This window comes from Pseudonaja textilis, chromosome Z, assembly GCF_049901715.1.
Source record: "Pseudonaja textilis isolate UNSWEBS1 chromosome Z, rPseTex1.2, whole genome shotgun sequence".
In the NCBI taxonomy this organism is placed as follows: domain Eukaryota; kingdom Metazoa; phylum Chordata; class Lepidosauria; order Squamata; family Elapidae; genus Pseudonaja; species Pseudonaja textilis.
In genome coordinates this window covers 29,503,391-29,575,479 of record NC_142008.1, presented here as the reverse complement: position 1 = coordinate 29,575,479, position 72,089 = coordinate 29,503,391, and positions in this window count along the sequence as shown.

Here is a 72,089-nt window from a genome sequence, read left to right as displayed (position 1 = left end):
GTGACCTTCTTTCAGCTGGCTGTCATTCTATTTGGGGATGAGCTTCTACTACTGCTGGTTGTGCAAAAAGCAAACGAGCTTCACAGATAATAGAAATAACTTTTGTATCATTGTAAAACAGGATGGGGAGCCTCTGGTTCTGCAAAGGTGCTCCACTTAAAACTATGTAATGAAACAGTAGTAGTGCTTTCAAGTTAAAAGAAGCCAGGAATAATTTTTCTCATATACACATTCCTGGATGTTTCTGCTTTCTTCAACATCTCCAATTTTATCTTTATCTCTCCATCATTTATACTTTATTTAATAAGTGTTTCTTTTGTTTTTGATTTATTTCTTCTTTTAACTGAAGTCTAGGTATGCTGTAAAGAAAGAAATTTACTAGGGAAGGGAAAAATGAGAAGGGAATGGGTACAAAGACTTAGGACAAGACTATGTTATGGTAAACCTGGAGGACATTAGGTTGTAGTTGGTTCAGTCCTTCTGGCATTAACATGGAAAAGACCTCGGCCCCAGCAGCTGTTAATCAGAGATATATAGCCTAAAGTAAGACCATATATTGGTAGATAAAATTGCAAACATATGAAACACATAGGTGGAGTGCCCTCTGTAGGTAAATAATATTGGATGTAAGAAATTTATCAATAAAAATTATGGGTCTCCTTTATCATTAAGGGAAGAAGTAATTAAACATCTTTTTGTAACTGTGTCAGATCTTAGCCACAAAAATATGGGAAAAGATATGGAAAGAGGAGGGGAAGCAGGAGGAGGGGGGAAGAAGAAGAAATCTAACAAATGTTTCAGTTTTGCCTTCTGCCAAGGTTTTCAGAGTCATCTTTTTTTTTCGCTCAAATCTTCCGAAGTAGACATTTGCTAAAAGGAGACTGAAAGTGGATTCCGTCACCCTTTCTTATATTCTCTTTATGTCCTTAGGAAGATTGCTTTTTAAAATGACAAAACTCTTTTTTATGGTTATTATTAATATTGCTCATTTTCCTGATCCATTTGAAGAAGGATGCCCAGTAGCCTCCAAATCCAAATTCTGTTTGACTATGCCAAATTGTGGGCTGTCAGTTGGGGTGCTGAGGTATCAAAGAGAATAAGAGAGATTATTTTGTCCCAATAGTTGATGGCATTGGCTACATTCTTCTCTCTCTCTCAATATCTCTCCTTGCTGCCCATTTCCTGCATTTCCTGGGTGGCAGGCAATTGAAGTCTATTTATTTTTCTTAAAATGCACACACATGTGCACACACACACATACACTTAATCTCTGCATAACCATCAATACCGCCATCTCCTTTCTTATTTTTTAGAGATGTAACAGAAGTTACAAGTAAGAGGTAGCACAATTTCCTTTTTTCCCCTGTCTGTTCTGATATATGAAGGAATAGGAGGGGATCTGGACACTGTCAGGGTGTTGTACTGCATATCTCAAAGTGACTTTGTTATAGAAAAGGAGTTTAATCTCACTTCCTCCTCCTCCCCCTCCTAGTGTAACCTTGTTTTCCACATTAAATTTCCACATTAAAAGGCAATCATGTCTTTCAAACCAGAATGATTGTATCTGGCAAGGGGCTGGGGTAGGGGGGAATCAGAACTCCCAAGTGTGCTGACTGATGCTTGTTTTTCACTAAAACAAAATCAACTTTCCAAATAAATCATCTCCAGCAACATTATATGCCCCAAATCTTATAATCCTATTATATATGTTTTTATACCCGGGGGGTCGGGGGGGGGGACTTTTTTCATTGCCACTGGGTTGACACAGTTGGCCGCTTTTCAATGGCAAAGAAAGAGGAAGTCAATTGACAGAGTAGCCAAAACAGGCAGTCAGAGGCCCACCTTTTGCCTTGCCAGGACCTGTGGTTAAAGAGCTCCTAATGACTATTGTAAGCCCTTAAATATAATCATCTGTGCTTCACCTTCATCTAGCATGCTGTCTGTGTAACATGTTTATATGTTCAGACAGCAACTTGAGAGACTCAACAAATAAGACTGTGAGAAGAACTGGAAGGCCGCTAGGCTGCCATGTCTCTTTCCGTGAATGAGGCCTCTATCAAAATTAGAGGAAGATGCCAATGTGCTCAGGGAAAGAGTGCCCAGAATTAACCTCAGCAACATTTCCTTGCCAGAAGTGGAAATGATGTGGTAATATCAAAAAGCAAATTGACTTACATATAATTCTATATTTCTCTTCATGTATTTTTTATTGGAAAAAGGACAGGAAGGCTAAATCTTGCAAGTCTTTTTTCTGGCATGGTCTTGCAAACCCTTAGACATCTGAGTACTCTCGGTAAGAATCTGCACACAAATAAGAACTACTAAGGGTTTGCAGAGGAATTGTATTTTGTCCTTTATAGAAACAAAATACTCCCTGAACTCACTAAGTAAGGTACAGACATAGATTGTATATCAAATTAAGCCATTGGGGCAAATTTCCAGTGCTTTATATGAAAAATCAGAGAAGGTCTGAATGCAGCAGAACAATAGTTATACAATCGGTGAACTAATTCCAAAAGGGATTTCTTATATACCATAGGAAAATATTTGGTAAATTGAATCAGAAGTCAAAATCTGAACCCTTGTGTACTAAACAAGATTCCAAAGACAAGACTATAAACAAGGTAACAGTAAACAACAAAGGATCAGTGTATCTGTGAAGTCTATCAGACTGTGAGCAAAAAGTAATCAATTCCATAAGCTTATATTTGAAAGGCTTTGCTTCCAACAAAGATTAATAAATAATAAATGTTAATAAATAATAAAAGCTATAAGTATCTATTACTGGCCACTGATAGTTATGTTCAGTCTCTGCTTTCTGATATTTAAACAGAAAGCAATACTGCTCATGTGAGTATATTCTAGTGAGGCTAGATCCAAGAATTGTTGGCAAATGGGATTAATTCTAGCCCAGTACCTAAATTTATTCCTGGGTCATCCAGTGCATAGGGTCACCTGATCCATTTTCTTCTTCTGAAGATGGAAGCAGAATGCTAAGAAAAAGCCCTTGTAAGACCCAACCCATCTAAAGAAGAGGGGTCCTCAAAGACCTTTGCGTCTAGAATCCAAAAATAAAGAAATTATTACTTTACTGCTTCTGAGTGACTCATTGACATTTAGAAAGGTTATAATGCTCACTAACTTTCCATTCTCTTCTTTTGTCTTTTTCAGAATAAATTTCTAATTCAGGGAAAAATAAACCTTAGGAATTTTCATCTTAGGAATTTCACTTCCAGGAGCCACAGTGGACATACTCCAACAATCTCTTTGAAAAACTTCCTATTAGGAGATTTCAGACCATTTTAAATATGAAAATAGATGTGTAAAAACATTTTGATCCTCAATTTGTGTGTAGTGGAACCCTAAAAAATTGTGCAGATCAAATTTGGCTATTTTATTTCTGAATTACAGTGGTATGATCTCAGAATACTTGGTAAGTTCCTACAATTGGTTGCTGGGAGCCACAGACATCCTCATTACCACATGTTTTCCATCTCTGTTCTAGACCTTCAGGTTCTAAAGAATAAAACTTCATTGAGAAACATAACTTCCAATAATGCTCAATTATTTGAGGAAAATTACCATATCCTATAACATATTTTTCCATCCAGAGAAACAGTATAACGCCTCTTGATTTTAAAACAACAGTAATACACGATTTCACAATTGGAAAGAGCAAACATGAATTCGTTTTATAATTAGAAGTAGTATAAGAATTATGGAAGACAATTCAAGCATAGGATGCATTTTCCAGAGATGGGATATAGGAGAGAGATAATAGCCCCAATTCCAAGGCAAAGCAAACTTTCTTGTGGTTACGGAATTTTATGATCTTGGACCTGGATTTTAAAGTAAGATTAAAATTCTTATACCTTTTCTTCTTTATGATTAATTATCGAAAGGCACTATTACAGTCTCATCAGTTGAGATCAATGCAGAAGTGTGATAAGAGGAAGTGCTTTCTGTACCTGTTCCAAGAACACATAGGACAGAGGAAAGGCAGGAGCAGCAAAGAAGGTCAGCCAGATTATTCATAAGCAAGCCTCATCCCTCTTGATGGGCTGCACCAGAAGCTGGCTATTTAGCACAGCAACAGATGAAGATGTTGCTGGGATCAATGTGTTCGTTTCCTTGCTGTGTGTTCTTGCCTTGAACTTCAGACCATATCTCTTCAGCTGTTTCCTTTGCCTTGCCTTGCCTTGAGAACTTGCTTTTGCCCAGTGGACTGGACTTGCCTTTGCCTAATATTGGCTTCACTTGAGTAGCCTATGGAATTCATTGCAGTTGAGTTGGTGCTAGTACGTAGAATTGCTGGGAATATCAATTCAGGCTTGGAAGCCTTAACAAAAACGCCTTACACCTGTAATGTGTGTGTGCGTGTGTGTGTGTGAATGTGACAGCACAAGAATGACAGATCGCACTTATTTTTGCCATGGGTATGGATGGATATGACTACATATATTACTATATGTATTATCACATTGTAAAAACTAGCTAGCTTGTCATAGGAAAACCCTAAAAAGTCATTCTAGTAGCTCACCTCATGTCTCACTAACCACAGCACAGCATTAAAACATCCTATCAACCAATCTTAAAATCCATACCTGTGTAACATACCAATAGTCCTTGATTTATGCCCAAAATTGAGAACAGAATTTGTATTGCTAAGCAAGATGGCTGTTAAGATAAGTTGTGCCCAACCATCTTTTCGCCACAGTGGTTAAGTCATTCCAGTTGGTCCATCATTCACTGCTTGTTAGAAGCCATCTGGTAAAATTGCAAAAGGTGATCACATGACGTAAAGATGCTGTAACCGTCATAAATACAAGCTGATTGCTACATGTCCATGTGACAAAGGGGGTGCTGTGATTGTCATAAGTGTGAAGATTGGTGTCATAAGTCCCCCCTTTTAGTGCTCTGTAATTTTGAATGGTTGCTAAATGAATTGTTGTAAGTCAAAGACTATATGTTTTCATTGCATGATGGAAAACAAACAAGAGGAGTAGTCCTTAAAGCTACTAAGCAGGGCAAGCTTAGGAGACTGTGGAGAAATTCTGAGGTGAGGAGCCTTTCAGATGGCCTTACATACCTTGCAACTTCCTCCTCTGCTTCCTTGACCTGTCAGCAGAGTATTTTGGGATATGGGTTTAGTGCTCTTTCAGAAGAACAGTGGGTGTATATTCAGCAATAGTCTGAGTGACAGGTGACCATGGGAGGGTTGTGAGAAGCACTGGACTATCTTCCTCCCACTTTATTCCACTTATGTCTTCTATATTTGTAATGGATAATTTAGACTGTAAGGGGATAGATCGAACTTTTTGTCAATTTTATTTTAGAGCCAGACGCCTCAAATCTGTCAAAGAAGCAAATGGCTGTGATCAGCAGCACCTGGAAATAACCCATGGAGTGCACATAAAACGTTGCAGTAGACAAAGTGTACCTCACCCCCAAGTAATAAAAAGGAGCAAACATAACATAAATGCCTTTGTTGCAAAAGCAGCAGAGAGTCACAAATGGCACTTACTGGGCACAAAAATAACAACTCATAGCTGGCAGAACCTCATTCACAACTAAATCAACCTCCTGTGCCCTACACAGAAGCATTTAAAACACATGTACGCAAGGATATGGCTGTTGGCCAAAAAAAATCTATTTGTTTTTTAAAACAAGTGGAGATATAGCTTAAGGCAGAAGTATTTATTGAAATACATTTTCCGCTATCTTTTGAAAACTTTGAACTGGTCCTACTTAAAACATCACCAATGGGAAGGTTATGTGATAACTGTCTTTTTATTTACATCATCATTATCATCAACTTTATCATGATCATTGATTAATTGTAAATAATTGTTCTTCATTTAATCACACTCATCTTGCTATACAAATGTATCACTGAATCACAACAATCATATGTCACTGTTAACAGTTCTAGTGTTGGTTCATAATAATTTCTATATTTTTGTACTTAGTTGTATCAATTATATAAACAAATGAACAAGTAATATGTCAGCAAATTAGGGACTGACCACAGTTTTTAATAAGCTTTATTTGCAGATATTATGTCCAGAAAAAGGATGGTAGTTCCAAACCCTTTATGGTTATTTCCATCTCTTTTCTTTCAGGTTTAAGTGTCATAGTGGCATAAACTATATTGAATGATGGTTAAACAATCAATCAGAATAGAGCTAGGCTTGGAGGTCTTCTAATCCAACCCCCTCTCAAGCAAGAGAACCTACATCATTTCAGATAGGTGGATGTCCAATCTTTTCTTTAAAAATATCCAGGGATGAAGCACTGCAACTCCTGAAAGCAAGCTGTTCTTCAGCCTTATTTCAGCTTAAATTTAATTTGTGTTCATCAGCTTTGATTTTAGTTGTTATTAACTAAAAAGTTTTGAACAAGTCAAAAGGATTATGTCATAATTTCAGTCATTTACTGTAATATTGATTATGAAAAGCAAAATTGTTTGGAAATGGATCATCCCATTAAAGAATCTGAGTTTCTTCACTCAATTTGTAGTATATGATCAGTACAACAGAGACCAAAAGATAAAATTTGTATGTTCTTTACAAATCGGAATTATATGTTTTTTACAAATCAGAATCAGAGGCAACAGTTTTGAAAAAGCCACACAATTTCTTAATGAGTAAAAAATTGCTACAATCTTTTTAATTGTGTTGGAGAGAAGGAGTTAAAGCCGCAAAGAATAATGAAACTGGAATGGACTTCCAGACTTATCATTTTATCAGCATAAGTCTTTTAGCTGGGAATTATGAGCGTTCAAGTCCAGTACAAGTGAAAAGCAGATGAACGTTGACCTAGATTTTGTGAAGACAGAGGTTTTAGAGGAGAAGGAAACACCCTGAAAGATAAACAAATTTGAAAATGTTCTTTTCCTCAGGTATTATAGTTACATAGCTGTATTATAATTATATAGCAGTAACTGTGAGAGGGATTTTGGAGTCTTAGTGGACAGTCAGCTAATTATGAGCCAGCAGTGTGCAGCAGTAGCCCAAAAAGCTAATGCAATCCTAAATTGAATTAACAGAGTGATATAATCAAGATCAAGTGAGGTACTAATACCACTCTATAAAGCCTTTGTAAGACCACACCTAGAATACTGCATCCAGTTTTCCTCACCACATTATAAAAAAGATCTTGAGACTCTAGAAAAAAATACAGAGAAGAGCAACCAGGATGATTAGGGGACTGGAGGCTAAAACATACAATGAATGGTTGCAGGAACTGGGCTTGGCTAGTCTAGTAAAGAGAAGAACCAGGGGAGACAGGATAGCAGCCTTCCAATATTTGAGGGGCTGCCACAGAAAGGAAGGGGTCAAACTATTTTCTAAAGCACCTGTAGGCCAGACAAGGAATAATGGATGGAAACTGAACAAGGAGAGATTTAACCTGGAAATAAGAAGAAACTTTCTGACAGGGAGAACAATCAAACAATGGAACAGCTTGCCCTCGGAAGTTGTGGGAGCACCATCACTTGGCACTTTCAAGAAAAGATTGGATTGCCATTTGTCAGAAATGGTGTAGGGTCTCCTGCTTGGGGGGGGTTGGACTAGATGACCTACAAGGTCCCTTCCAATTCTGATTATCTGTTATAATTGCCTATAAATCCTCCATGAGAATGTAGCCTATATGCATCTAACAAAAAGCATACAAAACACACAATTATATTGAAAAAAAGAACTATATCACAGCATGTGATTAAACATATATAATACCATTGCATCTACAACTACAACTATGCTTACAGTAGTGTTGTGTTTCAGAGTACAGTGCAATATTTTATTTATGATTTAAGATGTATCTTTTACCTTTCAAATAGAAGTTCAAAGTAATATAAAGAGCATTCCCTTTTCTTGCTTTTCTCTATGTTAAACTTGCGGTCCATAGGCTGGATGCATCACAAAGTGGCCACGTCCAACGCCCAGCTTAGCGAAGGGAAAAAAAGTCTTGATACAACATGTGACGCCAACATGATAACACAAGTTTGACACTCCTGTTCTATAAAAACCTTCTGAGGTTAAGAAAGCGATTGTCAGGCACATGCAATTGTATCCATACCCCTTAATAATGTGTTCTACCTTAATATAAGAATCTCCTCAGACTCCTCATTCTCTCTTGGGAGGGAAGAGTCAGTTCTAAGATTCTTGCAGCTGTGGCAATGATTCAAGGTTAACTCCCTACTGGATCCCTCTTTCTAGCATAGTAAGCAGTTTCCCAACAGTGATAGGTCCAAAGTTATTTTGGGCTTCAACTGGAACCTGGATCTCTTCAGGGTGCATCTAAGTTTTTATCAATAGCAGGCAGGCAGGCAGGCAAGAATAGTTGAAGAGAGGAAGAGAAGAAGGGAGGATTGGAGGAAGGAAGGAAGGAAATTGAGTCAGAAGGAAGTTGAGACCTTTGCTGCAACAATTTGCACTATATTTTAAACATGAAGAGTGCACTTATGTTTACATATACATATATAAGAAATTAGCAGACATATCTGAATTTTTTTAAAATAATATATTGAATTATCTTACAAAATGGCTCATGGGGGGGAATGTATTTACAAAGGGGCTTTCATAGAGAGTGCATTTACACCACAGTGGGGGCGGAAACGTGTGCCCCATTTCTGTTCTCAGCAGCCCAAGAATATGCTCCCATTTAAGCTCACAGCCTCTATCAGATCATGATTGTGCCACCAAAATTTAGAAGAAACGTTGTTAAAACTGCAGTTTTGTTTTCTCCCTGAAAAATCAGAAAAATGGAGAAGAAAGCCTCTGAAAGTCAAGCTGCTCCAATTTTCCTATTAACTCCCTTTCAATCTCCTCAAATCTGAACAAATTGCATGTTCATTGCACTGGGTCACTTTGTCACAGAATCTTATTAGTGCAATTTGGGGGCATTATGATAGGTTTGGGGACTTATTACTAGTGGAAATGAGAATAATTTGCCTGCCAAAGATATTCTGCCTCCACTTCCAGTATAACTCTTGCCCACCCCTGAAAAAAATAGTTACCTAAATGTATCATAAAAAAGTGTTCCTGCTTATTCCAGTGGCCTCAATCCAGGCCCTGCAGCTGGTATGGGAAAACGATATTGATTTCCATTCTTCAGAGAGGTCCTCAGCCAAGTTGTAGAAAGCAAATTGCTTAAACTGTTTTCCACCTCCATATCTAATCTTTACTTGTCCACCCATCCTTTCATAATTGCCACATGTTTTATGTGGGGGAGAAGGATCAGTTCCATCTAAAAATGTATGGATATGTTAAGCATGCTGTCATCTTGTCACCTACTTTACTGTTTAAGAAATAATGGAATACATCAGAAAACCTGCACAGTAATAAAAATGCATTCTGCTAATAAGACAGGCGTGCTCGGATCAGCAAAACTTGTTAATAGGTAACCATAGAGTTTAATTTAAATAAAAGCCATTTTATTTTTCTTTGCCTTGTCAACTACTAAATATATTTTAAGGCAGATGACAAACATCATTAACACAAATAATGATTTTTCATTTTTCCCCAAACACAACAAATGGCTTTTATTTATGAGTATTCCTTACTGCAATTTGTTTAGCAACCATACGAAGTTATAATGGCATTGAAAAAAAACAGTTCTTGCACTTACAATCATTGCAGTATCTCAATGGCCATGTGATCAAAATGACAACAGGCATCTATTTACAACAGCATCTTAGAGTCATGTATTTATCTGACAAACAAGGTTGTAGAATTTCTTAACACTGTGTGATTCATTTAACAACTGTCAAAACTCACTTAACAACAGTGGCAAAAGGATAATAAAATGAGCATGACTATCTTAACAACTATCTTGGTTAGCAATGGAAATTCTGTCCCAGTTGTGATTGTAGGTTGAAGACAATCTGTAGTTTAGTATGATTTTGCAAAAAATGCTTATTTCTCGCCAACATTAGCGAGTGATGATGGTGGTGTCAGAATTTATTTTCCAGTAAATGTGTGTCCCCATGACTACCAATTCAATTTAGAAAAAATATATAGTCAAAACTTAACTAATTACATTATTTAAATAGGAAAACTTATAGTCAGAATGCGAATTTAACTGAGAAGAGGGGGAGATATCAAGCTTTCTGTTCCTCTTAATTACATGTTCCCCTAGAAGCTTACTACTTTTTTTTAAACACTTCCTAGAGATATTATTTTCCAATTTTATTATTATTGCCAATTTTAGCAGGAATGACCACAAGGTTCTAATACCCTGGGAGAGACTAGATTACAGGTCAAAGTTCATTTAAGTTCACCAAGAAAATAAAAGCTGTAGGATTTTATTTTTTATAGAAAGTAACCTACCAAGTCAATCTTATTTTGGTCTCTTGGCCTTGTTCATATATTAGTTGAACACTAGATGTCTAGAGCACTCTTATGGCTAATTCCTTCATGGATCGTAGCTAGGTTTTTTGTCTGCTGAAAATAATTTATGCACAAATACAGGAGGTGGGTGGGGTGATTCCAAATCTACAGTACAATATCTGCCAATATCCCACTGCAAAAGTGATCTTCTACATGAATGAGTATTCTTTAAAAGATTTGAAATTTTATTCTTATTAGTATTGCTACTATTATAAATACTTATTTAATGAATATAGCATTTTTAATCCTAAGAAGGCCCAGGATGATTATGTTAAGCACAATATTCAGGCAAAGCATCTTCAAATATTTAAATGGCCATATAAATGTGCAAGCCACACATCCATCTTTGTATATCAGAAATATGTCAATACCTTCTATGGAAATATTCCTGATATTCCTGATATACAAAGATGGATGTAGGGCTTTATATGGCCATTTAAACATTTGAAGAGGCCTTGCCTGAATATTGTGCTTAAATTAATCATCCTTAGGATGAAAAATGATATATTAATTAAATAAGTATTTATTTAAGTGATAAAAGTCTATCCATGTTCAGAGCTTTTTATTAATAGTTAATTCTTTTAATTCCCATTTCCACTTCTAACATTTCATTCCTTCATTGAGATGAGAGCTACTTAAATATATGATTTCTTCTTCTTCTAGGTTTATGTTAATAGAAATTTGGTGTCATGAATTCAAGCAGGAAGGAAAGAAAATATCTCTAGCAATGATACCAAGAAGGACTGTTCTGTCAACCAATGCTTCATTTTAATCAATAGCCAATATGTGCACACTCAAATATGCTGTCAAATGAGTACTTTAATGACCATTTTAAATTAGTTGAAAGTTTTTAGGGATGATTAATTGTAATTATACAGCAGCCATCTTTATGAATAACATTCTAAAGAGCAGAAAACATTGCCACTGGAATCCTGACTCAAAGGCCATATCTAGAAGTGGTATTCAGCAGGTTCTGACCAGTTCTGGAGAACCAGTAGTAGAAATTTTGAGTAGTTCAGAGAACCAGTAGTGAAAATTTTATGTAGTTCAGAATACCACCTCTGACTGGCCTCACCCCCATCTATTCGCTGCCTCCCGAGTCCCAGCTGATTGGCTTGGTCTTCTTTTGTTACCCTGCATAGGAGAACGGATCTGGAAAGCAGGTTAGTGGGGTGTGGAGGGAACAGAGATCCTTCGCCTGGAGTGGAATGGAAATGGAGATTTTACAGTATCCTTTCCCTGCCACGTCCACCAAGCCACATCCACAGAACTGGTAGTAAAAAAAATTGAATCTCACCACTGGCCATATCCAATTCAAGTTGCTCTTTGGCAAAAAGGAAACTAAGGGGGCTGAGTTTCAAATATGTTGTCTGTACACATTCCATTATTTCTTTTTTAAATATTTTTTTTATTTGTTTCAAAGATAAATCCATTATTTCCTGGCTTGCTTTTCATTGTGGCTTATTCCTTGAGTACTTATGTTGCCCTCTTGGATGTACTTTAATTCTAGTTGATAGGATTACCCAGTGGAGTAATTGGGTTGTCTCTTTATCCTCACAAAATTCCATTCTGCACAAATCTTTGTTCACCCCACAGATTGCTACTGCCTATGGGCCAGCCCTGACCTAGAGAAAAAAAAACAGAAGGACAAGAGGGCAATTAGTAGAACAAGGGTTCACTTCATAGACAGGTTCTGAATGGTATCCTGATGTCATTGTTCATCCCAAATAGCTGCCAGCAGCAGTTTCCCACTAGTGTCTAAGGAGAAGGATGCTTGGTGCTCCCTAAGTTTGGTTGTTTTCTTGCAGTCATTTCATTACCCATATCTAGGGAACATCATCAGTGCTAAAGGTGGATGCTATATATGGTGGCCATATAAATATTCCAATAAATGAATATGAAACACTCATTTTCAAATTTTTAATTTTGAGAGGTTGGAATACAAATAAAGGCAAAAATAGAATCTCAGTAGAAAATAAAGAGTACATCATTGCTCACTCTGAACTCTAAAAGCTAGCCTGTTGCTGGCTTATGTAATTTAATAGTTGAGTCCAGGCATCAGAAACTACATTCACCCATTCATTAACATAGTAAATCCAAGGTTTAATGAACATTGGTTTAGCAGACTTTAGATTTCAAGCAATAATTGATTTCATCCCAAAGAAGGGACAAAATCTCTTTTTTGACAAATCAATTTTGACAATCAATGTTTACTCCTTCCCTTTAAACCGGCATTTCCTTTTACCAATAGAACATATTTTCTCATGTATGAGAATTTGGGAGCTTGAAATATTATTTTTAATATATAGCAGATGTTATGTTTAATAGAATCCTATTACGCAATTGATTCATTAAAACAAGGGTTGATTATATCTACTGAATAAAAGTTGAGTTTTTTTGCTTCAGAGGGTAGGAATTAATCCCAAAAATACTGTCTTATCCTTTTCTATTCTTCCTAACAAGACTTTTGTATAAAGACTATCTTCACATTTAATTCCAAATGGGACAAATTAATTGACTTGCTTCGATTAAGGTGGGGGGGAGATAAGATGCCTAATAAACAGAAAACTTAAAATTGAATTTATTTTCTCCCATTTGCAAACTTATTAGAATTAGATAATGTGTTCTGCTCTGCTTGGATTTTGCTGTTCTGCCAATCTTTATGTTGTGGGCAATGGAAACTCCATGTGTCTGTATTAGGTTAACCACATTTATGTCTAGTGGTGCTTATAGAATTTTACATCTACACTATATTTTGGCTGCTAGAAAGACTTTTTTTTAAAAAAAATGAAGTATTTTGTGGGATACTTCTATTGGGCTGTAACACTATGATTTCACTCACAGCTCTGAAGTTTCCTGTCAGACCACACAGGTAGACATAACTGTGTGCAGGGAGGGGGGAATCCCCTCTGTGAACAGGCAAGGAAGTGGCAAAACCTGCTCTCTGCTCCTTCCCTGCGCTTATTGCCAGCCCTTCCAGGTAAACCAGATAAGAAACAGGACTAGATGAATTAATTCTATTCATCCTAATTTTGTTGTAAAGTAGTATGAATAGAACCTTTCAAATCTGAAGACACATCACTTGCAATTACCTGATCCATTAGGATAGATCCTTCCTAAGTTTCTTTCTTTGACCATTAAATCTCTGCCACTTCTTCCTCTCTTGCCTGTTTCATAGGCAGCATCTCTTCCCCTTGTTCCTCAAGATGATTCACACATTCCATTACATCTATTTCCCATACTAATTCTTTAATAATAGGAAAGCCATGAGAATAACCATCTCTCAGCACAAGCATCTGCTATGGGTAGGGAAGTCATTGTATAAAAGCATCATTAATGTCATTTGTGTGATACCACTACTATGTTATGTATGAAATCATAGTGGCTTCCCCTGTACACCTCTATTGTCAGTCAGGATAAATTACTCCCCTTAACAAAAATAAAAGATTAAGGACAACAGCAGCCTTCCTCAATATCTCTAACAAGTCCTGGCATTTTAGTTCCTACAATTCTCAGCAAACATATCCTTCTTCTCTCCTGTCAACTTTGCACATACTGAAAAGCATTCCTTCCTTCATTTTTCCAGTGCATCATACACTGGTATACAATTACTCCAACTTATTTGAAGAAGCCAACATGCAGATGTTAATTTTTTAAATTTTCAAGGTGAAAACAGGAGCATATATTTTTTAAAATAAGACAGGAACACAACAGGGCTGATTATCACTCACACAATTCAGAATTGTAAGATGTCCATCCATTTTCCTTCAATATGGACCAGAAGGCTTTCATCAAAGCAATAGAACCAATGCCGTGTCACTGAAACACAAGCACCACTGCTTTCAAATGTGTATGCAACATCACAACACATACAAAAGAGAAGAAGCTCATTCTCTTTTTCTCCAGACATCCCTGCTATAGATTTATTGTATAGCCCCTGCAAAATAATGACCAGATGGTTGACTGGTGCAACTAAAGTAACTTGCTAAAAGGTCAAATATGTTAATATTAGATATTTATCCTATTTTCCTTCTTAACAATTCCTCTATGGCAGAGGTTCATACCTTGAGACTCCTTGACTATACATGTCAACCAAAACTAGATACAACTCTGAGGCATCTTCAATTAATTTTATGAGCCATGATGGCACAGTGGTTAGAGTGCTGACTGCCGGCTGACTGCAATTGGCAGTTTGAATCTCACTAGGCTCAAGGTTAACTCGGCCTTCCATCCTTCTGAAGTGGGTAAAATGAGGATCCAAATTGTTGGGGGCAATATGCTGACTCTGTAAACCACCGCTGTAAAAGTACTATGAAGCAGTATATAAGTCTAAGGCAGGAGTGGGATTCAATTTTTTTAACAACCAGTTCTGTGGGCATGGCTTAGGTGGTGGGCATGGCTTGGTGGTAATGTGACTGGCTAGGCGTGGCCAACTCAACATCACCCATATCGAGGCATGCATCTCCTCGCCTGGCCTCTCGTGACTGTGGGGATGCTGCAATAGTCGTAAGTGTAAAAAATGGTTATGTCACTTTTTTCAGTGCCATTGTAACTTTGAATGGTCACTCCACACAAGCAAAGAACCAGAAAAGGAAGGAAAAAAAAACTCCAGAGAAGTTCCTGAGACAGGAAGTCTAGTCTTTCCAAGAATGTAATAAGGGTTAATGGAGAGGCAGTTTCTGTAAGCAACACCAGAATGTTTCCTTCCTGCCTTCCTTACAGGATTAGGCCAATAATTTCTTCTAACAATTGGTTCTCTGAACTGCTTAGAACCGGTTCTCTGGTTCTAGCGAATAGGTGTGAACCTGTAGAATTCCACCCATGGTCTAAGGGCTATTGCTATTAAAAAGTTGACATCAAATTTAATTAACATGACAGCTCCCCAAAAGTCCTTATTTCTAGAAGAGATAAGGTGAAAAGAAAAAATAGTTTGAGATGGATAAAAAGAAAGAAAAGAGCATGTAAGTCAGAACTGAAAATTAATTAGATTATCAGGGTGTCAACTAATTTTTGTTGTAATAGTGAATTAATGAAATATTTTAAAGAAATTATTGCAGCAATTGCAACAGGTGGAGATTACTATGCACAAGAGCCAAATAGGTCCTGTAGAGGCAGCTAGTGAGTTGACAAGATGATCAATTAGCATTAATTGAAGATTTTTTTCAATACAATATAAAATTTGAGGAACCTTGAGAACTTAAACAATCCGTTATCCTTCTCCTTACTTTCCTTCCTATTGGCACTGGGATACAGTCTGTACCTTAAATAATAATAAGGGTAGGTCATTTATTTCTCCAAATTATTTACTCTTAATACTAATTCTACTCTATTTTTCAGTCATGGTGTCTTATTTATTGGTTTATTAAATTTATATGCGGTATACCTTACCAATAAGGTGACAGTTTACAAAGAGTAAAAGCATAACTATAAAAATAATTAAAATTATGAGGAATTATATTAAAAAAACAAACCACAAGGACAGAAAGCATGTGTATGAAATCTTGTTTTTATCCCATCAACCATCTCCAGCAGAGTGTGCCTTACTGGTGGCAGAATGTTTGCAGGCCTTTATATTTTGTGATTTTCTCCATTTCTCTCTCTTTTATTCTACTGTCTCCGGGTATCACAATGTCCACTGTCTAGGGCAGAGACCAACAATGAAAAAGATCCTTCTCTTTGATCCCATTAGACAGAATTTTCGGTCATGGTATATTAATATTTAACATTCATAGTGGGAATTTTGATCCTATAAACATATCATCTGACACTTTATTTTTCTAAGGTGTTTAAATTCCTGTTCTTGTAACTCCGAACATTCTAAACCAGAATCTCCATGCGCAGTCCACTATGAATCAAGGGAGACTATCTTGTCTTGAATCATCTTCCCAGTTTGATTTATTTCAAGTGCACTGTAAGAAGCTTACCCCATCTCAGCAAACACAGCCATTCCCCATACTGGAGAATAATTAGAATTACAGTTCAGTACGTCTGGAACTGTATTAGTCTTCTGCAGTGTTATTTAGAATCCAGAAAAGATAATTTGGACTTGATATTCATCTTTTTTGAAAAAGTTTTTTTATTTTTATAACAAAAACAACAAATAAAACCTTTCAATTATATAGTGTGTCGGCTGGGTACATATATCTTGTGCAAATAATAATATTTGTATACATTTCTTATTGAGTTTACATTCATATTATATTCAAATCAACATTATATATCATATGATATCATTATTACAATGTCATTAAGTTTTTTATTTCAGTTTCCAGCTATCTTTGAAAGCAAATCCCAACTCTTACTAGATTATATTCAAGTTATAATTTATTCGGAATGATCTATTATTGTATATCATTATTACAATATCCTTTAATTTCTTACTCTACTTTCTAACCATCCATAGAATAAATCCCAAATCTTATAGTACTCCCTTTCTTCTCGCTTTCTAATTGCTAACATTAACCTATTCATTTCTGCACATTCCATTATTTTCTCCTCCGTCGGAATTTTCTCATCTTTCCAATTTTGAGCAAATACAATTCTAGCTGATGTTAATACATGAATAATCAAATATGTTATTTCTTTATTATAGTTTTCTTTTCCAACCATGGGTGTATTTTAGTCCAATGTCTTTTAGCTTCTGCACATGTCCACCACAAACAGTAGTATGATCCTGGTAAATGATAACTTCCAACATTTTGCTGATTTGTCTTTAAACATCTTTGCCAATCTTGCCGGGGGAAGATGTCACCTGTAAAACATCTTATACAGATTCTCTTTATAGGTTGTTGACATTGTTAATTTATAATTTCTATTCCATAATTTCTGCCATTTATCCAAGTCCATCCCATATCCCAAAAACTTTCCCCAAGCAGATATTCATCTATTTTTAAGGGCACTGTAATGCATTTAATTCTTCTGAAAGTTCAGCTTTGTACGTTATAGTACATTTTGCATGAAAAGTGTCTGGGAGATGCAGTTGTGACCTGTGATGATTAAGTTTCTATCTGGTACAACCTGCACAGGATCATATGATGAATTTACTGAAATATCTGCACTTCTTTCCAGGTGCTTTATAAAGAAAAAAACAGTTTAAGATGTTAGCATTGACTTTTGAAGTCTAAACATTTGAGGCTGATTGTCTAAAGACTGCTTCTCCCATGAGCTACCAGACATGGCCTTCTCTTATGTTACATCCTGGCAGCAGAGTGCCTTTTTGTGGGTGTCTGGAAAAATCATTATTATTGTTGGTTGCACAATTGTTTGTTGGTTGACAAGCCAGATGCTTAGATATTTGTCTCCATCTATCAAATACTTCCCAAGAGCATGGGATAGGCAGATATTGATGTTTGATGGTGTTAAAGGTTTTGTCAAGTGTACACTGGTCCAAGTAAAACTATCTTTTGAAATGGACTGATCGTGACTTTGTCAATGCTGATAGTGTTCAAGTGGTGCTTCAGATGTTTTGATATTATACCTAAGGCACCTAATAATGTTAGTAGTATGTTTGTGTTCTTTTGATACAATTATTCTATCCCTGTTTGCAGGTCTTTATAGTTTGTGATTTTATGCAGTTTTTCTCTCTTTTATTCTGCTGTCTCCAGGTATCACAATGACCACTATACAGACCTTTTTTGTCTTTCTTGTAAACAATTAAGTCTCAATATTGTATGGCAGATCCTTATCTATTTGAATTGTAAAGTCCAAGATGACTTTAGCTTTCTTTTTCCTACTGCTTTATTTATATTATGGCCCCACCAGTTCTCACTTGGAGGCAAGTGGTATTTCTTAAAGATATTCTAATGCACCATTGTTGTTAGTTTACCATGCTGTTGTTTATAATCAATTTGTGCAATTGTTACCCATCATCAACAATTGTGATAGTGGTTAAGGTATTGGTCTTCTACTGGAGAGATCCAGGTTCAGTGACCTTCTTCAGGTTTAGAAAGTCACTGAGTAACTTTGGGCCAGTCATTCTACCTCAGCTCAGTTTGGCTCACAGATTGTTATTGTCAATAAATATCAGAAGGGAAAGTGTTATGTATGCTATCTTGAGCACATTGACAAATTTGGGATATAACACACATTGGATGCATTAACAATATTTATGTGCTAATGTACAATTATTAACCTTTTCACTTCATGATGAAGGAAATTCCACAGGCTGCAAAATAAAAAATGATGATTATTTAATCTAGTCATAAAGTGACCTATTAGCAACCACACCCTAGATATGAAATAGTTGCATATAAAAAGTCAGCAAATAGTGTTTTGGTCATTTTTCAATAATATGACATTTATAAAAACTAACAATCAATCCAGACAATAATTAATAACAATAAAGCAGATTATGTAGTGGTTCCTTTGTAGAGTTCAATAATATTAAATCTCTTAACCTCTGAGTTGCCTACTTGATTATTGGTGTATTGATTGGATCTCATACTAATATGGAATATATTCAAAGAAAATTGATGAATCTTTTTTGTGTTGGATGATAATATGGTAATATCATCAAAACCTATTTGGGTCACTACATTCAAAGCTTCTGAGGGTTGGAAAGGGAACAAATGAGAAACATGAAAATATCACAATATATTTATTTGTGTCATATATCAGAATGCAAATATGTAATTGTGAAAGTTATATGATGATGTTACAACCTGCATTGTTATTTTGCTGTTGTTTGCTCTGTATACCTTTACACATCAACTGGATAATTGAAATAAAAGAAACATAGCAAAAAGTTCAGCTTACTGTTCTTTCTTTCCCACTTCTCTTACAATATTTACAGCCAGACATTTGGATTTAACATTTACACCATGTTTCCATTATTAGTACTGTCCATAAAACTATACCTACAAGATACTATAGGATTATAAAATTTTCTCTGAGAATTTATATTAGAGTGGATGAATTAACTTTAATCTCCAAACAGTAATTTCTTGCCAATACTGTATTGTCCCATCCTGAAGAAGCTTCTTTGATGAGAAGTGAAATCTCTTCAAGGAAAAACAAAAAAAGTCCCATTGCTTCTCAAAAAGGCACATTTAGGATGGCCCTATGGGAGAGCAGTTGAGCAATGGCTCCAAATGTTGTTCACTCCTCTATTCAGTTCCCCTTTCCTCTTTTTCCAGTTATGTCATCCAAAATAAAACTAAAGTATTAGAATGGATCCCCAAAACCAGGTTTGACATGTCTATAGAAGTTCTCTTTCAGTCCAGTTTTCTTTAATATTTATTTATTTATTTAATTTATATTGCCGCCTCTTTGCCCATGGCAACTCGAGGCAGCTTACACAATGTAAAACCATATTTAAAACAAAAAATAAAAACAAAAAACTAACAAAAAGAATCAAATAAATTAGTAAAGTACAATAAAACAAAATTTGGAATTTTTTTTTAAAAAAACCCAACTCCCATTCCCCGCTCCGATGACAGCAGATTACACGAGCCATCTGATGGGCTCCATCCCTCGCTGTGTTCCCCAGGCCCGCTGGCAAATGCAGGTCTTCAGTGCCTTCTGAAAGACTGCTAGAGTGGGGGCCATTCTGATCTCTGGGGAAATGATATTCCAGAGAGAGAGCCACCATGGAGAAGGCCCTTCTTCTGGGTCCCACCAGGTGTATCTCCCTCAGGGGTGGGACCCACAACATTCCCTGCCTCTTCGCTCTAATGGGTCGGGTAGATGTGACAGACAAAAGACGTTCCCTCAGATAATCTGGACCCAAGCCATGAAGGGCTTTAATGGTGACAACCAGCACCTTGAATTGCACCCGGAAGCAAATCAGCAACCAATGCAGCTCCTGCAGGAGAGGTGACACATGTACACACTGGGGTCTGCACAAAACCATGCGGGATAAAATAAAAGCATCTTTAGGAGAGGTTTTACATGCTTCTTTTACCTTGCTATTTTTTCCAAACTAAGCCTACTTTTCTGCTCATGTGATAAGAGTGTAGCATATTGATGCCATTCTGGGCTTTCCAGTGCATCTGTCCTATACATACAACCCAAGCAGACATACTATCAGAGTACAGAGGAATGAAACACATAGAGACACAATATATAATGTTTATTACAAACAAAATATATGTGTGCAAATTAGATGGTGCTTTCACTGATCAGTGTGAAAAAAAAGAAAAGGAAGAAAAGGAATCTAGATGTGAGCTCACTTTAATTTATACTCAGTTAAAAGTTCTAAGATCAACAGATCAAACCTTATATTAGCCCTATTCATCAGGCTGAGAATATTATATTATGCTAACAATGCACGAAAACATTGGTTGGTCAGGGTACCTTGATGACAGAGACATACTACTGTCTTTGCATTTGGACAATTATAGATAGGCTGCAAAACAATGGAAAACCCCGAAAGCTCTCAGCTGCCCCAGTTGTGGATCTGGTGTACTAAATCTCAGTTCCCTGACAATGTTTGGTGTGCAATCGACGATATTTCCTGCATTATAATTTTAATATGACAAAAGGAATGTTTTTCTAATCAAGCTTTTAAAATGATTACTTTCCTTTTAATTTAAATTTAATCACTGAATGATTGCCTTATAAAAGTTATAAAGTTATTCATTAAATATTAAAGTATGTAGGAATTATGACATGTCAGCATATTTGTCTTTCCTTATTAATTTTCCTATTTTGTAAGTTACTTCAGTTCATTTGCTATTATATGGCAGAGCATGTGTCAAGAAAGGAAAGAACAGTCACAAGAAACTTTTCCTTTCGTGCTTTCATGCTCCAAGCTAATTTATTGAATTTTACTTATATGTTAGATTTATATATAATGTTTCTTCCCATAGGCATTTAAGTCTCTAGCAACAATTAAATAATTAAACATTTTAAAATCTTATAAGTTACAATCACTGTTAAAGCTAAATCAAATGGAAAGGGCTTATCTGAAGAGGAAAGTCTTGATGTTGTTCCTAAAAATGGGAAGAACTCAGGAAACTGCAGTTCATAATTAGGATCTGGCACAGAAGTCTCTGTCCTCCTACATGTCCAACCACAGCATTTCAGAAAGGAGGCCTTTTCCTTTGCTGTGTACTAAAAATTTATTGGGATATCTTTGGATTTATAGATTGAATGCTTACAAAGTAGAGAATCAATACAAGAGTACAATAATGACCAAAGTTGTCAAAAAAGAATGAAAGAAGACACATAAGATACAAGATCAAGAATAATCCATGTATTATTCTTCCAATCATACAAATGAACCAGCTGATGTTGCCTTCTCTATGAAAATCCGTTTTCAGTTCTGCTCAAGGAGTGGTTACTTATCTGGCTAAAAAGGTAATAAGAATTTTTGTGGGTTCGCTAACAATGATTATATCAACTTATTTATTTCCAAGTGCTTCACTGTAAGTAGAAACAGCATGATGCTTTCGTGCAATCCCATAACACTCTTCTTAAAGTAGATGCATTTAAAGTAATCATCCATTTATAGCATTTATGCCTGGCAGATAAGTGTGAACAGCCTCATTCTTTGCTATGCTTGCCTGACAGAATTTGATAAGAAGTAGAAAAATTCTAGAGAAATAAGATATGTATGGTGTTTATGGGAAAACAATGTGGGCATATACTTCCTTCCATCTTAATTTGGTATTGACTTGCTATTAATGCATGCTAAAACAAAGGTTGATGCTGGGCTGCTAAGTTATATAATATTTCTCTCCATATATTCACAATGCCTGATATAATCTTTTAATTATAAAAAGGCATATTTAGGAGATGTTTCTGAGTTTCTTACTGAGTTTATCAACAAAGATGGTTTAAACAAAAATCTGGAAATAACATTTATGAAAAATTGTTTATGTAGTAGCATGGTTCGCACTCATTTCTATTTCAGACAAGTTTTATCAGAAAAGAAGCAAAGGTACCAAATGGATTTGTTGCTTGTTACTTTCAATTTGTAGAACTTTTCAGCTAGCAGGAATGTAGGATGAACAAACATATTCAGCTCTGGCTTTCTTCATTGCTTTAGTTGGTAGAGCTAGTAAAGCAGTAATGCAACAAGGGAACCTAACTAGTTTCGGAGTAACTTTTTATCCTGTATACCAGTGGTGGGATTCAATTTGTTTACCATGGGCATGTTCTATGGGCATGGCTTGGTGGGCATGGCATGGGAAGAATCTTATAAAATATCCAGGTGGTATTTGCTGGTTTACCCAACTACTCAAAATTTCCGCTCCCAGTTCTCCAGAACTGGTCACAACCTGCTGAATACCGCCTCTGCTGTATACTCTAAATTTTTGTTACAGTATGATTAAAACTTCTCTTCTCTTCTCTTCTCTTCTCTTCTCTTCTCTTCTCTTCTCTTCTCTTCTCTTCTCTTCTCTTCTCTTCTCTTCTCTTCTCTTCTCTTCTCGTTTAGTCTAGTCTAGTCTAGTCTAGTCTAGTCTAGTCTAGTCTATCAAATTCTATTCACTGGATGCAACTGTTGAAGACCATTACAACATATTTTTACTTGAAGTCAAAAGAGTCATCAAACTATATGTACCAATAACAACTCCCCAACCAGAAAAAACGAATTACCCATAAAAATAAGAAAGCTCCAATCCAAAAAGAAATCCCTTTGGCAGAAAAACAAATCTGGTCACGTTGCCAACTTTAAAAGCCGATACAAAAATTTATGCCACCAGATAAAGACTGAATGTCCCAATTATCACACTAAACAAGAGGAAAACCTTCTGTGCACCAATTCCATCTGTGCTTTCTACAATTTTATAAACAACAAACTAAAAGACTCAAGGACCACCCCACCCCTAAAAGAACCAAATGGTAAAGAGTGCAACAATGACACCATTAAAGCCAAACTCTTTAACACATTCTTTGGCTCAGTATTTGTAAACAGCAATGGATCATGCGCAATATTTCCTAGTTGAACCACAGACAACTACAATGATCTAATACATATCAATTTTACAGAAAACAATGTTGAAAAAGCACTATGCAATCTAAATCCATCCATCTTTATCTACTGGACCGGACGGAGTTTGTGCCTACTTCTTAAAAAAAAGCTATCCACTGCCATAGCTGAACCTCTAAGCATAATCTTTGAAAAATCTTTCAGGACCAGCTCCTTGCCAAATCTATGGTCACTAGCCACAATCATTCCCATCTTCAAAAAGGGAGACCCCAGCCTTGAAAATTACAGACCAATCTCTTTATGCTGCGGCACCTGTAAAGTCATGGACTCAATTATTAACCAATCCATTATCGTCCGCTTAGAGACAAACAACCTACTCTCTAACAAACAGTTTGGTTTCAGAAGGAAACTGTCCTGTAACCTGCAACTCTTGCACTGTAAAAACGTATGGACTACGCAACTTGATCAGGGCAAAGCAATTGATGCAATTTACATAGACTTCTGTAAAGGCTTTGATTCAGTGGTACATGACAAACTACTAAAACTAAAGTCTTATGGTATCTCTGGATACCTGCATAACTGGATAGAAGCATTCCTGTCAAACAGGCAACAAATGGTCAAAATTGGGAGCATCCTATCAAATCCTGTACCTGTCAACAGTGGTGTCCCCCAAGGCAGTGTTCTAGGACCAAGTCTCTTCATACTCTACATAAATGACCTCTTTGATTTTATTAAGAGCAACTGCATTCTCTTCACTGATGATGTAAAGCTATTCAACACCACTGACAATGCTGCTACCCTTCAAAAAGACCTCGATTATGTGTCAGAATGGTCAAACAAATAATAACTTCAAATCTCAACAAATAAATGTTCTATCTTACATATTGGCAAAAAAAATAAAAAAATAAAATACAAGCTGAATAGTCAAGACATTGTTGATGACAAAAACTTTGTCATGGATCTTGGAGTACTCATCACAAATGATCTAAGTGCTAGAGCCCACTGTAACTACATAGCCAAAAAGTCATTAAGAGTTATTAACCTAATCCTGCGTAGCTTTTTCTCCGGTAATATCACTCTACTAACTAGCGTATATAAAACATTTGCTAGACCAATACTTGAATACAGCTCATTAACCTGGAACCCACATTACATATCTGATATTAATACAATTGAGAAAGTCCAGAAATATTTTATGAGAAGAATCCTTCATTTCTCTACTCGTAGCAGAATACCTTATGCTACCAGACTTGAAATTTTAGACCTAGACAACCCAGAACTATGCCGCCTTCGATTCGATCTAAGTATAGTATATAAAATTATATATTGCAATGTCCTACCTATCAATGAATACTTCAGCTTCAACCAAAACAAGAGCACACAATAGATACAAACTCGATCTTCTGGTTTGCAAGGCTTCGACAGTGGCAGGAATCCGCGATCATGCATGGTTCCTGCTGCACTTGCTGCCGAAGTGCCTCTGATCCAGCTGGATCTGGAGGATATGGTTGCCCCGTAGAGGCAACCGAAGAGAGAGGAGATCTGGGTAGGGGTTTGCGAGTATCACAAACCCCCTCCTCGTCCGGCTAAACTCCTTTTTCCCAAGGCGGTGGAGCAGCGGTCAGCAATGGCCACCACAAAGAAGCCTGCAGTCGGGTAAGATTGTGCAGGAGGAAGTTGGAGAAAGTGAACGTTTTTTGGCTGAACCGGGACAACAAGGACCTTTTAAATACCCTGGAATTTTAATTGCTTGAATGATACATTGTTTCCTAAGAAGATTGGGAAGCGGTGGAAGAAAATTGAAAGGGAAAGTTATTTTTTCTCACTCTCCCTCCCCATGGAAATAGCTGATGGAAATTGGAAAAACCTGCTTGGGTATAGAAGGTAATTAAATTTGAAACTTAAAGCCAAGGGGATAAAAGATTTCTGAACATTGGAATCAAAAACTAAAACCTTTTTTGCTATAAGTGGGAGGGAAGAGGTAAAGAACTTATTATAAGATTGTACTCAAGGAGACTGCTTGCAGTTTATAAGATTAGAAATAAATGGCAATAAGACTTCTAAAAAATTATTTTGGGACTGTGTAATGGAACTCTACCTCAGGAAGAGAAAATATAAAAAGAAGAAAGTGCTAAATGAAAAAATTTGTTCTGATTTGGATTGCTTTATGACTTTTGGATTTTTGGGAACTATTTCCTGACAGATTAAAAACATTTGGGTTGTGCTTAAGGAAAAAAAAATGGCACTATCGGTTGAAGAATTGCAAATGGAATTTCAAAAGTTAAAAGAAGAGGAACAAGAAGGCAAGGGCTCTTCTGGATCTATTTTTCACTTTTTAGAAATGGCGATTACTACCTATCAAGAAATACAACAAGAAGGCTGGGATGAAGGAGAAGAAGCCATCTTTAATGGACAGACAATCTCAATTGAAGAAGAAAAGAGAAAGGGGGGAAAGAAAACGGAGAATTCAGAACTTAAAAAAGCAACCAAGAAAGGGAAAAATAAGATGAAAAATTGATACAATGTCAGAAAGCAACAGAAAAGAGAAATACAACAGAGAGGGAAGATTAAGAGAGTGGAGTTTGAGAGATAGGGGATAAAAAGGCTAGAATCGATAAGAAAGGAAGGGAAAAAGGAAAGAGAAGTCATAAAGGTTTAAAACAAGATGTTAAAAAACAGGTTTTTTTCAGAGACAAAGGGTAAACTATAATCTAAAAAATGATTCTGCAAAAGTACATAAGATTGCATCATAGATATTAGTATTTGAAATTAAGTTAGAAAACTGAAATATTATATGAGTTAATGCATTAAAGGGAACGTATAAAAATGTTTAAGATTTAACAATAGAGTTTAACTTTCTATGGAATATTGTTTTTACTATCTTATAAACTTAATTCTCTTTTTTTCTTTGTTTTATTATTCTAAAATGTGATACTTAGAATGTACTAAGCAGAATCAGTATGGAAAGTATGTATTATTTTAAGTGTTAAACTTAGGGGAAAGATAAAAAGTTGTCATACTTCAACCAGTGATTACAGGAGAAATATTGTACTAGAAAGAAAAGAAAAATAGATAATTGAAAGAGAACATACAAAAGATGCAAGTATAATTATTTAAACTGAGATGAAATAAATAAAATAGAATTAAGAGAGTGAATGAAGAGAGAAAATATATAGAAAATATAGAATGTTAAATAAGATATGAAATAGTATATTAAGTGAGCATGAATTTGATTTATGTCTGTACAAAAAGATGTTACCCAGGGTAAGCCACTATCCAAAAAGAAGTTTTATGTATTTATGTTTTGTGTTTTGTTTGTTTATCAAAACATTAGAAGAATGTTGGAAGAGAATAACGAAATTTTAAATAAGACAGATGGATACAATGAATATATACAATTTAAGGCAAAAGAAATATAATTGAATAGAAGGAAAGGGAGAAATAAAGAGAAGTTGGGAAAAGATATGAAGTTGAACAGATAAGATAAATATACATATTAAACTGTGCTGGTATGGAAATGTGATAACTTGGAATTATCTTCTCTTTAAATAAGATGTTTTATTTGTTTTTTTTTTTAGAAAAGATGTCCTATGTTATTATATTCTACATTTTGTTTGTTTGTATATTGTTTTTTAAAATTAATAAAATTTGTTTAAAAAAAATAGATACAAACTCAAGGTTAACCACACCAAACTTGATTGCAGGAAATATGACTTCAGCAACAGAGTAGTCAATGTCTGGAATATTCTACCTGACTCTCTGGCTTCTTCTCCAAACCCCAAAATCTTCAACATTAGGCTGTCTACTGTTGACCTCACCCCTTTCCTGAGAAGTCTGTAGGGGGCGTGCATAAGCGCACCAAAACATGCCTACTGTCCCTGTCCTATTGTTTCTTTTTTTTCTTATTCATATCCATTTCCTGTATTTATAACCATGTTTATACTTATACCTTTTATCTAATAATCGTTTGACTAAATAAATAAATTAAATAAATAAAACAAAAAACAAAAGCTGCCTTGTTTACATTACTCAAAGCAGATCTTTATTTCTTTGGTTGTGTCATGTGACAACCTCTTCGCCCTATTTATATCATTTCTCTTTTCTGTTCCATACCCAACCCAGAGAGGACAAGTCCCCTTCCCTGAGATGAAGTGATTGCCTTTATCATAATGGATTTATTTGTCTAATTTATTCATTTGTAATAAGGTGTTCTTGAGGGCTGAGGCAATTTCAGAAAAGGATCCTTTCCTGGATTTCTTAGGTTGAAATTCTTTAAAATAGGATCCACAACATATTCTCTTTGACTGAATGGACAGGATGGGACAAAACGGTTGGGATGAAACTAATCCTCAGGTAAACTGCTCCCATGCCATGAGTGGCTTTAAAGAAGATAACCAGCATCTTGCTTTGGATCTGGAAGCAAACTGGCAGCCAATGAAGCTCTTGTAGCATATATGTTAGATGCACATCTAGGAATGACCAGCAATGTTTGCACTGCCACATTTTGCACTAGTTGCAGCTTCTGGAAACTCTTCAAGGATAGCTTGTGTACAGCACATTGCAGTAACCAGGATTTGGGTGACTGAGAGAACGGTTTCTCTATTCATGAACAGAGAATTCTGCAGATGCAATAAGAGTGGAGGAATACTGGCACTTTCTCACCCTTACTGTCAAAAAGTAGGCCTTAATAGGAGCTCTAACTTATAACCAATTGGATTCATGTCTTGTCTTCCACTAGTAGTGCTCCTCCACATCTTTTTACCCTCTTCAACCCCCTCAACTCCTCTATAAACCACAAATGACATGATGCAGCAAGTTATAATGTACAGGTACAATCCTACCTAAGACCTCGGTCATCCTTTTCCAGTTTCTTATTCCAGTGTTGCCTCGGTCATCCTTTTTCAGTTTCTTATTCCAGGAGTTGCAGTTTTCACCAAATGACTATCAGGATGTGACTCCAAATCTATTTATTTGAAATTAATGCCATTGAATAAATCTTTGTCACAATCACATCCACATTGATGATTTTAAGCAAATGGCAAAACATTTTTATTGCCTTCTACTTAAAAGCAAAACAAAACAAAAACAAGAATAAGTAAGAATGGAATTCCTAAGAATAAAATTTATGGATTCTCTGTCCCTGCCCCCTACCCCAAACAATTTAAAACTGACCATCTTGGAAAAAAAGGAGAAGAAGGAGCATCTGATTAGCAATTCTTCATTGTAGGTTTTACTATGTTAAATTTGTAGAAGCAGATTAGGCTTGTTTTAAGCTGTTCCCTAAATAGCCTGGGAACTAAGAATTAAGCACAGATCCAGCCCATCCCCTCTAAACCAACCCACTCTTTTCCGACTCCAACACCTGCTGTTCAAAACACATCACACAATGGCCTTCATCATATCCCCCAGCAGATGTGAAAGATGCCCAGAGGTCTCTCAGATGTTTGTTTTCCTGGGTCACACAAGGGCACCAGGAAGGGGAGGAGAAATTATTCTGGAATTCCAAAGGTCACTGCTGGACAAAAATAGTGAAAATTGCACACATGTTGAGAAAAACAAAGACTTTGAGTGATCTGGCAATCAGACAGCAAAGAATTATCTATTCTGAAATAAAAATGGCAAATATGTAGGGACAGTACACACACATACACATTGTCTCTACATCTTTCCCATTTTTATTTTGTGTGTTTGTGTGTGTGTGTGTGTGTGAGAGAGAGAGAGAGAGAGAGAATTGGCATGACTTAATTCATTTATCTTCTAATATTAGTACATTTATGTAGCTATTGTTGAGATTTGTAGTGTCTTGTATAGTAGTAATTTGTAGTAATGTGTACATGAATATGTGTAATAATAGTATAAAGGAAGAGGATGATTGATTTTCAGTACTAAGATATTCTACAAATAAAAGCATTTTGCTATAATTTTCTTATTTTACTTCCCTGATATTTTAGAACATGATTTGCTGAACCCAACTAAATTCGTTTGCGCAGGAAAAAAATTAAGTTTAGTTAGAAAAGCTCTTTTTTATATCATATGAACAGGCTTGGGAAACTGTGCTAAGGAGGAGGTAGATTGATTAAGGACTGAGTTTTACATTTCTACTTAGTTTTTTCAGGCCATCTAAAGCAGAGTTTAGCATTGTTCAGTAAGGCTAAATTCAAAACTGCAATTTTCTTTCAGCAAAATATATTCCATAATAACTGTACTTTAAGTTCCACAACAGAAACCACTTGGATGTCCACTACTTAATGCTCTTGACTGGTTTATGGAACCTTTAAACAGGACTGTCTGTGCTTGATAGCTGGGCCCATATATTTCTGATTTAGCTGCAATATAGTTGAAATGCCAATCAAAATATCACATTCATCACAACTCTCTGATTCTTTAGAACTATTGGATGGACAATGTCCTCATTTTCAGGATCTCTTTCTGGGCATGCCTCTCTAGTTCAGCTACCATAGTGTTCTTTCAAGGAGAAAGGTAGCTTGAGAATACATTGTCCCCTTCTGATAGGAATCCTCGATCAGACAAAAATACAGTAAATATTTTTAATATCAGGTAATACACAATCTTGAGTACCTGCATTTGGATACAATGGGGAAAGGAGAAGTCGGTCTACCTGTAAAAAGGCATGATAGGTGAACTGTTATTATAACAAAATAATTATAGTAAGATAAAAAATGATACTTTGTGGAAATGCAAGAGTGGTCATTTTGAAAAACAAGACTCTGTCAAAGGCACCCCTGCCATCTATAGTTCCCTTCCTGCTGTGCAATATTTTCAATGGGAAAACCAAGAAGGAGAAATGCTCAGGGCACAGTGGGTGTCTCGCATCAAAGCTTTAGCAAGGTGTGGCATAAGCCCTGCAGCAGCTGACCAAGGCTGATAACAATCTGGGAGTATTTGAATGCAGAACAATTCTCTTTCTTTCTTTTTCTTTTTCCCGTTCCACTTCATTTTCATTTCACACCTGATTCTCCTGAATCAGATAAATTCGCACTCTCCTTCCTCCTTGATATTTTCCCATCTTCCTTCTTCAAATTATTTCTACCTGAGCCACTGACACTTCTGAGTGACAACAGACTTTCTTCCTGAAGAAAAGGAAATCCTCCCCCACATTCTCTCTCTCTCTCTTTCTCACTCACTCTCTCTCTCTCACACACACATACACACAGAGAGAGGTGTGCACCCATGTATGTTTCTTTTCGCTAATCTTATTGTCATTTTTAATTTGATGTTTGTAACTTAAAAAAAAAACATCTGATTTTTTGCAATTTTCTTATGCCAGTTGAAGAGGAAATCTGGTAAAGGTAAGGCTGACCTAGAATAAATGATGAACCTTTTACATCAGACATCTTTTGTGCTCCATGCACAAAAGCTCTGGATGTGGCCATTAAAGTGGAACCAACCCTTATTATGCCAATGTTTTGTAAAGGAGAATTCCGAACTGCCTTCTCCTCCTGATACTTGGGGCTTTTGTTTGTAGTAGGTGAATGGTGGAGAGTGAAAAGGTGGATTCCTCCATGTCTGAGGTCACAGCTATGTATTTTCCATTCTTCTAGCTACCTTGCCTGCAGCAAGGACTGCAAACTATTGGAAGGCATCACATTTAGCTGAGCTAAAGGGTTTGGCACAATAAACCAAACATTCCTTCTCCTCCTCTTCTTCAGCAAAATACTGGTGGATCAACATACAGGGAGGAGAGCCTCACCTATTGTAATATCCTGGCCCACCCTGTGCAATATGTATCTTCTCCAAACTGGTGCCTGCCAATGTAGATCGTCATAGTTATGCTAATTGGGACATGAGGAGAAATATGTATTTTGTACCTATTAAGTAGAGGACATCACACAGTGCATTTGGGTTTCATATAGCATATCTTTTGAACTAACTCTTGTGGCTTGTAAAATACGCTTTATGTTTTAATAAGGTGCATGACATTCAATAAAAGTGTTTCACTTAACATGCCAGCAAATTTAGAAACAGTGGCCACAGGATTGGAACAGATCAGTTTTCATTCCAATTCCAAAGAAGAGCAATGCCAAATAATGTTCAAACTACTGCACCATTGCACATGCTAGCAAAGTTATGCTCAAAATCCTACAAGCTAGGCTCCAGCAGTACGTGGACCAAGAACTACCAAAAGGCAGGATTTCAAAGAGGCAGAGGAACTAGAGATCAAATTGCCAACATACGCTGGGTCATGGAGAAAGCTAGGGAGTTCCAGAAAAACATCTACTTCTGCTTCATTGACTATGCTAAAACCTTTGATTGTGCGTATCACAACAAATTGTGACAAGTTCTTAAAGAGTTGGGAGTATCAGACATCTTATATGTCTCTTGAGAAACATATATGCAGTTCCAGAAGCAACAGTGAGAACCAATCACAGAATTGAGAAAGGACTTTGGCAAGGCTGTGTACTGTCACCCTGCCTATTTAACTTCAATGCAGAGTGCATCATGAGAAAGGTGGGCTAGATGAATCACAAGTTGAAATTAAGATTTCCAGGACAAATACCAACAACCTCAGATATGCAGATGATATCTCTCTAATGGCAGAAAGTGAAGAGGAACTAAAAAGCCTCTTGATGCGGGTGAAAGAGGAGAATGCAAAAGTTGGCTTGAAACTAAACGTTAAGAAAAGTAAGATCATTTCCTGGCAAATAGATGGGAAAAAATTGAGGTAGTGACAGATTTTATTTTCCTGGGCTCCAAGATCACTGCAGATGGGAACTACAGCCAAGAAATTAAAAGATGCTTGCTCCTGGGGAGGAAAGCTGTGGCAAATCTAGACAGCATACTAAAAAGCAGAGACATCAGCCAGCCCTGACTATACACAAAAGTGTGTATAGTCAGGGCTATAGTTTTCCCAGTTGCAATGTATGGCTGTGAAAGTTGGACCATAAGAAAGGCTGAGCACCAAATAATTGAGGCCTTTGAACTATGGTGCTGGAGAAGACTCCTGTGAATCCCCTGGACTTCAAGGCAAGCAAACCTATAGGAGACAAATCCTGATTGCTCTTTAGAAGGCCAGATCCTGAAGATGAAACTCAAATACCTGTACTTTGGCCACCTAATAAGAAGGAAGGACTCCCTGGAGAAGAACCTAATGCTGGAACTGTTCTATATTAACATACTCCAAAAGCTGAAATCTGATTGGTCCACATGGACCGCATCCTGATTGGTCTACTGAACGGCCGTGATTGGCTTTCTAAGAATCAACCGCGATTGGCCGAGCTGGTCGCGGAAGATTCAAAGTCTTGTCATTGGCCGACAAGCCGCGAGCAATCCCTATATGAAGGGCTGCCGTGGCTCCAAGATCTTGTACAGATCTTAACATAAAATAAAGAGCTTGAAGTGCACTAGTCTCACGTCTCTTTTGTACCCGATCTAACACTGGCGACGAAGGTGGGATGGTGAGACACCGAGACAAACAGAGCACGTGGGGAACCAATGCTGAAATCCCAACGAGATGGCCGGCAACACCTCACCACCCGCACCCTTCGACCAGGCTGCTGAGGACTGGGAATCATACATTGACCGATTCCTAATGTTCCTCGAGAGCAGGAATCTAAAGGATGCCAATGGACAGAAGAAGAGGGCTGTGTTCCTGATGCACTGTGGGCCCGCAGTGTTCAAGATGGACAAAGCCCTAGCCAAACCTGCAGACGTGAAAGAGATGGACTGGCCTGACCTCCACCGGTTGCTGTGGAGCCACTAGGCCCCCGCCGTGCCCAACCTCATCCGATGGCACAAATTTTATCAGAGGGATCAGAAAGAGGGTGAGAGCATCAGCGATGTCGTGGCCACACTCAGGGACCTCAGGGGCATGTGCGGTTTTCACCGACATGGACGAGGCCCTGCGAGACCACATGGTCCTCGGGCTCAGAGACCCCATCCTCCAGAGCCAGCTGATGGCAAGGGTGGACATCTCAGTCACCGAGGCCATGGCCAAAGCAATGGCAGCCGAAGCCACCAAGCAGTCCGCGGCCTGGATGTGGCAGATGAATGCAGCAGACCAACCCACAACCGTGGAGATGGCACCAACCCTGAAAGCACATCCTGAGGCCAGCCACAAGACCACCACCACACACCATGGAGACCTCGACTCCTTCTCAGACACTGAGGATGAGGAGGAGGAGATCCACCAACTGCAGGCGGAACAAGACTGGCAGGATCGGTGAGGTCGTAAGTCGGGGTTCCAGTGCACCGAATGCCGATTCCTTGATGCCATATGTTGGCACTGTGACAAACGGGGGCACATCGCCAAGGTGTGCCGGAACAAGAGGAACCACAGCCCCCAGAGATGAGATGGCAGCCCCCAACGATGAGACGGCACCCCCCCCAGGACCAGAGACCGACACACCGAGAGCCAATGGAGCCGGGACGGGCAGAACAAGTGGTTCAGCAAAGCCCGGTGAAAAGAAGAGACCCATCAGACGGTCATCATCGGGCACTCAATGACCCTCGATGCCCAGAAAATGCACGTGGAGGTAGGCATCGAAGACCAACCATGCGAGATGGAGGTAGATTCTGGATCCTACCTCTCCATGGTCTCCTGGCGTACAATCAAGCGCCTGGTGCCTACCATCCACAGGAGCAAACTAGAAAACCAGAAGCTGGCCCTGAACGATTATCAGGGGAACTGCATCCCCATGGTCGGGATTGGACATTTTAAAATAACTTTCAAGGGGCGCACAGAGGTACTTCCACTCACCGTCGTGAACAAAGACCACCCCAGCCTGCTGGGACTGCAATGGTTCACGCCATTGGGGATCGAGGTGACGGGCATCAACCACGTCGCCGAGGCGGACTGGGAGGAAACATTCATGAGGGATTTCCAGGAGGTCTTCAACAGTGACCTAGGCAAGTACCGGGGGTCCCCAATATCCTTCAGCCTAAACCCGAACATTGCCCCAATCCGCCTTAAGCCACAGCGAGTGCCATTCGTGCTCAAGCCCAAAATCGATGAGCAGTTAGACAACCTCATCGCGCAAGGGGTTTTAGAGCCTATAGACCATGCCCGGTGGGAAACCCCCATAGTCACCCCGATCAGGCCGGATGGGTCCATAAGAATCTGTGGTGACTACAAGGCCACCCTCAACCATGCGCTGCAGCCGAGTGCCTACCCCATCCCAGTGGTACATCACCTCCTGCACTCACTGGGGGGAGGCAAGGTCTTCACAAAACTCAATCTGGCGCAGGCATACCAGCAGCTGCCAGTCGATGCTGAGACCGCGGAGACGCAAACCATCGTAACCCACCAAGGGGCATTCTGGTGCAAACGACTCCAATTCGGAGTCAGCGTGGCACCAGGGGTATTCCAGAGCCTGATGGAAAGACTATTACTAGGAATAAAAGGGGTGGTACCTATTTCGAAGATGTACTGGTGTCAGCTACAAATAAAACCCAATTAGAAAACCACCTAAGGGAGGTCTTGCAGAAATTCAAAGACACCGGGCTAAAAGTTAAAAAGGAAAAATGTCAACTTTGCACAGAGAAAGTTGAATTCCTGGGGTACCTCCTAGACAAAAACGGAATCCACCCCATGGAAAAAAAGCTCAAAGCCATCAAAGAAGCCCCTAGACCTAGGAATAAGACGGAACTGCAGGCTTTTCTTGGACTCATTAACTTTTATAATGTTTTCCTGCCCCAGAAGGCGATGGTAGCGGAACCCCTACATAAGCTGCTGGACAAAACAGCCACCTGGGCCTGGGGGAAGCAGGAGGAAAACACATTCAAACAAATAAAAAACCTGCTAACATCAGACACAGTCTTCATCCAATACAGCGAGACCCTACCGTTAGCCGTGACCTGCAACGTGTCACCCTTTGGTGTCGGAGCCATCCTCAGCCACACATTGCCGGATGGAAGAGAAGCACCCATCGCTTTCTTCGTGAGGACACTATCCAAGCCGGAGAGGAACTACAGCCAGCTGGACAAGGAGGCCCTAGCAGTAATCACCGGCATGAAGCGATTCCATGAATACCTATATGGTAGGACCTTTTCAATTATTACCGACCACAAGCCGCTGCTAGGGATACTGGCAGGGAACAAGGCCACCCCGAACATACTGTCACCAAGAATGACAAGGTGGTCCGAGTTCCTTACCGCCTACACCAACCAGCTGGCACACCGACCCGGGAAGAACATCACGCATGCAGACGTGTTGAGCCGCTCCCCCCTGCCCGACCTGGAGGACGACCCGGCACCCACAACATCAGCGCTGCACATAGAGACACTACCCAACCCACCCCTGACCACGTCAGACATTGCCAGAGAAACTAATAAAGACAAACGGCTGGCGCAGATCTTGAACTGGGTGGAAAAAGGGTGGCCGGAAAATGACGGCGGTGAACAATTTAGAACTTTTCGAAACTGGCAAACCAAACTCTTTACACAGAAGGGTTGCATACTTTGGGGGGACAGGGTTGTGATCCCTGAAACTCTACAAAAGAGGGTGTTGTCTATGTTGCATGAGGGGCACCTGGGCATAGTTAAGATGAAAGCCCTGGCCAGGAGTTACACCTGGTGGCCAGGAATGGACAAACAGATTGAAACTTGGGTAGCCTCATGCAGGAATTGCCAGGAAACCAGACCAAGCCCTCCCTCCGCCCCAATCCTGGAATGGGAAACCCCCAGGGGACCATGGTCCAGGATCCATATAGACTTCACCGGACCTACCAAGGGACACACATTCCTGATAACAGTTGACCTTACTCCAACTGGCTGGAGGAAGCGCCATGAAATCCACCACCACAGAGGCCGTTATCAAAAAGCTAAACAAACTATTCACCACCCATGGCCTACCAGATGTGCTAGTGTCAGACAACAGGCCACAATTTACCGCACTAGCATTCAAAAAATTCCTGGCAGAACGGGGCATACGGCATGTGTTGACAGCGCCCGCTCATCCGGCGGCAAACGGGTGGGCGGAATGCATGGTCCGTTACACAAAAAATGCCATACAAAAAATCGAAACCAGGGACATGCAGGATAAAATAAATAAAATGCTATTAATACAACACATAATACCCAACACAACGACCAACAAAAGCCCAGCAGAACTACTCATGGGCAGAAAATTACGATCCCAGTTAGATAGACCCCACATACAACCCCGAGAAACCCCCAGACTCATCAAGTAAATACCGAACATTTAACAACACAGGAGACACAGTCTACGCCAAAAATTTCATGGGGGACCCACTCTGGGTACCTTCAAAAATAACCCAGGTAACAGGCCCCCTGTCATACTGGCTACAAACAGACGATGGACGAAGCTGGAAACAGCACATCGACCAATTAAGATCAAGAATAGCCACCGACAATGCAGACAGCCCACAAACACTGCAAAAAGTCACTAATAAAGAAACCGGGGGGGGGACCTCAAGCAATAAACAAACAGGAAAAGAAAATCCTAAAACACAAACCGAACACCCCCAAGCCAAAATAAACCAACAATACTCACCGGTAGATGACGAACCACTGGCAGAGGAACAACCCGGAGCTTGACCTGGAAGGAGCAGCCAAGCCAGTTCAACCAGCCCAGAAAGACCAGGCGGGAACAGCGGAACCGGCAGCTCAACCAGCCCGGGTAGATCGGGAGGGAGCTACCGCAGTAGGCCCGGCTCACCCTTCCAGGCGGTTCCATCAAGAGAGATGAAAGCGGCGAGGAGTCCGTCCGAGCTGGTCGAAGACCAAACATCAACTGAATCACACAGGTCAAATAGGCAAGTACAAAGCCCCGTCTATTTGCACGACTACGTGACCACGTTACGTAGGACTGAACCAAGAGGGGAGGGCTGTTCTATATTAACATATTCCAAAAGCTGAAATCTGATTGGTCCACACGGACCGCATCCCAATTGGTCTACTGAACGGCCGTGATTGGCTTCCTAAGAATCAACCGCGATTGGCCGAGCCGGTCACGGGAGATTCAGAGTCCTGTCATTGGCCGACAAGCTGCGAGCAACCCCTATATGAAGGGCTGCTGCAGCTCCAAGATCTTGTACAGATCTTAACATAAAATAAAGAGCTTGAAGTGCACTAGTCTCGCATCTCTTTTTTACCCGATCTAAAAGGAACGACTGAGGGCAAAAGAAGAAGGGGATGACAGAGAATAAGATGAATGGATGGAGTCACTGAAGCAGGAGGTGTGAGCTTAAATGGACTCTGGGGTATGATAGAGGACAGGAAGGCCTGGAACAACATTGTCCATGGGGTCGTGATGGGTCGGACTTAACTTCATGACTAACAACAACAACAAAGTGTGTGAACACAGTCATTTGTGCTTTATTCTGCAATCTGAGGTTCAGATTTCTCCTGAGATTTGAACAGTCTCTACCCTAGTGGTGTATTGAAGGGCCTTGAAGACCTTGCTTTTTGCCGAGGCTTTTGGCAAGGATTGTTTGTGCCCCTTTCCTTCCTTTTCTTTGTTTACATCCATGTTTGTTTTCCCTGCCATCTATGTTCCTTTGCTTTGCGTAGTTGTTGTGCTTTTTGTCCTAATTTTTGTTTTACAATGTTTTTAACAATTTGTAATTTGTGCTGGGGGGTGTTGGGAGTAAGGCAGCATATAAATTTAATATGTTGTTGTTGTTGTTATGCAATAGCTCAGCTGTTAAAGACACTGAGCTTGTCAGCTGAAAAGCTGACAGAGGATTCAAGATCTGAGTGCTGTAAATGGGCTGAGCTCCGTTCATTCTCCAGCAACTTCCATGCCAACAGTTTGAAATAATGCAAATGAGAGTAGATTAATAGGACCATTTTGGTGGAAGGCAACAACCTTCCATGCACCTTTGGTGTATAGCCATATTGGCTACATGATCATGGAAAGTATCTTGGGACCATGCTGACTCTCTTGGCCAAGAAACAGAGATGAGCAGTGAGCCCTAGAGTCAGATGTGACTGGACTTTACTATTATTAAACAAGTTGTAATAAGGTAAAGGATTAGCATGATATGCGAAGCAGTTAGTCATCCCTAACTTTTGGCTAGCTGTGTGTATTATGGCAAAATTCATAGAAGTCATTGTACAATTAAGCTAAATTACAATAGCATTGTAGTTACATATTAATACAACTTGCAGCGTAATTTTAATTCTATGATATCCAATATGATGATTTAATTGCACAGCACATTGATGAAATCTCTGCAGGCTAATCTGGAATACTTCATAATTCTCTTGTTTTTGTTTTTACAAGAATTAACATCCTCTAGCTACCAAGTAAAAATGATGAAAGTAAAGATAGGTCTAGATATACAAACATGTAAATTATAATCTATTAATTGAAATAAATGGCCAAAAATTTCTGACCTTCAACACCCATTGGGTGTGATTCAGTTATACTATTCACCAGAGTGAATAGCATGATGCCTAAGCACAATAAATTATTTTTCTTTGGTTCCCATGCAGTTCAAGCGGGTACTTGCATCTAAGCAAAATTGAACCTAAATTTAAGCCAACTGGAAATTTTCATTCTAAGTTTTGGTACTAGATGAAAATATTGTATGCATTTTGTCTGAATGGGGAAGAGAACTGTACAACAGGTATTCTCAGGAAAAATGCAAATAACTGAGCCTAAGATCCTATTCACCTGCCCACTCATTTAAGCATAAACGTGGTTATGTTTAGTGACATTTATTCCTGCAGAGAAATGTATAGGATTGTATTGTTCCTATTGTAATCTTTCAGTCATGGTTGGGACCTAAATTTTTTACATTACTTTAAGAAAATCTATTAATAGGTGGGACTAAATTCTAAATTTACAACTAAACTGGAAACCTAAGGAGATGCTTAGGATCATGTGGATTTGCAATAAGAATTTTGCTCTGTATCAATGCCATTCTCTGAGCATCTCCATGTAAAGGGACATCTGGTAAGCCCAAATGGGGAAACTAAGCCTCTCAAATGTAAATGGCTGCTAAGCATACTCAGGTGGTTAGCCATCTCAATCCATGGGGTCAGAACACAGTAAGACTTTAATCACTGACATAAACACAGCTGGGTAAGCCTATCTACATTTGGTACTCCAAATTTCTGATTCACTCTTTTCTCCGAGAAAATCCTTTTGAAGAGCCCAATTAAGTCAGATGGAAAAAGAAAATAATTGTTTCAGTGTTGGAAATTGAAATGAGAGAAATTATCATTGTTCACATTTGGTAGATACATTTCTTTTTCTGGGCTTAAACAGGTTTTTCAGGATTTTTTAGTACAGCCAAAAAAAAACTGCAACACTATTTGAGCAGAAACAATAGTTTCTAAGAAATAAATGTTTTCCCCATGGACGGTGACATTCATGACACTTATTATTGTTAAGTCTCCTACCTTTATTCTGAGTTCCTCAATTAAGTACAATCAATATTCCACTGTCTTTCATTGTAAAAAAAATTCACAGCAGTAAAAGTATTTGCATGAGAGGATAAAATATTTTAATGATGAACTTTAAAAATAAAGTTACAGTACTGTGCTGAATATTTCTATTTGAAAATACCGTAAATTCTACATTCAAAAAGTCAATTTTCAAGTAAAATTATAAAAACTTAGTCTTAATTAAATTTGTCCCACTGATTTCAATAAAATCATCAGCATAAACTGAAATTATTTATCAGGAAATGTGTATATAGCTAACAGGAGGCTTCAATGAATGTAATATAATATTAATTTGGGGGGGAAATGCACAATTTTGCTACAGGGAAGGAAGAAAAGCTTCTAAATATAACAGTCATAGTCAAAGAGTCTAAACAGAAATGCTCTCCTAAATCAACAGGTAAATAGCTAATAGTTCTGAAACTTTAGGGAGCGAAGAAAACAAGATACAATTTGTAGAAGTAGGGGAGAAAGAAAAGGCAAGGTAGTGTAACTGTAGTGAAAAGTTCATTAATGTCTTGTTTTTTCCCATTCTTTATCAATATAATATTTATGACTTCAGATCTCTCATAACTATTACTATTTCTAATATCCACTGGTAACAGGAACAACTTGTACAAATGCAAGTGTTAATTGAAACATTCCTCTGCTCTTTTCAATTATATATCTGTTAGAGAAAGAGTAAATGAAGATGTATATGATAGTACAGTACTTAAAACTGAGCCAATTTTCTATTTTGCTTTTGTGTTTCATTGTTTTTTCTACCATTATTGTTGTTTTAAAAGCTAGATAATATGAGAGTTCTCTCAAGAAAAATGGAACATATTTCTGACTGAATATTTGTTTTTGCTTCATTGACACAACAGAAGAAAAATACCATATTGATTTCTGTTAAAAAATCAAGTGGAGTAACTGCAAAGGGTGTCCAGTTTCAGTGCAAATCTATAGTAATTGGAAGCTTCAGACAGACCCTAAGTGACCCTCATTTATTTTTGAACAGAAAATAGTTTTTGTCTAACTTGGACAGAAACCAGATGAACACTTGCAAGGTTATATGAAACAGCAATACCCTTCTTAGAATAACTATATGTTGGGAACAGGCTTGTTTGCCTATCTGTGATGTGAGCTTGATGGACTTTGTTATAGGTTTTGTACTTGGCATATCTTAAGCCTATTTAGAACATCAACACCATCAATCAAAGAAAAGAAGTATGTAACCACAGCTGGATGAACCTTGGGTATTATGGAAAGCTATTTATCATCTGAGCATTTCTGTCTCACTTACAACACTCCTTCAGTCCCAGACCAATTTGCCCTCTCTAGAAATATTCTCTGAATCAGGAAACACGTGACTAATAAAAGCACAAAGACTGGTTGGTGGAGGTCAACACTTGTTCTTAACCAAACAGGTGGACTACTTACTTATGTTAGTTCTATATGTTCTCTTGAATATTGCATTCATTCAAAAAATAAACAAATAAACAAAATGATGTCTATTCTGAAACACAAATGTGCAAAAAAAAAAAAAAAACTTCAGAGGCATAATATATTAAAATCAGAGGCATAACATATTCTTGTCTTATAACTAGGTTGCCCTTAAAAATATACACAATTCTATAGCTCAAAAATATTTTAGAAGTGCAAAGGTTATATTACTATAATGTAATGTGCAAACAACATTCAAAGCTTAGTCATTAAAAACAATAGTCTTGTTTGTCATTAAACAATAATCTGTCTTGTAGTTTCCTGGCCTCCTGCACACTTCTTAAATCCCAGAGGAGCACAAAATTTGGCATTTCCTTCTAGTTGGAGTTTTAGTGGCAGTCTTGCTGATACCTCTAAGACAAGTCCTATCCCTGAAAAATTATCAAATAGTTTGGCTTTTCCCTTAATAAATTATTCACCCAATTTTCTTATATTTATAACCTATGTATGTATCTATATTATATATCTGTCTTTCTCCGTGTGTAAGTGTATAGGTGTGTGTGTGTGTGTGTGTGTGTGTGTGTGTGTTTGCCCTCATCATTGGAATTACATGAACTAAAGAAGGAAAAGAGAGAGCTGGCACCTGTATTTTATCTTTTTCAAAGCTGAATAGCTGAATAACTTCCACCACCCTTGTTATTTCAGACATTCTTAAAAACTACTTAAAAACACAAGCATATTAATACTTTGTCAATATGTATAAAGCTGCCTTCATGGATTAAGTTCATATCAAATAAACCTTTGTAAGCTTAATTATATATCATGTTAATTTACAAATCAACAACTGGATTCACATTTGCACTAAGCATAAACTCAGATCAAGAATGGTTGAATGTGAGGTGCAAGTCCAATCCTAGACATGGAAACTTGATCCCACTAATACAGGGATGTCAAACTGAAAAGGCCCGGGGGCCAGAACTGGCCTGCGAGGTGCTTAGATCTGGCCCATGGGGCCACCCTGGAAACAGCAAAGGACTGGCCTGCGGTGCCTCTGCCAGAAAAAATGGAGCTTGGGAGGCCCGTTTTCACTGGCAAAACTCTCGGACCACCACAGGTGCCCCCAGCACAAGTGACATCATGCTGCCATGCCCAGCCTGACCATGCCCCTCCCCCAGCCCTCCAAGGTCAAACACAACCCTGATAAAGTCCTCAATGAAATCGAGTTTGACACTCCTGCACTAATATATCTGCTGAGCCCATTTTTCCATTCTTTAGCAAGAGTTTTCCCTCCTAGCTTTATTGCTTGGAACTAATTAAACTAAGTCAGAATTAGCTCCTTTTGCAAAATACTTGCTTCATGAAGAAAGCTTTCCATTTTAAGGAGCCGGGCTTAAATATAAGAATAAGCCAATGCATTCCTAGGATTTTGTTGGAGATATAAAAATTAAAATTCTGTGAAGCCTAATAGAAGAACAAAAAAATTATATATAAAAATTATATTTCCTCACTGCCCAAGCGTAATCATTGAATATTATGAAAAAAAACACTTGAGTGATATTTGTTCTTCAAGAAAAAATGTTAATTCTTACCAATGTCACATTACTGTGGACATCTTTTTCCAACTCTCCTCCAGGGCTTCGAATAATGAATCAGAAAATTGTTCCCGTGTGTTAGCCCTGTCTCCGCACCTGTGTCATATACATGTCAAAAGCAGAGATCTTTGGTAAGTGAGTCTCTCCATAGTATTGGCACCAAGGCTTTTACCTGGAATTTCCAACATGCCTGGCACAACAGCTCCTCATTTTCCTGAATTACATTTTTGTTCCATGGCTAGTAGAATGGAGAAATCAATCAATCCATCATCCATCTCTAATATCTTATGGTGCTTCTTGAAAAAAAATTAGAATAAATTATTTATCATCTTGTTTAAATCATAATGCATTAACTGCAACATGGAATAGATAAGCTACTCCTTAGCAAATCACCCTTCTTAATTGATACCATGTGCCCATGTATTGCATAGAGAGGTACAATCACTTTTTCCAGTCACCCAATTGATCAACTGACCAGTGGTGAGCAATCCCAACAGTTCTGGATTATTTACTCTTTCCTAACAGCTAAAAAGAAATGGTTGATTTTCTAGGTGAGGGAAGCACAAACATAACCTCAGGACTGTAGTCAAGATCATTAGAAGGGATGAGATTACAGCCTCTTCGAATGCACAACTCTGATGGTTTTTGTGTATGATGGTAGTGAGCTAGAAAGTTTGTGTAGACCATAAGAATAGGTATGCAAGTAAGATGATTTTGTTAAATGTTTTCAGGTGGAGTTTGCAACCGAGTTTGCTTATGGCATTAAACAATGCTTTATTTGTAATCTGCAAATATGCTAGTCTAAATTTAAACAAACCAGAATAATTTGTTCATTTTAGTGACTATTTATATTTACTTTACTGTATAACTTCAGTAGAGAAGAATATTTCCATATTGTGCTAGATCTATTATTCTTATTTTCCAGGACAAATCAAAGTGTTATTTATTCATGACCAAGGCCTCTCTCTCATTAAATGTGTGCCAGGTCTGACTTATGAAGTTAAAAATGGGAAGAGTATTTTGCTACTGATTGTTTAAATTGCCTCAGAAGCTAAATCTGTAGGTTTTTCTTTCTTTCTTTTAGTATATGAATATACTAGCAGAATGCTTGGGACCCTTCAGGTTCAGACTGAAGCATGGATATATTCTTTTGTATGTGGTTTAACTATCTGGTACTGAGAAAGCAAAGGAATATGTCTAGGACCTTTGAAGCAAGCAACATTTTATAGATGCATGAAATATACTGAAGGATGCATAATACCACCAAATTTCAAATTCAATAAATTACTTCTAGACATTGGCTTTTACTGTAGCATGAAATTTAGCACTAACATAACCAGAGGTGATACCAAGGGAAACCCTTATGACATTTGAAAGATATATTAGTCAAATAAACATCTTACAAGAATTTTGATTTAAATTTAGGAACAGGAAATATTGAATATGTATTGTATATATCTAGAGCAGGTGAAGATAACAAAATGTGATTATGTTATTGTACCTAACTATGTAGGTGTATACATTTCTGAATCAATTGCTCTCTATGGCAATATTCAAATATTTTAACCATACATTTGCTCATTGCCATAAATTCCACTATAATGTGGAAACATTGTTGTGCAGCATTTAAGATATTATACTAGAACTGAAAGACCCAGGATCAGCCCCTCCTTCAGCACAAAAGCTCCATAGATGTCCATAAGTATAGGGCCAATGACAAAATGTATGCAATGACTTATCTTCTTGAATCCAACTTCAGTTTGTTCCTAAGAGATACATTTCAATTTTATTTATTTGTTCTTATACATTTATGATTCCATACCAAACTGGTTTGCAAAGCAGACACATAAATATATACAAAGATAAATATAACTTATGAACTAGTGACTGGTAAACAGGTGCAAGTACTAAATTTAATTTTAAAACTGAAATCAAATTTGGAAAGAAAATGCTAGGAATATCAGCATAAACAACTATTTTCCATTCCATTACTTTGTGATTCACTGTTAAAATTCAAATGTCAATAGCTCTGAAAAGCATCATAAACTTTGAAGCCTGTCTGTGGATTTTGAAAGCAAGATAATTGCAGTGGCTTTTGCTTTCAGCTTCCAAGTAAAATGTATCCTTGCTAAATTGGATGTCCCAAGAGGCTTGCTTCTACCATCCCAACCTTGACCTTTCTTCTGACCCCGTCACTTCCTCTACATGGTTAACACATGCCAGCTCAGGTTAAAAATAGTATTATCATCAACAAAGTGATTTCACCACATTAGAAGACTCTGTGGTAGATCTATGGTCCTATTAAAAGACTCTCTGTTATACCCATAATGAAAGGACTTTTTTTTGTTACAAAACCTCCACTTCCACAGTATGCTACATATCAATTTCTGCTTGTAGTTGTTGCATCTTCTTTTATTCTTCTTTTATGCTTCAATTGTTCCATATCATCATACAATATAGTAAGCCATGGCTTCTTTACTGGGCTTTATGATGGTTTATTTAGTAAATTACAGTTTCCAGGATTGCTCATTCCAGGGATAAGCAATCTTTGATCCTATGCTGCAACTCAAACCCCAACTTTTCATGTGCCTTCAAGATGCCCACCACGACAGAAGCAGGATTCTTTTTCCCAATACTTTTTTCTTCCTGGAAAGTTTTAAGGTTTCTAAGGGTTAGGGGTATCTTTTCAACCAATGTTTAATACTCTTCCTTTCCTAAAAACATAATTTTTCTTTGACGTAATTCAGTAGTGAAATAATTACTTTTTGAGATATAGGGCTTGTAATGGAGGAAAGTGGAGCACATACCCTTCCCATCAGACCTCATAGCCTCCCCTTCAGACCTATCTTTTTTAAAAAAAACATAGGAAGCAAGCAAAAATTTTGCCATTCAAAGGGGTTCATTTTGTAATGGACTCTTCTTGATATGCTGGGGTCAAGCACCACAGAGAGTAAGAAAGATGACTTGCTGGAAATATGCAATAACTATTATGTAGACCAATCTCATAAAAGTAGGTATAGTCTTCCAATGGATAACATCCTGATCCACCAAATAGGGTTGACAACCACTAACTTTCCCTTGATTGATTATATGGCATCAAATCTAATCTAATCAAATCAAATCTAGAGCATACAAAACATTTGCTAGACCAATACTAGAATATAGCTCATCAGTCTGGAACCCACATTACGTAACTGATATTAACACAGTTGAGAAAGTCCAGAAATATTTCACAAGAAGAGTTCGCCACTCTTCTATTCGTTGCAGAATACCTTATGCCACCAGACACGAAATTCTAGACCTAGAAAATCTAGAACTACGCCGCCTTCGGTCTGATCTAAGTATAGTATATAAAATCATACATTGCAATTTCCTACCTGTCAATGAATACTTCAGCTTCAACCATAACAACACAAGAGCACCCAACTTGATTGCAGGAAATACCACTTCAGCAACAGTGTGGTCAATGTCTGGAATACTCTACCTGACTCTGTGATTTCTTCCCCAAGCCCCAAAAAGTTTAACCTTAGACTGTCTACTATTGATCTCACTCCTTTCCTAAGAGGTGTGTAGGGGGAGTGCATAAGCTCACCAACGTGCCTACCGTCCCTGTCCTATTGGTTCTTTTATTTTTTATTTTTTTTATATGTATCCATGTATTCATAACTATGTTTTTACTTATACCTATTATTTTGTAAGCAATTGACAAATAAATAAATAATAATATTTTAAAAAATCACTTTTTGACTCCTACCAAACACATAGATAGATTTTCTTCATGACAACTACCCCTAATCTGTTCTTCCAGTAGTGTGCTCATCATTGTAATTGAGTCCATCCACCTTGCTGGTTATTCTCTTTTACTCTTTCCTTCCATTTTTTACAACATTAGTGTATTTTACAGAGAACAAAGTCTTTGCATAATATGCCTGATTTTCCTTCTTTGTAAAAAATGTTCTTACTTCATTGGCACAGAATTATATTACATACTAATATATACCACTATATAATAATACTTGGCTTTAGCTTATTTGACTGCTGAATACTGTACCAGCATGTGGCTTAACAGCATCCATGCCCAAATAATTGGTGTCTAACTCCATTAGGCAATGCGTATATCTCTGGCACATTGCATCTCATTCCTGTGCACTGGTAACCTGTACTCAACTTGGTCATATCATACCAGCTTATCATATCAGCCTCACATTAGAAGACAACAGGCTCTTGCTTGGCTATAGTCAAGCACGAAGAACAACAAGGCCGGCCCTGTTCAACATAATGTACAGTCAGTCCATCAGAATATTGAAATCCTATAGGCCAGCATGGAAAAACAACTATTTGCTTAACATCTACCCAGTTTAATCCTGAGAATATCTGGGGAAAGGAATAGTTACCTTCTTTCAGTCTACCAAACCACCTACTGTATTTTTTACCTGCCTAGTAAAACTGACCCGAATTAGATGTGATAGTAGAAGAAATACCTCTTCCCTGTATCAATGGAAATTAAAAGATTTCCCTTGTTGCAATTGTGGTGTTGATGTGCAAACTATTAAACATATTGTGCAATACCGCCCATGACATGCATTCTCAGGATCCTCAGAAGATCTCATGAAGCAATGCCAGAGGTGATTGCCTAGATAACTGAATTGGACATCCATTTATGAGGTCACTGCAATATCCCCAAGAAGTTTTCTATATAACTATATGGTTTGTGTGTGTATGTGTACTTCTCTTTGGCATATCATGTTCTCATCATGCACTAATTAATAATATTTGTTTGATCATATAATAAAACTGTAATGCTTTTCAAAAAATTATCTAATTAATTTTGTTTTATTCTAATAGTCATCTAATATCATGTGGGTGATATTAAAATTGAAGAGTATAGAAAATATAAATGAATTGAATTCTTTCAGTCCCTTACTTCTTCTTCTATGAGATATATGAATATAGATAATATATTGCTTAGCATATCAAAAATATTAAATTAATTTAGGGGCTTCTAGCAAATCATTTATTGAATTTATAGGCTGCCTGTGTTCCAAAGGATTCTAGTTGGTTTACAATTAAAAAGCCAGCTTATTAAAAGAAAATAGAACTAGAGAAAAGTGAAGTACAAAACGCAAACTTAAAGTTAAAACAAAGGAAAAGAAAGAAAAGAAAAAAAGGGGTCCACAATTACCTTGTCCCCAAGGCCTGCTTAACTGATTAATTTGTGCCTCTGTGTTTGACTTCATTTAATCACACAAAGAAGCAGTGAAATGAACTGTGAAAAGGAAAAGGAAATGCATTCTTTTCCTTAGTTTACAAAAATACAATTAATGAGTATTACTGATTTTCTGGAGTTAGTCCATTTGTATAGTAAATAAAAATAACGTCAATCAATGGGAAATTTATTCAACGTCAATCAATGGGAAATTTATTTAACTCTGGTGACATAAATGCTGTACTACATTATGATGTTGTAATTTATTTTTTCCCCAGCTTATTGATAAATTCAATTTGCTTTAATTTAAAACTCTCCACTATGGTGCCCTCCAGATATGCTGGACTATAATTCTAAGTAATCATACTATTAATTATTATTGCTGTAATCTAACCATTTGTATAATTTTGCATGGTAAAAAGCTCCCGTATGTTGCTAGCATTCATTCTGGATTACCAATGCAAAACTAGGAGTAAACAACCAGTCTATATATTTCCAGCACCAGGTTAAATATAGTACGAAGAAATCAACAAACTCTCATTTTATCCCAATCAGTTAGTTTTCTTGAGCATTTGCCTTCATTACCATGTACAGTCAGAAACATTTGTACTGTGCAGTAAGACAAATTAATTATCTAATAGGTCTCTTCCATTTCATACCTTTGCAGCTGATTATATGATTCATGTTAATTGTTCATGGGAAATCACTTTATGACAGTAATTAAAGTCACACACACACACACACACACACACACACACTTCCTTTGAAACTCTGCACATACATTCTGTTCATAATTTCTTTTTGTTTCCAGGGGCATGTTTGAATTTCATGAATAAATTGACCATCTTTCTGTAATCTAATCCACATGATGATATGGATCGGCATATGCTTTTAAAAAACTGTAGTCCACAATGGGAAATTAATGAAACTCATTTCTCAATAACAGTTTGCAGTTAGTCAACACTACTTTTATTTTGCTATTTTTATTATCTTTGCATTGGCTGGTGAGAAAACATTTAATAATATTTTAGCACTTGACTTTTAATTGTTTAATATTTTCTTTTATTTTTTAAAAAGAATATTTTAAGAAAACCTTTCTGGCATGGTAGAAATTGGTCCTATCTCCAATATTTTTAGGTTTATTTTCATCTGGATTTTTACAGCCCTTGTTAGTATTCATAATAATTAAAATGTAAATAGCTGTTGCTCAGTCCTTTAAGAAGTCTGAAACCTTGTGCAGGAAATGATTATGAACATCTTTATTCAATCACTTCTTAATAAAGGGGTGTTTTATGACTAGCAAAACCCGTCATGATAGCAATTTTGCAAATTTATATATTTAATCAATTTCTATAACCACTGAACTTAACCATATGACTCTGGGCGTCACATGGTTGAGACACAATTGTAAAATGCTGAAACAGTTCAAACAATTTAAAGGACATAAAAACAGTAAAAACAGTCACAAAATAAATAAACAGCAGTCATGATGATTAATCAACTAATAGTAAAGCCAAGTAATGGGATCTTTCAAACATTCTGTGTCCTAGTCCCAGGTGCATAAACAAATTTTTAAAGCTTTGTGAAAAGCCAAAAGATTGGGACCATTCTAATCTATGAGGGAATAATACTCCATAAGGCAAGGACTACAGCAGAAAAGGCCCATCTTCTAGTTCTCATCAGTCAACATTAATTGGCTAACAGGATCTGCAGCATGCCAATCTATTGGATTGGATTTCACAGGTAGAAACTCTTGGAAAAAAGTTGATGCCTCAGGTAATCCAGTCACAAGCCATGTAAGGCTTTAAAGTTGACAATGAGCATCTTGAATTGTACCTGGAAACACACTGGTAGCCAGTGCAGCTCTGGGAATAGTGGGCAAATCCGAAAGACAATAATTTTATGAAATGACTTACCATGTGCTCAGTTTGAAGTATACTCACTGTCCCCACCCCTTGTTGAAAGCGTCTATGAGTTAGATACCCTTCTTTAAAAATGGTGTATAGTCTTTTCAACCTCAACATGATCTACCTCTTAACTAGAAAGAACTCACCATTATATGTAATGCTATTTATAATTGAACCCCAAACTGAAAACGAGAAAGCTGTGATATTTAAAATTCCTAAAATTTTAAAGTTCAGTAGAGCCTTCTTTTAGAAAGATTGTGCTTGGGACAGAAACATTAAATGAAATTCTTTTTCAGAAATTGTATCTTAGGTATAAGTCCAATTCTATCTACTACTGACAAGCAGAGCCTTTTTTTTTTCTAATGTCCAGGTGAAAATATATTTTGCATCCATTATAATTGAATTATCATCCAAGAAGCTTCTTCAGCTCTGACAGTGAAATGTCTTCAAAGAAAAAACAAGAAAGTCCAGTTTTCTCCTGAAAAGCACCTTTGGGACAACCACGACCTGGATGACTGAGAATCTCTACAGACTTTTAGCTATACAATTTGGGATGAACACCCTTTGAATGGTGTGGGAGTAGGAATGGATTTTCAGAGGAAAAAAAGTTGCACAGGAAACAGGAGCACTATTCAGGTCACCCTGAGGACACAGATAAACTTCCAAGAGCTACAATGACCCTAACAGTTAAAAGGATGCAGATTACCAGCTGTCTGCCAGGAATTTCCCACTATCTTGTCAGAGCTGAAGAAGCTTCTTGGATGAAAAGTGAACATCTTGAAAGAAAAAACAAGAAAGTCCAGTGCCTCCTGAAAAAAACACCTTTGGAATGATGAGACCAGAGTTGCTACAGAGTTACTTTCAGGTGTAATGAATGTTAAAGTCACAAAATGTTTAATTCCTGCGGTAGGTTGTATGAAAATGAGGTCTTGAAGTCTGCCTAAATGCACTATTTTTATTTTTCATAATGTATTTTGTAAAGACAAAGGAGAGTGAGCAAGCAAGCACAAAAGGTTCAGATGGTATGTAACACCAGAATCTTTTTTTTTTAAATGGCTGAAATTATTCCATGGGAGGCAAGTATACATCTACTGTCTTTTTCACTTGACATTCATTTCTAATTGTTCAATATTATATAATTTTTAATTTTTAAAACTAAAAATATAAAGATGTTATCTATGTGTAAAATCAATTTATACTTTAAAGGCAAAAAATGAACATGATATAAAATGGAGAGAAATGGAGTACTTTGAAAACTTTTACTCTAAGATCATTTTGGTGGCTGGAATAACAAAACTGTAATTGCCAGTTATTTCCCAGTTATATTTTTCTGATGTAAATTCAGAGAAGATTAAATAATTTGCCAAAACTGTACATTATGAAAACTTGCTTATCAGAAGAAGGGGATAAGCAGGAGAAAATTCACCTAAGTTATCCATTTATGTATTCTACATAAAAAGGCCATTTTATTTATTTTTATTTTACTTTCTCTATTTGACTTAAAAATTACCCATGACCTCACAGTGAAACTTTGGGTGGCATGCAAGCAAAATATAAAAATTGTTTATAGAATTATATTAAGATGCTATCTACCCTGTCTATAAAATTCAGAATTAGATGAAGGGGGGTCCCCTGAAAGTGTTAAGGAACCCCTTGTCTGTGAAACCCAAGAAGATGGCAGGGCCAGGCCTTTAGATATTTCCAAAAGGCCATGAGAGTGGGGAGTGCTCTGGGAGGAGAATGCTCCAAAGAGCAGGCGTGATGATGGCAAAGAGGCTCTGGACCCTGCCAGTCAAAATTCTTTAACTGACAGGATTTGTAATATACCCTCCTTGCCTAACCAGATGGACTTATGTAATGGAGCCAAGATGGTTCTGCAGGTAACCTGGCTCCATGCCCTATAGGGCTTTAAAGGTCATAACCAGCAAGTTGAATTGTATCTGGAAGCAAATAGGGACCCAGTGTAGTTTGTGTAGCAGAACTATTTTATATGCCATCCTTTTGGGGCACTCAAGATTGCTTATGTGGCTTGGGTGGCTGCATTATATATCAGCTGAAGCTTCTGGCTATTCTACAAGGGTAACTCCATGCAGAGAGCATTGCAGTAGTCTGAATGGTAGATACTCAGGTATGAGTGACAAAGCAGGAAGGTATCCTATTCAGGAAAGTCTGTAATAGTTGTGTAAAATGAAGTTGAGCAGATTAGTTACTGTCTACTGATGTCAGTTATAACTACATTTATATTTTGTCATCTTTCTGTAAGGTTGTAAAATAATTTTCTTCTTTCCATAGTCTATCTTTTCTAATAATCGAATCTATAAATCACAAGTTCATTTTCTTCTCTTTTTCTTTCAGCAAAAAATCCTTAAAAGGCCATTTTCAATTATTCACAACATATCATATTATTCACTATTTAGACATTCTGCACTCACATACAAAAACACAAAGTATGATGTTTGCAAACCATCCCATTAGAGGTATGTAAACTTTCCCCTGAATTTAGAAAAATTACTTTTCAATAATCACATCTCCACAAGAGGCAGGGTAGTGGTAGGGAGCCTGCATTTCTTTACAATCCATATGATATAAAGGGTTGTGTTAAACTTATTCTTGAAGACCTGGCAAACTATTAGGCAGAACTCTCTACAATATGAGGGAATCTTTAAAAATATATCTCCCTTCCAATTTAGGGGAGTCTCAGATTGATTTCTACAATACTTTATCTGGAAATAGGTTTGGTGCTTGTCTTCATTTAGTTAATGAGAACTTATCTGAAACAGTTTAGCAATCTCAGTTTATCTTCTGGTGTCCATGAAAGTAGCCTTGTACCATCCCCAGGCTGTGATTTATGCAGTTTGATCTTCTTTTGTGTCCTGTCCCTGCCAGTAGCAAAACACAGAAGAGAATCTGATAATTACAACATCTGACTAGAAGCTCTTTCATTCGTCTTTGAGTGGCACACCACAGCCAAAATTAGATTCCCTTAAGGATTGCCATGGATAAAGCTCCAAATTTGTATCTCCTAATATGATTCCCTCCAGATGTATTAGATTGCACCTGCTGGCAAATGGATGGGGGGTGTAGTCCAACACATCTGGACAAAACTAAGTTGGTGAAGGCTACTGTGCAACAATACAATTCATTTTCATGTGATTAGCTTTGAGAAAACCAGCAATGTGCATCTGCTGCTTTTTGAGAAAGAACACAATACAAAATTGTTATTGCAGTTTGCCCACTCTTACAAACTCTTTAGGGAAGGTATAATTGGACTCATTTCTCCAGGGAATTACAAACTCTGTGCCATCTGGGGTCTGGCCTGTGGAAAATTGCAATTGTATTCACTAGCATACAGTTATTTTCCCCTACAAACTTTATACCCATAAAAGAAAGGTAGACAACATATAAACAGCAGATGTTGGTAAACTACAACTCCCATCAGATTCAGCTAGCAAGGACAATGATGAAGTTTGAGTTCAACAACTGGAACTTACATATTGCCCATCTTGTGGTTTATTTGAAAGTATAAAATTACAGAACATGATTTGAAAGATGTAAGGCCAAGTCAAAAGTATTATTTAAATTACTTTAGATTGATTAGAGTTAACATTATTATCTCTTGTGTATTTAATAATTTTTTCATTTTTAAAAGTACATTTTAGAGGGACATTTTGAATGTATTCTTAAAATTATAGTATGGAGCCTCACCAATCAGAACATAGTTGTTGTGGTAAGCTCTATTGAATTGCAGAATATATTTAAGTTTCACTTGTATGTATAGTTATTGTAAATGAATTAGAAGTTTTGCAATTGTTTTGCTGAATTTACAAATATAGATTTAAGATGAAGATTTGATTTCTTGGAATATCTGAATATGACCATGTAATTTTCTTTGATAAAGACCAGAAGACCAAAAAAAAAAAAAAGTCTTCTGCAATTTTTAAAAACTTCCCAGTCTGTTCTATAGTGATAGGATTTCCAAATAATTTTCCACTATTTTCCAATAGTTTCCAAAAGTTTGCATACTATATTTTCTACTGAATCAATGTACTGTATACATATAATATATATAAATACACATACATAGGTGTTTTCACATAGCATTTTCATATCTTTTTCTAAAAATAAAACTGTTTTACTGTGGTTAATATGTTCATTGGGACAGCAAAATTAGAGAGAAAGAATGTTTTCATATTTTTAGATTTTATCCAATGTTCTTTTATTTAAATTTAGTATACAGCTGACAAGATACATTGAAAGACATCAATAGATGTACTGATTAAAATAGGGAGATACTTGCTTTAAAATCAAGAGCAAAGAAAGACTATTCTAATTATCTAAGACATGTGAAGTCAATTGTCCTTAATACTTTAAGAATGACAGATTACAAATGAATAGATATTAGGGTTTTCTGCTCTGTTGCTCACTGAATTGATGAAGGACAAGCACTTGGATATTTCACCTTGTGTCTTAGAAGGGAAAGAAGGATGAAAGGATGATGATGGGAAGAGATACAGATTATCTCAGTTACATTCTTTCTTCATTCTATTAGGCAAAATGATTCTCTAAAAGGAATGTGATTTAAAATTTAAAAAATAGCAACAGCCTTCAGTCAACATTTAAGATGTTCAACTGTATAATATGTGGCATAATTCTTAATAATTCTGCCCTAGTCTGGAGAGGAATATAATTGTCTATGAACATTGATGAAGAATGTTTGTTTCTTAATTATTTTGTCTTTTTTGTCTTCAAATAGGCATTCTTGCTCTAGATTAACAATCCTATCCCTTATCTAAAAGTAAGTTTAGTTTTGAATACATGTATGGAATTTTATCATAAGTATATTTCCTGATCTTGTGTGATATAGTCAGATGTAAGGAGGACAAAGTAATGAAATTTTAAATTGAAGACAAAATTTAAGTAGATGCAACTTGCTTAGATTTTAGACTCATTCATATCAGGATAGCTAAGTAAATTAGGTTAGGCTTTGGCTGTCAATCCGCTTTCATCCCTTAAATCCTTTTGCCTAAAGTAGATCTTTGAGTGACTCAAAACCTTGTGAAAATAAACAATTGGAACTGATCTAATAAAAGTTGTCAAGGATTATCCATTTCCAACATGAAGGCATTAGTTGAATCATTACTGATTTTAACAGATCTGAATTGTACACACTGAATGTGTGTATGTGTGTATATGTATGTGTGTATGTAGATAGATAGATAGATGATACACACACACACACATACTCAGTGTGTACAATCCAGATTGTCTGTCTGTCTGTCTGTCTGTCTGTCTGTCTGTCTATCTATCTATCTATCTATCTATCTATCTATCTATCTATCTATCTATCTATCTATCTATCCCACAATATGCTCAGTGTTTTATATATGTATAATTATATTATCTATGTATTATATTATCTCTCTATATAATCTATTATCTATATTTTCACTTTCAATTATAAAACTACCATACAAAGTATTGGGGGTGAGGTGACAGAGTTCAAAGCAAGGAAAATATCTAAAACCCTGGCAAAAATAAATAATTAAAGTTAACATGCTAAAAACTAACCTAATTATAAGTGGCAGTCAAACATACTATATTTGTAAAGGCAATGAAAACACCTCAATTGATTTATACTATTCTTTTCAAAGTACTCAGTATTCATCTGTAAGATATGGTCCATAAGATTCATTTACAAGAAGAAAAAAAGGCAAATAAAAATAGATAGACACAGACATAGATTAGACATAAATAGACACAGAGCATACTCTTTCTTTAGAAGATGTTTCCATTGGGGAAAAATGAAATTGACAGGTTTATGAATTAAATTAGGGAAAATATTAAAAGAAATTAAATATGTTGTAATTATCAAGAAAAGGTATATAGTTAATAATATTTTGAATATTATTTGCATCTCCTAATATCAAATGGTTTATGTTTTCTAACTCAAGTACAGGTGATTTCCAAAACAATCATGCTGAGTCTTCAACTCCTACCTATTCCTGGTATTTTATTTTATTTGGGTTTTTTTTCAAATTTGCATAGCCATCCATTTCAAACAAGTAACTTTCAATAGTGTACAAAACCAAAAAACATTTAATTATTACTGATTTACTATTAATTTATTATATAAAACATTAAAAAAACACAATTAAAGACAAAGCTAAGAATGAAGAAAATTTGGCATAACTTTTGCTGCAGTATATCATCCAACACAGGAACTGCCAGGAATATTAGAAACAAGAGGCCTAAACATTTGAAAGAATAAAGTTGGATAAGTTGTTTCAGATAAATTCTGCTAAATGACTCATGTCCCTGCTATTCATCATCATGTAAGTTTAAACTGAAGGTGGGTCTTGGATTTGGGTAGACTAGTGCTTTTCAAACACGGAAACTTTAAGATGAATAGACTTCAACTCTAAGATGAATGGACTTCAACTCGCAGAATTCCCCAGCCGGATGAAAAAAACTGATGTAGATGTATCACCTGCCAACTCAAAACAAAACAAAAAGGACATCACTTCATTTTTCCACTCCCCCCACCCCAAGAATCAAACACAGCTTTTTTTTCCACTTTCACAAGCATTCCACTGATAAAGAGGCAAAGCATTTTTTTTGTCTTCTTTTGTTTTGAAATTACTTCTCTTTTTAACAGTAAGTAAGCACTATTCTAACAGAAGAACAGCCAGAGTTTTTGTTGCATATATTGGTCTCTTGCATGGTTGCTTGAATCTTGTTTGTATTTATATCGGGTTAGACCACCAAATGGTTTGTAGTAAGCATGTCTAATAGCAATTAAAATACTTGGAAACATAATCAATCATTATTGTTGGATCTTATTTTTTATTTCTGACAACTTCACAGATTATTTTTCTCTCTCTCTCTACTTGTCTTTTTTTAAAAAGACACGATAAATAGCAAGCAACAGTAACATATTGATGTATTGTTGGCCTCTTTACTATCTAAAGCTAGCTGTGGAAGTCAAAAAGCCAACCAGATATTAGAAGCTGGAGGTTTCCAGAGATAAGGGACAGGGAATCCTCAAAAGATTGATATGAGGACGTATAGCTTTATTCAAACTCCTAATGTCTTGCGATTGTGATAAATATTGTCAAAAAAAGGAATAAAAGTGCAAAGCATTTTTTCAATATTATATTTGTTTTTGAAGAGTGCGTGTTCTTGTGTCTACCTAAAGTGCATATATGTGTGCTCTTCAAGAGCAATTAGCTAAACTTTTCTGCAGACAGTCCTGGTCATCTGTGTTTTCTTTCTTGGTTGGTGGGAATAAAAGATTTGTGTTTATCTCTTAGAAAATCAGGGCTGCCTTATTCTCATTAAAGCTGCTGCAGGCTCACCTGTGTGGCTTTGCAGCCGCCTTGGGGAAAAATCTCAGCAGGGGTTAACTTCTTAAGGGGGAACAAAGAAGAGGTAAGAACTGATCTTTAATTGGTATAAAGGGAAATCCTTTTTTCTTTTATGGAAATGGTTCAGGGAGAGAAAGAGAAAAACCAACAAGTAATCTTAAAAAGTCTAAAAATAATGTTAAATCTATTTGTCTGGACCTTTTCAGAGCAGTTGAGGGGTTAAGGAATATGAAGAATTATCAAGAAAGGTAATTATTCTACACAGAAGCCATTGTGAAACTGTGAAGAGATTATCATACCAAACATTACCCATGTATCAATACCCATGTATTCATTCTAGAAGAAAAATATATTAAATATGCAACCTTTTTTTTTAAAAAAAGCACAATTCTTATTCAGAACTCTCATATAATTAAGTAGAATCAAACAATTACTTTTTTGGGGGTGGGTGGGTTATCCTGTTAACTGAATTTGATCAGAAAGTCATATCTAGAAATTCATACCCCAAAATTAAATTTTAACAATTTAACACAGAATATGACTTAATATTTACATCTAAATGAAATATTCAAATAAACCTATGATTTGGGCATAAATGTGCAGGCCAATGAAATGATTTTTTTTCTAAGTCATGAGTAAATGTCCATATCTGTTGCATCAAATGTCCATATATCTATTGTTCAGTTGCCTTCACTCACTGGAGTTGCTTTTGTGTGTGGTCCCTCTGGTGATAGTATTCTCCAAAATATTGTCCTTTATTGCAATGTGTATAGAGTCTTTTTTAATATTACGTGTAAATGAAATGTGCACAGATTACAACTGTTGCTGTTTTTGTTTTTGGATACAATATAAATTTTGTTAAGAAAAAAAGATATCTCCCTGAATCCTTTGGAAAAAGAAGAGATTGGGGCAATCTTTTCTTTTTTTGGAAGTGTTTTCATACTATTACCATTAAACTTACCGATATCTCTTGAGGTTTTCATTCATAGCGAATAAATTCTGCTAGTCTGAAGTAAAGTACTTGTGGGCTGAGCATTAATGGCATCATTAAACATACTCCTCACTTTAACCAAAAGGTTTTATTCAGATTTTCAAAAGATGAATTGTGGCTTTACTTTATTAGTAATAATAACCTACTGTATGATAGTTAAATATACCACTGCACAGATATTTTAAACAAAATTTATAATCAGAATGAGATGTAGAGACTGCAAAACTGAAGATGAAATAAGCACAAATGGAAGAGACAGAAATGTGAAAAAACCAATTTCCTTGGAAGCATCCAAATCTATATTAGTTTTGTTGCTTTTTCACATCTCTGAAAAGCTGTTACAGTATTCTATAGATTTGGGCAACCTCTATGTGACAATTGTGAAGATTACATAATTAAAATACATCATGTCATTATGGCAATTTCTCTTTTTTAAAACTTTGTACAGTTTAAAGAATATGAGAAATATTTAACAATTAAAAACCCGCAGCTTTAAATTCTATTCATTGCTATAATTTAACAGTGCCCCATTGTGCATTTAATTGAATGCTTGCAATTAATAAATAAATCCTTTCTGAATTAAATGAACTTGTAGCTTTTGCAAAAGTCAATAGTTGAAATAAATAAGCACTGATTTACTCTGGAAAGAAGTCTGAAGATGTATTTATTGAATCTGAGAAATGAAAATTCAACTATAGAAAAAGCAGTAATAACTTGACTCACATTTGTCTTGCTTCTATCTTGGCAGAGGAGTTGGCTGATAGAGAACTGAAGGAGGATTTTTAATTTTCTACAGAATATTTATTTTAAGTTTAAATTGCTGAGAATTTGTGGATATTCATAAAAATATGTTGAATTACCTTTGCTGAAATGATATAAAGCATGTTTACCATATTGTGTTTTGCAACCAAGAGCAAGCATGCCCTGTCTCCTGTTTCATGTAGCTATAGAACAAGGGTTATTCAAATTTCTATTTGTTTATTTTACATTATTTGATCTTACAATATTAAGTCCAAACCCTTGCTCAGGCAGGAAACCTATACCATATAGGACAAATAGTTGTACAAACTCTTCTTAAAAACTTCCAGTGTCAGAAGCAAGTTGTTCCATCAATTAATTGTTCTGACTCTAAGGAATTTCTCATTAATTTATTTGTTTTTATTATAAACATATTTTTAATTTTTATTATTTAAGCCACCCAGAATTACATTGTGGTAAGATGGGAAGCCAAAAAATGGAAGGAAGGAAGGAAGGAGGGAGGGACGGACAGATGGACGGAGGGAGGGAGAATATATATATTAAAATAAACCAATACATTTTTCTTCTTCCAGGAATTTCCTCTCTCATCCACCAGTTCTACCTCTTGCTTATAAAACATGCTCAGTTCACCCCTTTGATCATGATTTGTATTTTTTTAAACATATCCAAGATTTCTTCCTGGGCAATGCTAATTCTGTTTTGAAAACTAAAAATCCACATGCAGAATAAACTTAACCTTATGCTGGCTTTGTGAGCATTTCCTGATTAGGGAATATCATTTAGATTGAAGATATTAGACAAGGTGTCATTTAATGTTATTTTGCTCCAATCCTCTTTGTCCTTTTTAATTCTTCCATGAAGATACCTTTCTGTTTTGTTATTCAACAGAAAATTGGATAGTAGAAGTGATTTCTACCTCATTGCAATTTTTTCCAGCAAGTACATTTTTGGTTCATTATCTTTTTGAAATTTGTTTATATGACTGATCACTATAATTTGTAATATTTAAAAAAATCCATATTGTAAGAAATTTTGGAATTATAAGCTATCTTTAACTTACAACATCTTGCCCCTTGTACCAGTTAAATTTTATGTACATTAGCCATCAAGTCTACACACACTTAAACATGGTAAACTATTATCTGCACCTACACAAAAGTGTGGGCTGGCTTTACACCAGGGCTGTCAAACTTGCAGGCCATGGACCAGATGCATCATACACTGACCACACCTACGCCCGGTTTAGTGAAGATAAAAGTCGTGATATGTTACAGTAGTTCTATATAAACCAGTAAATTATTTGTTCAATATAAGAATTTCCAAATATAGAAATGCCTTCGTGCTACAAGAATTGCTGTTAGCTGCAGCAGTTCTATTTGGGAACTATTGGAAAATTCCATATTATAATAAAGTTCACTCTTGCAACTTACAAGGTTGAATCGATATAACATGACCTCCTAAGCACTGTAAAGATGTATGGTACTTCTTTGTTCCAAATTATATAGTGGTTCTAATGCTACCAATAATAATTTGCTTGTCAAGGATGGCCAAATTCTGTGAATTAGCCTGTACGATAAGTGAAATGAAACAAGGTCTCTTGATTGGAACAAGGTATTTTCCACATTCCTTTTAATTGTGTGCTTAGATGAATTAATTTTGTCATTTTGCAGCATTTAATTTAAATTACCTTCTTATGCTAATTTAAACTATCTTCTTATTTAATTTGGCTATTGGTCAAAATAAAGTGATACTGTTAAATAACACAGTATGTCTTCATGGCATGGAGTTTTTAACCTGAATATTTAGAATTTATATTTCTCAAAATGGAGAATTTATCAATATTTTGCTTGCTTCTTTTTCCCAGCAAGCTTTGGAATATTCTTTATTGCCACTAACATTATTCTATGCCTAATAAGACTCAATCAACATGCTTGATAGCTTTCTATCACAAGTGGTATTCAGCAGGTTCTGACCAGTTCTGGAGAACCAATATCAGAAATGTTGAGTAGTTTGGAGAACTGGCAAATACCACCTCTGATTGACCCCACTCCTCTCTATTCTCTGCCTTCCAAGTCCCAGATGATTGGTTGGGTCTTCTTTTGTTGCCCTGCACAGAAGAACGGAGCTGGAAAGCAGGTTAGTGGGGTGGGGAGTGAATGGGGTTTTTGCAGTATCCTTCCCCTACCATGCCCACCAAGCCACACCCACAGAACCATAGTAAAAATGTTTGAATCCCGCCACTGCTTTCTATCATTATAAAAACATGGAAGATGGAATGAACATAGCAGCTCCCAAATCAGGGATATTTTTTTCTTTTCTTCCTACACCCTTCTGTTTTTCACCAACTTTCTTGATAAAGCACTCTTGCAATTTAGAATCTTTGGATCTGAAATGTGATGAACAATGGGCAGTATTGATAGGCAATAAGCAGTAATACTATCTTATTATTTTCAGAGTGAGAATCTTTGTTCTCCTATTTTCATTAGTTTATAAATTTTAAATGCTCATAATTTTCCCTTCAATCCCAGACAGCTAACTCCTGCCATTACAAGGATGATCACTTCGGGATATATATGCATATAAACATATATATGCATCCAGTGAAAGACTTTACCAAAATAGATAAGATACACAGGAAAACAAAAAACAGATCTATTCTTTTTAAAGTTTAATGCTATGTTTTTAATGGTGTATATACAAACTAATGACAAGAAATTAAACTGTGTTGTATAATGATAAGTTTTGCAAGAGTGGCACCAATTGTGAAAGTATGAGTCACAACAATAATAGTGTCCAGGTGGCAGACTGCAACCCCTACACAAAACAAGTTATTCTTGGTAGCTGCTATTAATAGATTTCCCTTCAATAGCTTTTAAAAGGGAAAAACCCATATATAATGTTATTTGCAAAACTACACAGTATGTACCTAAGAGTTAAGGAGAAGGAAACAAGTCTGTTTTATATGATAAATGTAAAATTATATTTCTAATTAATTTGCATCAATGGTTGATATCAGTGATTGATATCACTGACATAAATGAGCTGTGCTAGCAATTGCTTTTCTGTGCTTTGTTCAAGCAGAAATGCAAAATGGGAGAACCAATACAATGTAAATTCCTTAATATATATCTCCAAATTGTACCTCTTCCCTCTTCCTTATTACAACACTACACAAGTATTAAAATCTTGTTATATAGATGTGCTTTCCAAAGCATGAATATACTTTTGAAAAACAATATATGTCAGATAGCTTACGTGTATATAAGAAAAAGAACACTAAAATTCTCTTTTTATAAACTTATTTATTTGCACAATGGCCTATGCTCTTTTCCAGCTTGACAATAGGGCGAAGAAGGTTTTAAAAAAAACAACCAGTATTAGCATTCCTAGTTTTCATTTCTGAGAATATAGGCATTAAACTGTTTAATATGAATCCTGTCTCTATAGAATGTAGAAATGTCTCCAGCCAGGTCTGGACTGGTAACAAGAGCTAAATATGGTTGTATTTCATTTCATTCCTGCTGATAGCATTTATCAGCAAAATCTGGAGAAAAACCTCTCGAAATATGCAACTTAAGACTGATCATAACTCAGCTGCTGAGGAGGAAAGTGAGAGGATTATCTGAGGCCTGGAAGCACAAATCTAAGGTTGTATTGTCACCCTAAGCTATAGGCCTCTTGGCAAAGCATAGTGTAAGCTCTTAGCCGACAGGCCTTTTGACAACTGACAGACAAAAATATGAAACTTAAATTCTTCTTGACAGATAACTTGGTTGAATGAAAAGACCAATACAGTACCCTTGCGAGATAGTGGCAGGAGAGTCCGTGCACACACAATTTTTTTTTTCTATTATATTTTTTTAAGCTTATTCTTTAACTATCTGTAGTTGGTTTGCTACTACTCATAAATAACCAATTTAGAAATGTTTAAATGAAATAGTTTTGTTACACTCCCCCTTTTTTCCTGCAATCAGTAAACAGGCTGAAAGTTAAGACAGTATATAAAAGCAGGAAAGTAGGTTTCCTCTGGAAAATAAATAACGGATGATAAAGTGTTCCTAGAAAGGTATGGATCATTCTTTAAATCAGAATTGGTATGCTGTAATTATAAGCTATCAATTGATTTGCTCTTAACTATTTCTCATACTTGGTGATCGGCTTTAATTTTTGCCTGTATTTTAGAAATTGCTATCAATAACAGTTCTTCAGCTCTTTTAAAGCTTTTTTTAACGCACTCTCCTTACAAGGGATATGATGGGATATTTAATAAAATGAGTCAGAATTAGCCCATGAAAAAATAGTATGGTTTTGAGTCCATGGTTGGGGCCAGTAGATTTTGCAACTATGCAAAGATTATTATTTTTTTTTCAAAAAAACACCCCACCATCATCTTACTTATTAAAGACATTTATAGATCAATATACTATACCATTTAACATTATATATGAAAAATTTTTCCTAGATACATATAATTTGGAAGGATCTCTTTGAAAATATTTCAAAGATAGAGATGAAGAGAGCCTTACTTTTGGCTACTTTAAAAATAGGATCTGCCTGTCTGTCCGTCTATTATCTATCTATCTATCTATCTATCTATCTATCTATCTATCTATCTATCTATCTATCTATCTATCTATCATTGATCCATCTATCTATTTACGCTGCAACAGATATCAGGTTGGAAATGAGAGATTCAATCTAAGTAGCTGTCAAGGCTGCAAAATGGATGGATACTTGTCATAATTTTAAATATTAATCATTGCAGTTCCTCCTGGAAGGTTATATTAAAAAACTGAGGGAGAGGGGAGCTCAGATTTCTATTCTAGCAACCAAAATGCTTTTTAAATTATGTCTTCAGATTGTTTGTACTTCCTCCTACTGTTTAGTTAAGAAATATCTTCATTGTTCTTTATTTCAATAAACAATTTGATTGTGGGTTGAGGGCTCTTTTCTCTACTGATTTACTTTTTCCACCTTTTTCATCCCTAGGAATCAGAGATGGAGTTCACAAAGGCATTGAGCCCTTGTCTTCATTAATGGAGCCCTGGCAGGTCAAGTTGACAATTGTCTGTTGATGGAGCCAGAAGTAAAAGATCAAGCCTCAGGCACCAGAGAGAAGAGAAAAGGAAAAGAAAGAGGCATGCTTGGAGCGCCCCTGTCACTTTCTCCAGTTGCCATGACAATGCCTAATCTCAATCAGAAATCAAAAAGAAGGAGGGAGAGAGAAAGAAAGAAAAGATAAGAGTGATGAAGCTTGGTTTTTCTAAAGCCTTCAGGCAGGACGACCATGTGATCATCACCCAGGTAGACAGCCCTTGAATGCCAGACTGTAAGGCTAGGCTGGGATCCTGGGAAGCCTGGAATGAAAAGGCAAAAGGAAAGATTTGTGGGGCAGAGAGAGGGAGGAGGAAGATGAGGGGAGCCAGCCCTGTGTCTGAGAAAGAAGAATCCAGGCGCCACTACTGTAACAGCTGCCTCAGGTATGTAGCCAGTTTCAGCTCGTTCTCAGATCTGGCAAGCCCTAAATGTGTATGCACGCGCGCACACACACACACACACACACACACACAGAAAGAGAGAGAGGGAGGGAGAGAGAGAGAGAGAGAGAAAGAACTGGGGAGCTGCTTGCTTTACTAGATAACTATCAATCTTGTGCACCAAAAATCACAGTCTTTGATTTCTGGGCATCTCTCCCAAGAATTGTTTGTGGTTAAATAATTTCAGATGCCAGTAAAACAGCAACAATGTGCCTTGATGTTGAATAGCAAGTGAATACTTGGACTTTGGGTATATGTCTGCCTGTTAATGTTAAGATAAAAACATTAAGTGATGGATTTGATGCTCTTATGCAGTCTGTACTATGAGTGCTGGAAAAACACTCTTCGATGGAGGCCTGAGAGGTAACTTTTGAAGTTGAGGCAGCTGCAGGTTAAGCAAAGGGATTGCCTCTTTCCCCTATTCCCTTGGTGCTCAAGTGTTTGCTGCTGAGGAAGAGAGGGATGTGCAAAAAAAAAAAAAAAAGACACAGAGACAGAGACAGGTCTCCAGGAGAAGCAGAGTCTCTCAAGAGGGGGTGGGGGACAGTCTATTTTTTCAGGACCCATCTTCTCCCAAGGCTCATGTCCAAAAGCATCAGATTTCATGAGTTTCAGACTTCCCAAGGGCTCAGTATGCCTCACAAGACTCCAAGGATGCAACAAGCAAATAATTCTCTAAAGCAGCAAGGAGAGACTGTGACGAACAATCCACTTCAGTGGCTGAATTAAAAGGATTATTAACTGAAACAGAGAAAAGAAATCTGGTGAATATGTGTCAAACTGGCTCAATTTAGTTAGCCCTCACATTTAAACATTCTAAAACAATTGCTAAATTTTAGCATCTAATCTATATACCTTAAAAATCTTATTGGGTTTATCTGTCTGTTTCATCAAACAGTGCATTATACACTGTTTTATCAGTTTGTCTGTTTTATCTGTTTGTCTCTTTGTATCATAAAACAGTGCATTATATACTGTTTTGAACTGAATAATAACAATTCAACAATTTTTGAATTGAATAATAATAATAAAATCATCATTTGGAGTAAATGATTCAGTCTCAATTGAAGCAATTGAAAGGCCAGTTAAATCACTTAATTGGTTGTGATCCAATCAACAAATTATTATTCCTGAAATTATTATCAAAAATCTATCAAAAAGCTACAGTTTTCCAGGATCAGCCACAAATTCAAAAGAGCTCAGTTCTAGACAGAAAAAGTATCTCTCTCTGTCCACACACACGCATATCAAGTCTCAAAGTATATTTCACCATGGCGACATGATTGTGACTAGTTCTAGATATATGTGCATTGATCTATATATATATATAGTATAACCATCTACCTCTGATAAAAATTATAGCGCTGGGCGCCTTCCGGTTTGAAGTCTCTTCGGCGACAGACAGAAATCCATGATCGTGCACGGTTTCGGTCTGGGCTCGCCACTTGAGCACCCCGAGCCGGCTGTTTCAGGGCTAAGCCACCCCGTAGAGGTGGTGAAGAGGGGGGAGACCACCAGCAGGGTTAAGGAGAGCCACATCTCTCCTCCTCAGCTGGCCATTACTCCCTTTCCCAAAGGCAGTTGCAGCGGTGGTCAGAAATGGCCACCACAAAGAACTCAACCGGAAAAGAATGTGCAGGAGGAAGATAAGAAGTGAAAGTTTTGGCTGACTGGGTTAAATTGTAAAAGCAACAACTAAGGTACCCTGGAATTTAAACTTACAAAAAAATAACATCGCTCCCAAAGAAGAGTTGGAAGCAGCGGAGGAAAGTGAAAAGGGAAAGGTTTGCCTTTTTTTTTTCTTCTCTCTCCTTCCCTATACTGACAACTAAGAGACTTAAATAAGAAATCGGAAAAATCTGCTTTGACATCAATAGGCAATTAAGCTGAAAATAAAATAAAATGCCAAAGGGATAATAAAGATTTCTGGACACTAATTTTTTTTTTTCATAAGCAGGAAGGGAGAGAAAAAGAATAAGGGCAGGATCTGGAAGAGGAAGGAAACTGCCTGGAATTAAAAAGAATCTACAGTAAAACTTCAACAAGACTTCTAAAAGATACATTTTAACTGAAACTTTGTAACTAAACAGTAACCCCAAGAAGAAAAAGTGAAAAAAAAGAGCAAAAAGAAACAGCTTGCATGTATTTGGATTACTTGGTGATCTTTGGATTCTTGGTTATTACATTTGAATGACTAAAATTAATCGGGTGGTTGTTTAAAAATTTATTCAATGGCACCACTTCTGGATGAATTGAAAATGGAATTTAAAAAGTACAAAGAAGATGTACAAGAAGGGAAGGGTTCTTTTGGCTTCGTTTTTCAATTCTTAGAAATGGAGATTTGGAACTATGAGAAACAACAAGAAACCTCTGCAAAACAAGAAGACTGGGACAAAGGAGAAGCTATCTTTAATGAACAAGTAATTTTATGTGGGGGAAAAAAGAGAAGGGGGGAAAGAGAATGGAGAATTTAAGATTTAAAAAAACAACCAAAGAAAAGAAAAATAATTCGAAAAATAAGTATAATATTGCAAAGCAACAGAAAAGGGGAATACAGAAGAGAGAAATAGAGGTAGAGAGACAAGGGGGTAAAAAGGGGAGAGAGAAGAAGAGAGGGAAGAAGGAAAGGAAAAGAAGTTACAAAGGACCGGAGCAAGATATAGAGAAACAGGACCTATTTAGAGATAATGGGTGAAAATCTAACTGAAAAAGGGATTCTGTAAAGGTACATAAGATTGTATTGTTATATTAGTAATAGAAATAACTGTCGGCCTTCAAGATCTTCTACTATTGCTTTGCATCTTTCAGCTGTCATAAGTAACAGGGGGAGGAGGGGGGATAAGTCTGGGAAGCGAGCTGGAGGTGTTACAATCTAGTGTGGTATAAAATGAGGAGGGGGGAGAGTACATTCTTGCTTAGGTTTCTATTTCTTGCTTAGCTTTCTTTCCTCTGTGCAACTGCAAACTTTTATCAAAGTGTGCCAAGGTCAATGGGCAGAAGCCTCATCACCACCTGAAGATGTCCACATGATCATATTCACAACTTGTAATTGGAAGAATCATCTGAACTATTGGGGGTGGGAACATTTCCATCACGTTGTATATGCGATTTACGCGCCTAATTCCTCAGATTCAGAATTCTATTGTTGCTACCACTTCATTTCCAGTAAAAGATATCTTTTCTCTAATTAAAAGAGTCTAAGTATTTCTTGCTTGGATTTTGAATGGAGCACTGCCCGACAATAACTTTAGAAAATTGGAAACATTAAATGATTAAAATGAGGGATAAAATAGTTAGTGTAATTTGGTGAAATTTGTTAATAAAATAAGTGAAATAAAATAAATGAGAAAATTGAATTAGGAAGGAATGCGAACATTTTAATTAGTTAATGTTTTATAAAATATAAGTGAAGAGGGGGGGGGAATTAATTATGGAAAGCTTATAATTGTTCCCATAGAAGTATGATATTTAATTGAAAAGTAATGTTAAAGAAGTTAAGACTTTAATGAATATTAATATTAATGATAGAATTGAATTGGAGTGGAATGTGTTGCTTTAATTACATACATTTATAATTTTTTCTTTTTTTAAGAATATAGTGTGTATTATAAGAATGTACCAAGCAGAATCCCAATGGAAGCTATGTATTATATTGAATGTTATAACTTTAGGGTGTATATTGAAGCCTAAATAAGAGTTAAATGGATAAACTTAAAAGATATAAAGACGTCATACTCCAATCAGTAACTACAGGAGAAATTTTGTTTAATGAGAAAAGATAATAGATAATTGAACAGGACAGACAAAAAATACAAATATAATGATTTGAATTGAGATGAGATAATTAAAATAAAATTGAGAAAATTAAAAGAGGGGAGAAGCTATGCAGAAAATGTAAAATAGTAATAAGATATGGAATAGAATATAAAAATGAGCATGAACTTGAATTTGTGTCTGTATGAAGAAATGTAACCCGGGATTACGCTACTTTCAAAAAAGATGTTTTATTTGTATTTTTTTTTCTTTTTGTGAAAACTCAATTAAAATTTACAAAAACAAAAAATAATAGAGCTGGACAAAACAATAAGTGATTAATTATATGCCATCAAGTCATGCCAACTCTTAACAATCACATAACTACAATGATTCTAAGCTTGGCCCTTCTGATCTTTATTAGTGCACCTTGCTGCCATCATCTTCTACTTTTTCAAGCATTGTAGCTCTTTCCAATAAACCAAGATATTTTCATAGTAGGTCCACAGAGAGATAATCTGAAGCAATCATTTGATCTTGGATGAGAACTGTAGATTGATTTGTTTGATGATCCATTTGCTTTCTTGGTTATCTCTGGGATTCTAAAGAATTTTAAAAATTCAAAATCATCAATATTCTTTCTATCCTGTTCTCTAAAGTTTGCAGATAATTTGCATTTACAGCAACCAAATAAATGATATGAGCATAGTGCAAGTTACTGGTGTTTCTTCCTTCAGTTTTAAAACCACACTCATCTTCTTGAAACCCAGTTTTCCTCAATGTATATTTTACAATTGAATAATTATAATTAATAATGAGAGAGTTAACTATCTTGGCTTACTCCTTTGCCAGCATGGAGCCAGTTTGTTTTGCCATGTTTCATCTGAACTTTGCCTTCCTAACCTCTATATAATTTTGCATGAAAATGAAATATTCTGGGATTTCTATTTTTTGAGCACATTCCATTCTATGTTGGTCCATTCACATGATCAACATAACCAAAGACCTTTTTGTAATCCATAAAGGACATATATATTACTTAAAGGTATTCTTTAACTCTTTCAATTGTCCAGCAATAATATTTCTTGGCCTTTTCTAAAGCCAACATGGTATCTTCATTTCCATCTAGACAGCTAGTCTGTATTGGATGATCCTAAGCATTATTTCATCAGCATGTGAAATTAATACTTTACACACTGTTAAATCTCCAGTACTGATGTGCATATTGAGCTCTTATCGGCCACTCTGTCATTTTTCAGGTTTGTTGGTATAGTTTGGTTAGAAACTTTATTGATTATTCTTAAATTGTTCATCATATTTCTGTAGCCTTTTGACTCATTAATGATCTAGTAGTTTAATTGTCTAGTAACAGAGATTATTGTCAGAAAGAAATATTTCTATGGTACAAAATGTCAGCATAATCCTTCTAGATGTATTTGTCTCAGACTCAATTGCTATCTTTCTGTTGGCATCCAAGATTGGCACCTCCTTTTATTTTTTTATATCTTTTGGAATACTTTTTTCTCTTTTCCATTTTGTTCCTACTTTCAATGACTTTATAGCTGTTGTAATATTGATTCCTATCTCTTCTAACAATTCTCTGAAATGCATTGTTAAGTTTCTCCTTGAAATTTTACCTTTCTTGGCTTTGGCTTCTTTCCTCTTCCTGGCAATTCCTAGCATTTATTCTTGCACAGTTTGCTTTCTTTTTTTTCTTTTTTATATTTATCCTTAGCAATATTGATTTCATTCTGTAATCCAGTATCTTATCAATGAGGTTCAAGACTTCAAAGCAATTATTATTGATATTTTCCTAGAAATTATTAGCTGAAGAACATAGTGTGGTAACTGATTCATTTTATTTTGCTGCTTTAGCTTAACTTAGAACTTTCACATGAGGAATTCATGGTTTATTCCACAGTCATACTGGTCAGCCAATATTATATTTTTAGTTTGCAGCCCTCTTTGGAAATGTAGGAATTGAATTTAGGGTATTTTATACACAAAGAATATGGTCTTCCACCATTATACATGTGTTACAATTGTAATATAACATACAGCTTATTTTGTAGAAGAGCTGCATTTTGTAGAACGTTAAAACATGAATATAACAACTATCTTCTTAACTTTTTTGTTTATTCCTTCAGTTGTTGAAGGACATAACATCTATTTAGCAGTAAACATGGATCATTTGTATGGCTGTGGTATTAGTTTGCTGTGGAATGTTGTCATGACCTGCTTTTATTTAGTTACCATAATGTGCAGATTGGTTCATTTAATGCTTCAGTCAAAAATTGGTGTTCTCTGGGAATTTCCAGAGGAAAGGAATTCCTTCATTGTGTGCCAGTTACCAAGAATATGTCCATCCTTGTTGAAGGATCTTGATTTCCAACTGACATAATTAAGAAAGCTAGGAAATTTTCTGCTATGATGTGAAGGGTCCTCCATCTGAATCACAATAAGACTATATGTGAGCAAAAAAAAATTGCAATGTTTCCTTCATAGTGTGATGTGTAACTGAGTTATGGCATCCTGTGGTAGTTTAATTTTAGTGACTATTATCCCATTTACACACACCAGTGGAATTAAATTTGGTTACAACCTACAACTCCAACTTTAGTGGGTTATGAATTGGGCTACCCAGCTTATAATTTATTTCTTCATCCATTTCAAATACTACCAAAGTGAAACACCATCCTTCAGTGGTTGCAGAACATCCTGCTGTGTAATGTTTTCCGCTACAGTTGCTGTTTGGTAAAGAAGCTACAAATGTTGGAATTAATGTTTGCTTTTGATGCCAGATCCTTCAGAGCTACCAAATATGTGCAAAGAATGAGTCAATTGCTTCGCTAGATCTTTCATGTCTAAATAGGCACCACTTCCTTAAAATGCACTTGGTATCTTAATTCAAGCAGAATTTGGCAAGAAACTATTGTTCCACCCAAAAGTTGTTGTTTTTTTGTCACTATGGAAGAATCATTGGGGTAATGTTGTATTTCTTTATTTTACAGAAGAAATTGTGGTGAGACATTGCTATGCCTTTTCTTTTGTGCTCTAATCTTCTACTTAAAAGATGTCTTTAGTTGAAAATATTAACTACTTGGTGAATCTTTTAATCCTGCCTGGGCAACAAACTTAACTCTGAAAGCAACGTTCTGAATAAAGATAGATAAATATTCAGATATTTTTCAATTATTCATAAACAGAAAAACAAAAGTAATGTGTTAATCTTCACATCAGATATATTACTCTACCTTCATGAAGCTGAATAGTACTGTTCACAACAAATATTTACCCAGATACCTGGGAAAATGTAAAAAAAAAAGTGTACCCTCCCCAAAAAATCATTACCTAATATATTTGCTAATGTTATCTGATTTAAAAGCCATAAAATATGAGGATAAAAGCACATTTGATGAGGAGCTGTATTGGTAAAAATTTGTCAGCTTAGTAATAGAAGCTACATTCAAAATTTAGCATTACATATAATGGGCAAGACCTTTTAAACATTGGTAAATAATTCTTTATGACAAATGGGCAACTATCTACTTTCAACAAAAGAATGCAGGAGCTGTGAAAGGTGAATTCTTCGTTGCACAATAAGTTTTTACTAGCTTTCAGCTCTTTTTTACTCCAACTCCCTGCAAGTTATTTTCTAAAAAAGAATATTACATTTTCAAATAATGTGGAGCGCTGATTTCTTCTCCTTACTTCCAATACAATAATACTAGCATATTTATTTTCTTTTCTCTTTTGCATTTCCATCCTGATCAGACATTTTATTGAAAAATAATAGAGAGTAACCTGGGATTCAGGGTTTCAAGATAAAATATAAATATGTTTTATGTGTCTGTGTATGTATTTTTAATTTTATTTTCATGTGTTTAAGCACGCATTCTAGAAAGCCATAGATGTGAAT